Raw genomic sequence first — 72,089 nt, 5'->3', positions numbered from 1 at the left:
TCCCTTTCTTTGTTACTATCCCCAGCCAAGCGTGGACCTCAACATATAGTATCTAAGGTAAAGTCCACAGGCTCGGGTTGCAAGGGTGGAGATCTCTGCCGTTTAAACCCAGGATTGTTGCTGCCTCCTTCTCCTTGGGGTTTCTCTGCCCAGTACTTTTTCAACTTTCCCGACTGGAGAAGAAATTCTATCTCGTCCTTGACGTGATTGCATTCATTCATGCCGTGACCATAATCTCCATGGAAACGACAAAAAATATTCATGTCTCTCTTACTAATCTCTTTCCTAATGGGTGGAGGTTTATTGTAGGAAACCTCTTCATGACTAGTAAGATATATTTCTGCCCGGCTGGCCAAGAGAGTGGTGTAATTAGTGAACTGAGGCTCATACTTGGTTGGCTTTTCATTTGAACTTGACTTAGCCTTCTTTTCTTCATGGCGGTCAGACCCGTTATTCCCACGTTTCTTTCCACCATTTTGATCGTTTCCACCATTCCTAGGAGGGTCAGCTGATCCGCCTGGATTGTTTATGCCATTCTCCTCTTTCTCGATTTCATCATCCAATTTCATATAATTTTCCGCTCGATCAAGAAATTGTTGAAGTGTTAAAATTGGATTTCTATGTATACTATCCCACAAAGGGCTCCGATAAGTGATCCCAGAGGATATGGCAACCATCTTCCCATCGTCTCCTACTGCAGTTGCTCAACCAGCGAAACATGCTCAGTCAACCAGGGAAGTTGTATCTGCTCTCCCGACTAGGCAAACTTTGCCCCTGACCAGCAGAACTTTGTATCTGGCTAGTAGTTTACTCTTTTTTCTTATACTTTTGTGAAGACAACTGTTGCTTAGCAGCTTTGATATTTTTCTCGTAAGGCCGAGCTGTTGGCATTTATACTTTACTTTTCTTTGCTAACTTGAAACATTCTAAGTCTTTTTAGACTTAAAACATTATAAGTTTTTTGTGAATAGTAAAGTCACTCTGATGTATGTCTTATATTTTCGCATGAGTACTTAGTTTTCTAACTTAGAAATTCTAGACATTTCATAAGTCCTTACTAAGTATACTTTCTCACACTCTTATTGCTCTAACATTTTATGAGCATAATGTTTATTGTCACACGAATATCTGCTTCTAACTTGAAATTTTTTAAAAATTCCAAGTTACTTAAGCTTTGTCAAACAAGTTAGCTTAATGGCCTTTTTTGACTTCAAAAATTAACAAGTCAGCCTAAAAACAAATATCTTAACTCATGCTCTTATTGCCTGTGTTAATTTATATACCAGTATACCCCATGTGCCCCCCAAGTGATCGAGGGTTGAAAGATCCTTGGTCACTTGCTACTTGACCAAATCTGTTCGAGCAGTTAATTACTCGTGAAACACATAGAATATATGGAAAATATTCAAGCAATTGAATACTTCTTGAATGTACCGACGTGTTGAACACTGTCTGATTTTACCGACCAGTTGAACACCACTCGAAAAATTAACACACATGCATATTTGTAACATGAATCGACCACGCTGCGCATAGTCTCTTTTATTACTCGTAAATTAAAAAAAGGACAAAACATGTCTAATAACGAGTCTTAAACAAGAAAAATTGTTAAAAGAAAAGACTATTAGAAAATAACCAGCTCATAAACCAAACATAAATAACAAGTTAAACAACTTGAAATTAAGCTACCACTCTGAAAGCGGTATTTAGTGATAATATATCCATAGACGCTCGCCATTCCAGTGGTTCCTGATCAAGCATCGTTCACCCATTCTCATCCTAGTACTCCAGCTCATGTCGAAGTGTTCAAGCATACCTCTCCCTTTCTTTGTTACTATCCCCAGCCAAGCGTGGACCTCAACATATAGTGTGTAAGGTAAAGTCCACAGGCCCGGGTTGCAAGGGTGGAGATCTCTGCCGTTTGAACCCAGGATTGTTGCTGCCTCCTTCTCCTTGGGGTTTCTCTGCCCGGTACTTTTTCAACTTTCCCAACCGGAGAATAAATTCTATCTCGTCCTTGAGATGATTGCATTCATTTGTGTCGTGACCATAATCTCCATGGAAATGACAAAACTTATTCATGTCTCTCTTACTCATCTCTTTCCTGATGGGTGGAGGTTTATTGTAGGGAACCTCTTCATGACTAGCAAGATATATTTCTGCCCGGCTGGCCAAGAGAGTGGTGTAATTAGTGAACTGAGGCTCATACTTGGTTGGCTTTTCGTTTGAACTCGACTTAGCCTTCTTTTCTTCATGGCGGTCAGACCCATTATTCCCACGTTTCTTTCCACCATTCTGATCGTTTCCACCATTCCTAGGAGGGTCAGCTGACCCGCCTGGATTGTTTATGCCATTCTCCTCTTTCTCGATTGCATCATCCAATTTCATATACTTGTCCGCTTGGTCAAGAAATTGTTGAAGTGTTGAAATTGGATTTCTATGTATACTATCCCACAAAGGGCTCTGGTAAGTGACCCTAGAGGATATGGCAACCATCTTCTCCTCGTCTCCTACAACAGTTGCTCAATTGGTGTAGAGTCCTCGAATGCTTACTTAGTTAGCTAGATAGTTGATAGTAGTTGTAGTATTTTAGATTTCGTGGATTTTGGTTCAAACCGGGACTTAGTTGGAAACTCATAGCAACGGTTATGGATTTTATAAGTTTAACCTGTAGTTTAAGAATATTAATTATAACATAAGGTTTGGTTAATATTGCTGGTCCTAGGTATATTATTTATTATAACCTAAAGTTTAGATAGAGTCAATAAGAACATGACACTTGTCATAAGCATGATTATTAAGGAATTAAGTATTTTGATGATAAAATAAAGAAATAGAAGCTTTAGTACCTACCAGAAACTATTAGGGTCGTATTATGACTCAGTCAAAGCAGTTATCCCATTCAAATTATGCTGAAAAAGTGCAATTACGTGTTTAAAATATTCACGTATACCGATATATCACAGCATGGGAGCTGATATATCGCCTAACAGAAGATACGGAAAACACGTCAGCTTTGCACAAACGTACGAACGGAGGCTCAGAATTAAGGCATAACCGATATATCGCCCTTAGTATGATAAATTTTGAACTCTTTATTTTTTAATTTAAAAATAAGCCTTAACTACTTAGACCTGTCCCTGAACGTTTTTGACCGAGTCTTAAGCCTCTGATTGATGAATATTCAAATATTTTCAATTAATATTCATTATTTTTATTCAAATTAAAAAGGGGTTAGTTTCACTCCTTAAATCTATAAATAGGACCTAGTACCCAGCCATTCCTCTCATTCTTCAAGCTGTGATCAGAGCCTCCAAGGTGCTAGTGTTACCATAGAGTGATAAACACTTGGGTTGAGATAGAAGCTTCATCATTCTTAAGCTTTATAAAACACTTGGAAAGTGAGGTTTAGTGTAATTTCAGTATTGAAGTTAGACCAATCCATAAGGTCAACTAAGGTATTCATATTCTTTAAGTCCAATTCTTTTAAAATTCTTTAGTTTCTTTTATTCATATCTTAACTCTTATTATTGGTTCTTGATTAGGTCCTTGAAACTTAAGGTCTTTCTTGGTAAGTTTTTTCTTGAAGGTTTAGTTTCCACATTCATTCTTTACTCTTTAAAAAAACTCACCATTATTATTGTTGGTTTTAGGAGTGTTCCAAGTCTCGCATCTGTTCTCAAATATCCCAGTTTTGGTAAAGAAAATAGGATAGTTTTTATATGCTTATATGTTATTATATGATTATGATATAATATGTTATGATATATATATGAATATGTTTTTGGGGCTTATAGTTGCTTAAATAGCAAACCCCAATGTTTTTATGTTTCTTTGGGGCTCATAGTTGCTTAGCTTGCAAACCTCAATGTATTTTGAGGCTTATAGTTACTTAGCTAGTAAACCCCAATGTTTACCATGTACATGGGTTAGAGTTGTGATATATGTTTTATAGTATATGCTTTAATATAGTCTTATGTTTATGTTTATATTATATGTCTTAGTAGATTTTCCTTGTTGGACATTAGGCTCACTCCTTTTTCTTTTAGTGTGATATGGAGGCGGGAGGATTCTTGGTGGCTTGACTTGTGTATTGAGGATGATTGGAATGAATGGGCTGCGAGATGATCGAGGATGACATTATTTTTAGTTTTTTTAAAAAAAATTATGTTTCTATGTATTTTCCGCATTTAGATTTGTAAAAAATTTTCTTTAGTTTAAAATTATGTTTTATGCTTTAAACAATGGACACCCATACCAAAATTTTATGTTACTTTGTAATTTCCACAATATTATGTTGAAGTTTTAATAAAGTTATTATTATTTCTTATGTATATGTTCTTTAAAGTAATAGCTATGTCTAGTAATTCTAATGGTCCAAGGTTTTAGAATAGTTGGGTCATTACTATTGGTATCAGAGAAACGGTCCATTTACATGAAGTTCTCCTTGATACACATGCTCAAGCTCCGAATCTAACCGCCAATGTAAGTATTTATGTTATAGTTATTATGTTTCTCTATTTAGCTAACGTTTTAGCCTTATGTTTTCAGTTAAGAATGGATGGAGCTTTAACATATAACGATATCCAAGCCATTAAGGCCTTGAAAAGGATTAGAGAACCAAGAAATACAGTAGGAATATTGGAAAGAATCACTTGGAGATTACTTTTAATCCATAATCATATAGTTCATCTCCAAACAACTAAGCAAATAATGATGAGAGCTACGAAACAATATGTTTCAGTAATTAGGCTTTTTAAAGATTTTCCTTTTGTAATTGCTGCTTTAGAAGAAATATGGGAGACAATAGATGATGAAGATGAAATACTGGTGGCGATGAGATATTATTTTCTCATAATTAGGTTTACCTCTAAGATGGAATTCCAATTCACAAGAGAACAAAAGAATAGAATCTTTACGAATCTTCCCCAAGGAATTTTTGAAGCTCACGAAAATGATGATTATGAAGAGATAGATGATGACATGTTAGATGAAGGATCAGATGTAGAAGATCCTGATTTTTAGAATAGATTAGTTTCTTTATTTTATTTATTTATTATTTTGCCTTTATGATTGTACTTAGTGAAAACTGTTTTTCCAAATTAATATCATTGTTATTTTGGTGACATGTATGAGTTTGATTTTTCATTTGCAATCATAATAAATAATAAATTTATAAAATAATGACCAAGTTCGGTGAGGGTGAATACAAATCAATGAACCGGGTTCTATATTGAGAGATAGGGGGCCATAGTAGTGGGAACGATTTTACTGATCCCAGCCCTCCCTCAATATGGTTAACTTTGGAACAACGATGAGTTTCGAGCCTGAGAATTAAGTCATATAGGATAATTAGAAACACACTTAGAAAATAATAAAGATGGCTTATTTTTCTAAGTTTAGAAACACACCCTAATTACAAAGAAGTCTTATATAATTTTTCATAAGAAATCATAATTAATAGGCCCGAGTTATGTTTGCTTAGATTAAGTTTTTGCTTTAGAGCCTATTAAGGTAAGTTCTAACATGTTTTTCTCGACTGTTAGAACTCTTCTAAAGATGTCACTCAGAAGATCTGCTCACAACAATGTCAATGTCTCCAACGCCGCTCCTGAGAGCAATGAAGCCCATCTAGTTCGCAGAAGGGGAGTTCGTGCAAATGCCAACCAAAATGCACCGCCGCCGCCACCACCGGTTGACAACACTGCAGAAATTGCCAGGCTACGACAGCAAGTTGAGGAATTACTGCAACGACAGCGACAACAGGCTCAGGCTCAGACTCAGCCTCAGCTGCAACCATAGCCTCAGCTGCAACCATAGCCTCAGCAAGTGGCTCAAGCACCCCATCAAGTAGGTCCTTATGGGGGGATGGCCAATGGAGAATTATGCACCATACCCAGCTCAACACATGGAGCCAATCTACGAGCGATTTCGTAAGCAACACACTCCAAACTTGGAAGGGACAACAGACCCCTTCGAGGCGGAAGAATGGCTCAGGAATGTAGAGTCGATCCTATCACATATGAATCTCGGAAATGCGGACCGCATATCCTGTGTTTTGTCTCTGCTCAAGAAAGATGCTAGAATATGGTGGGACTTAGTTCAACAGACCCACAGTGTCGCCACCATGACTTGGACCAGATTTGTGGAGCTATTCCATAAAAAGTACTACAATTCGATAGTCATCACTTCAAGGGTCAAGGAGTTTTCTGGTCTGAAGAAAGGGAACTTATCAGTAGCAGAATATGCTCGACAATTTGACCGACTAGCCAAGTTTGCACCAGAGATGGTTCCAACTGATTTTCTGAGGGTGACCAAGTTCGTTAGAGGACTTAGACCAAAGATTGAGCTACGGGTTAAGCTAGCAAACCCGGGAAATACTACTTATGCCGATGTTATAGAAATGACAATAGAAGTGGAAAGGCTTCAGACGAATGTTAGTAAAGAGGAGGCCAGTAAGCTTGAGCCTAAACAGTAGAGTCAACCTCAGAATGGTCGGAACAACCACCACAACAACAACCAGCAGTCTAGCAATAGTAATGGTCAGAAAAGACGTCATTATGACAATAAGCTGTCTGACAACGATAATACGGCACAGACACACAATGGAGGTAATAGGACGGGTTATGTAGAATACCTGCAATGTGCTAAATGCCAAAAGAAACATCCTGGTGAGTGTCGCACAAACACCAAGGGATGCTACAACTGTGGTCAGGAAGGTCACCAAAAGAAAGAGTGTCCCCAGCTTAAGCCAGAGGGAAAAAAGGACGATAAGATGGTTCCTGCCAGGGTATTTGCCTTAACCCAAGGAAAAGCTGATGCTAGAAATGAAGTGGTTACAGGTTAGGTTTCTATTCTCAATAATGTATGTTCTATATTATTTGATTCAGGGGCCACTCATTCGTATATCTCATTAGGAATGATAGAAAAATTAGGCAAACCTTGTGAAAGGTTTAGAACTAGGTTTGAAATAAAATTACCTTCGGGGGAAATAGTCTTATCATCACGGGTAGTACGAGGCGTACCGATCAAAATTGAGGACGTAGAACTAGAGGGAGACTTGATAGAGCTGGAGGTCAAAGACTTTGATGTAATACTGGGAATGGACTGGCTAGCAAGGCATGGCGCAACCATCGACTGTAGACGTAAGCAAGTGATATTCGAGACTCCTAACTGTCAGAGACTATACTTTATAGGAAAGGTTTCAGGGCTACGCACACTGCTTATTTCATCACTCAAAGCTCAGAAGATAATAGAAAAAGGATGTCAATCATTCTTAGCCAGCGTTACGGATGTGGTAAAAGAAACACTGCTAAAAGTTGGAGATGTTCATATTGTAAAGGAATTTCCAGAAGTATTTCCTGACAACTTACCAGGATTGCCGCCAACTCGGGAAATTGACTTCACAATCGAACTAGTACCGAGCATTGAGCCTATCTCCAAGGCACCATACCGGATGGCACCTACCGAACTTAAGGAGTTAAAGACACAGCTATAAGAACTCTTAGACTTAGGATTCATTAGACCGAGCCATTCGCCATGGGGAGTACCGGTTCTATTTGTGAAGAAGAAGGACGAAAGTATGCTGTGCATAGATTATCACGAGCTGAATAAGGTGACAATTAAGAACAAGTACCCGCTACCCTGGATTGATGACTTGTTTGATCAATTCCGAGGAGCGACCATGTTTTCAAAGATTGATTTACGGTCCGGGTATCATCAGCTCAAGGTACAGGAAGAAGACATTCCTAAGACAGCTTTTAGAACTCGTTATGGGCATTACGAGTTTCTAGTCATGTCTTTCGGTCTTACCAATGCTCCAGCCGCATTTATAGATTTAATGAATAAGGTCCTTATGGACTACTTGGATAAATTCGTTGTAGTATTCATTGAAAATATCTTGGTGTACTCAAAGGATAAAGTCGAGCATGAGAACATTTAAGGTTAATCTTGTTGCGACTAAAGGAGCATCAACTATACGCCAAATTCAAGAAGTGCGAATTTTGGCTTTCACAGGTAGCATTTCTCGGCCACATAGTATCCAAGGACTGAATTGCTGTAGACCCATCTAAAGTAGAGGTTGTGAAGGATTGGCCAAGACCAAAGAATGCGTCAGAAGTAAGAAGTTTTCTGGGACTAGCAGGTTATTATCGGAGGTTTGTAGAGGGTTTTTCTAAGATAGCCACTCCACTTACCAACTTGACCTGGAAGCAGCAAAGGTTCAACTGGACGGATAAATGTGAAGAGAGCTTCCAGTTGCTTAAGGATAAGCTATGCTCAACACCAGTACTTTGTGTACCGACACCCAATGACAAGTTTGTAGTCTACTGCGATGCGTCGAAGCAAGGATTGGGTTGTGTGCTGATGCAAAATGACAAGGTGATAGCCTATCCCTCAAGGTAGTTGAAGGAGTACGAGCAACGCTATCCAACACACGATATGGAGTTGGCAGCGGTGGTTTTTGCGTTGAAAATCTGGCGCCATTATCTTTATGGAGAACGATGTGAGATTTATACGGACCATAAAAGCCTAAAGTATTTCTTCACGTAAAAGGAGCTCAACATGAGGTAGCGCATGTGGTTAGAACTAGTAAAGGATTATGACTGCAAAATTCTATACCACCCGGGAAAGAAAAATATAGTTGCGGATGCGCTAAGTAGGAAAAATTATGGAAGTTTAGCAGCGTTAGCTGGAATAGAAAAGCCGCTACAACAAGAGCTGACAATGCGGGGATATAAGTAGTCATTGGTAAACTGGCGAACTTGTCCATCCAGTTAAGTCTGTTAGAAGAAATACGGATTGGGCAAGGGGATGATGACACATTAGTAGCACATAAGAATGCAGTTAAAGAAGGCAAGGCAACATATTTTCCAATATCAGGACAGGGGTTATTGAGATATAATGATCGGGTATGCGTGCCAAATGATCAAGGGATTAAGGTGAAGATTTTAGAAGAAGCACACAATACCCCATACTCAGTTCACCCAGGGTCGACCAAGATGACTCACGATCTTAAGGAAATGTATTGGTGGCCAGGAATGAAGAAGGATATAGCAGAGTATGTGTCTAAATGTTTGGTATGTCAGCAAGTGAAAGCAGAACATCAGTGGCCTGCAGGCTTATTGCAACCACTAAGCATTCCAGAATGGAAATGGGACGACATAGCCATGGATTTCGTGACGGGTTTGCCTCGAACGAATAAACAACACGACTCGGCTTGGATAGTAATAGATAGATTAACCAAGTCAGCTCATTTCCTGCCTGTCAAGACTTCACATAAAACAGAACAATACGCAGACATTTATGTTCAAGAAATAGTAAGACTGCATGGAATCCCTAAGACAATAGTGTCCAATAGAGGGTCGGTGTTTACATCAAGATTTTGGGGAAGCTTGCAGCAAGCCATGGGTACCAAGTTAAGTCTTAGCACAACATTTCATCCACAGACCAATGGTCAGTCCGAGTGTACCATACAGATTTTAGAAAGATATGTTGCGCGCTTGTGTACTTTATTTTGGAGGATCATAGAGTAAGTATTTGCCGCTAATAAAATTCTCCTACAACAATAGCTACCAGTCAGCGATCGAGATGGCACCCTGTGAGTTGCTTTATGGGAGGAGATGTTGATCGCCATTACATTGGGACAAAGTAGGAGAAAGGAAACTACTTGGACCCGAAGCTGTTAGAGAAGCTCAGGATGTAGTAGCGCTGATTAGAAAATGTATGCTCACTGCTCAGGGCCGTCAGAAAAGTTATGCGGATGCCAAGCGGCGTGATGTGGAATTCAAAGTTGGAGATCAAGTCTTCTTAAGGATATCTCCTATGAAAGGTGTGAAGCGGTCCGGGAAGAAAGGCAAGCTTAGTCCCAGGTTTATAGGTCCTTTTGAGATATTGGACAAAGTTGGAGCAGTTGCATATAGATTAGCCCTACCGCCAGCTCTAGCAGATAGTCACAATGTGTTATACATTTCGATGATACGTAGATATGTGTCAGACCTATCTCACATCCTCAAGTTTGATACGATAGCACTCCAGAAAGACTTGAGTTATGAGGAACAGTCGATTACATCCTAGATAGAGGGATGAAGGAATTACGGTCTAAGAGTATTCCGATAGTCAAAGTCCTATGGAGAAATAGTTCTGAACGGGAGGCAACGTGGGAGTTGGAGGAGAACATGCAAGCTCGGTATCCGGAATTGTTGGGTAAGTAAATTTTGGGGACAAAATTCTTTGTAGTAGGGGAGAATTGTAGAGTCCTAGAATGTTTACTTAGTTAGCTAGATAGTTAGTAGTAGTTGTTTAGATTTCGTGGATTTTGGTTCAAACCGGGACTTAGTTGGAAACTCATAGCAACATTTATGGATTTTATAAGTTTAACCTATAGTTTAAGAATATTAATTATAACATAAGGTTTAATTAATATTGCTGGTCCTAGGTATATTATTTATTATAACCTAAAGTTTAGATAGAGCCAATAAGAATATGACACTTGTCATAAGCATGATTATTAAGGAATTAAGTATTTTGATGAAAAAAATACAGAAATTGAAGCTTTAGTACCTACCAAAAATTGTTAGGGTCGTATTATGAATCAGTCAAAGCAATTATCCCATTCAAATTATGCTGAAAAAGTGCAATTATGTGTTTAAAATATTCACGTATGCCGATATATCGCAGCATGGGAGCTAATATATCGCCTAACGGAAGATACAGAAAACACGTCGGCTTTGCACAAACGTACGAATAGAGGCTCGGGACTAAGGCAAAGTCGATATATCGCCATATAGGGGGCGATATATCGCCCTTGGTATGATAAATTTTAAACTCTTTATTTTTGAATTTAAAAATAAGCCTTAACTACTTAGACCTGCCCCTGAATGTTTTTGACTGAGTCTTAAGCCTCTGATTGATGAATATTCAAATATTTTCAATTGCTATTCATTATTTTTAGTCAAATTAAAAGGGGTTAGTTTCACTCCTTAACTCTATAAATAGGACCTAGTACCCATCTATTCCTCTCATTTTTTATGCTGTGAGCAGGGCCTCCAAGGTTCTAGTGTTACCATAGAGTGATAAACACTTGGGTTGAGATAGAAGCTTTATCATTCTTAAGCTTTAAAAAACACTTGGGAAGTGAGGTTTAGTGTGATTTCAGTATTGAAGTTAGACCAATCCATAAGGTCAGCTAAGGTATTCCTATTCTTTAAGTCCAGTTCTTTAAAATTCTTTAGTTTCTTTTATTCATATCCTAACTCTTGTTATTGGTTCTTGATTAGGTCCTTGAAACTTAAGGTCTTTCTTGGTAAGTTTCTTCTTGAAGGTTTAGTTTCCACATTCATTCTTTACTCTTTAGAAATACTCACCATTCTTATTGTTGGTTTTAGGAGTGTTCCAAGTCCCGCATTTGTTCTCAAATATCCCAGTTTTGGTAAGGAAAATAGGATAGTTTTTATATGCTTATATGTTATTATATGATTTAATGATTATGCTATAATATGTCATGATATATATGAATATGTTTTTGGGGTTTATAGTTGCTTAACTAGCAAAACCCAATGTTTTTATGTTTCTTGGGGCTCATAGTTGCTTAGCTAGCAAACCTCAATGTATTTTGAGGCATATAGTTGCTTAGCTAGTAAACCCCAATGTTTACCATGTACATGGGTTAGAGTTGTGATATATGTTTTATAGTATATGTTTTAATATAGTCTTATGTTTATGTTTATTATATGTGTTAGTAGATTTTCCTTGCTGGGCATTAGACTCACTCCTTTTTCTTTTAGTGTGATGCAGGAAACTAGATACGGAGACAGGAGGATTCTTGGTGGCTTGACTTGTGTATTGAGGATGATTGGAATGAATGGGATATGAGACGATCAAGGATGACGTTATTTTTAGTTTTTTTTTTCAAATTATGTTTATATGTATTTTCTGCATTTAGTTTTGTAAACAATTTTCTTTAGTTTAAAATTATGTTTTATGCTTTAAACAATGGAACCCATACCAAAATTTTATGTTACTTTGTAATTTCCACAATATTATGTTGAAGTTTTAATAAAGTTATTATTATTTCTTATGTATATGTTCTTCAAAGTAATAGCTATGTCTAGGAATTCTAATGGTCCAAGGTTTTAGAATAGTTGGGTCATTACAATTGGCCTCTCTCATGAATCTCTGTATATAATTCTTTAGAGATTCATCCTTTCCTTGTTTGATATCTGCCAAGTGGTTGGCATAAACTGGTGGAGTCCGAGCAACACTGAATTGTCTACAAAACTCCTTCCTGAATGCTTCCCAAGAGGTAATGGAATTTGGCTTAAACATCCAATACCACTCCTGGGCAGTATCTGACAGTGTAGTCAGGAAAACTCTACACCGATAATCGTCACTTACCCCAAGAAGTTCCATCTGGTCCTTGAATTTCCCAACATGTCTGATGGGATCTGCTTTTTCTGTATATACCGGCAGTACTGGTGCTTTATATTTTGCCGGCGACTGGGCTGCTCTAATCCGAGCACAAAATGGACTGCCACTCCTGTGGTCTACCGCATCCATTCTGGAAGGTCCTGCACTGTAGTTGTTTGCGTGTCAATATGGGCTTGGATGGCTAGTGCAACTGACGAGGCTCCAAGGTTTTGATCTCCTGGTTGGGCATTTCCATCTGGCGCACTGTCGTCAAGTATTTCTATTTGACTGGCAGGGTAGGTCAGATCTTGCCCTTCGACCGAGACGGTCTTCCTCTTGTTAGTGATAACGTCCCTTAGATCCTTCCTGGAAGCATGTTCTCCTACCCGGTCAAACACCGTGCTCTTAGATTTTTTAGAAGGCTTCCTGCGCGAGACCTGCTCATGGCGAGCATAGTGGGAGAGAGCAGGTCCCACACAGCAAGCCTTCTGAAAAATCTAAGAGCACGGTGTTTGACCGGGTAGGAGAACATGCTTCTAGGAAGAATCTAAGGGACGTTATCACTAAAAAGAGGAAGACTGTCCCGATCGAAGGGCAAGATCTGACCCGCCCTGCCAATCAAATACAAATACTTGACGACAGTGCTCCAGATGGAAATGCCCGACTAGGAGGTCAAAACCTTGGAGCCTCGTCAGTTGTACCAGCCATCCAAGCCAAGCTTGACGCGCTAACAGCTGCGGTGCAGGGTTTATCAAAATGAACTTCTGGAATGGATGCGGTGGACCACATGAGTGGCAGTCCATTTTATGCTTGGATTAGAGCAACCCAGCTGCCGAAAAAATATAAAGCACCAGTGTAGTCGATATATAGAGAAAAAGCAGATCCCATCAGACATGTTGGGAAATTCGAGGACCAAATGGAACTGCTCGGGGTAAGTGACGATTATCGGTGTAGAACTTTCCTGACTACAATGTCAGATACTACCCAGGAGTGGTATTGGATGTTTAAGCCAAATTCCATTACCTCTTGGGAAGCATTCAGGAAGGAGTTTTGTTGACAATTCAGTGCTGCTTGGACTCGACCAGTTTATGCCAACCATTTTGCAGATATCAAACAAGGAAAGGATGAATCTTTAAAGAATCATATATAGAGATTCAAGAGAGAGGCCAACAGAGCAACTGCAGTAGGAGACGATGGGAAGATGGTTGCCATATCCTCTGGAATCACTTACCGGAGCCCTTTGTGGGATAGTATACATAGAAATCCAATTTTAACACTTCAACAATTTCTTGATCGAGCGGAAAATTATATGAAATTGGATGATGAAATCGAGAAAGAGGAGAATGGCATAAACAATCCGGGCGGATTGGCTGACCCTCCTAGGAATGGTGGAAACGATCAAAATGGTGGAAAGAAACGTGGGAATAACGGGTCTGACCGCCATGAAGAAAAGAAGGCTAAGTCGAGTTCAAATGAAAAGCCAACCAAGTATGAGCCTCAGTTCACTAATTACACCACTCTCTCGGCCAGCTGGGCAGAAATATATCTTACTAGTCATGAAGAGGTTCCCTACAAGAAACCTCCACCCATCAGGAAAGAGATTAGTAAGAGAGACATGAATAATTTTTGTCGTTTCCATGGAGATTATGGTCATGACATGAATGAATGCAATCACGTCAAGGACGAGATAGAATTTCTTCTCCAGTCGGGAAAGTTGAAAAAGTACTGGGCAGAGAAATCCCAAGGAGAAGGAGGCAGCAACAATCCTGGGTTTAAACGGTAGAGATCTCCACCCTTGCAACCCGAGCCTGTGGACTTTACCTTAGATACTATATGTTGAGGTCCACGATTGGCTGGGGATAGTAACAAAGAAAGGGAGAGGTATGCCCGAACACTTCGACATGAGCTAGAGTGCTAGGATGAGAATGGGTGAACGGAGCTTGATCAGAAACCACTGGAATGGCGAGTGTCTATGAATATATTATCACTAAATACCGCTTTCAGAGTGGTAGCTTAATTTCAAGTTGTTTAACTTGTTATTTAAGGTTGGTTGAGCTGGTTATTTGCTAACCAGTCATTTTTTTGAACAATTTTTGTTGTTTAAGACTTGTTATTAGACACGTTTTGTCCTTCTTTTAATTTACGAGTAATAAAAGAGACTATGCGCAGCATGGTCGATTCATGCTACAAATATGCATGTGTGTTAATTTTTCAAATAATGTTCAACTGGTTGGTAAAATCAGACAGTGTTCAACTGGTCGGTACGTTCAAGCAGTGTTCAACTACTCGAATATTTTCCATATATTCTATGTGTTTCACGAGAAATTAACTGCTCGAACATATTCGGTCAAGTAGCAAGTGACCAAGGATCTTTCAACCCTCGATCACTTGGGGGGCACATGGGGTATACTGGTATATAATTTAACACAGGCAATAAGAGCATGAGTTAAGATATTTGTTTTTAGGCTGACTTGTTAATTTTTGAAGTAAAAAAAGGCCATTAAGCTAACTTGTTTGACAAAGCTTAAGTAACTTGGAATTTTAAAAAAAATTCAAGTTAGAAGCAGATATTTTTGTGACAATAAACATTATGCTCATAAAATGTTAGAGAAATAAGCATGTGAGAAAGTATACTTAGTAGGGACTTATGAAATGTCTAGAATTTCTAAGTTAGAAAACTAAGTACTCATGCAAAAATATGAGACATACATTAGAGTGACTTTACTATTCACAAAAATACTTATAATGTTTAAGTCTAAAAAGAATTAGAATGTTTCAAGTTAGCAAAGAAAAGTAAAGTATAAATGCCAACAGCTCGGCCTTACGAGAAAAATATCAAAGCTGCTAAGCAGCAGTTGTCTTCACAAAAGTATAAGAAAAAAGAGTAAACTACTAGCCAGATACAAAGTTCAGCTAGTCAGGTGCAAAGTTTGCCTAGTCGGGAGAGCAGATACAACTTCCCTGGTTGACTAAGCATGTTTCGCTGGTTGAGTAGGAAACTCTGTTGATGCATAGGAAGCTCTCAGGTCGGCTAAGAGTGACAACTGGTTGGGTAAACTAGTCCCTCACTGGTTAACACCATCATCAACATCCAAGACCTCCTCTGGTCGGAATGATAGAGCAGGAGAGGCAGGCACAGTGTCTGCTGGATTAGCTACCTCCTCAGCAGCCTTTGCCTCGCATTTGGCAAGCTCTTCTGCCCTTGCCTCTTCTGAGAGAAAATCGAGGTTGAGGGGCTTGTTCAACTTCCATATCTGGTAGAAGCAATTGAAACAGATCTCCTCATAACGAGCAAGATCAATTTCTTTGTCTTGTTTCAGCTCATCATTCTCACGAGTCATTTTTTCTAGCTGGTCAGTCAACATCTTGTTGGTTTGGATTTGTTTCTTATTCTCATCAGCCAACTCCCTTAGAGATCCATCCTGCTCGGCAATGGTCTTCTTCGGTTGCTCGTCCTTGGATTGAGGATCTTCTTCAGATTTGGTCAGACTTTTAATCTTTGCCTGGGCTTCCACCAATTAATCATTCAAGACCTTGACCAGCTCCTTATAGTCTACTGCTCGGCGTTGAGCATGACTAACATTGATGAGTCCCTGGAGTAAACCAAACAAAAAATGAATGAAAAACAAAAAATATGTACACTACTCTGTGAAAAATAATTTCTTTGAGAAGAGAAATCAATTTTTCCCCAAAAAAGGCATTTAGGGAAGTAATAATATGTAATGCCCCGGATTCCCTAATGTGGTTTAACGGCTGGATTTGTAGGCCGGGAGGGCCATAATTGTTTAATTGTGCCATTAAACGTGTTTATGTATGATTATGAGAATTATATTATAATATAATGTTAATTGTATGCATGTCGATGATATATGTTGAGACCACATTATGATGTGGGCTTGTTCGAGCTGTTCGACATGAGACGATCGTAGATTATTGATTAGCGGTTTAGTCACAACAGGTTTAAGTGTCGGGACTTGGGTTGAGTCTCGGGGTGATTTTGATTATTAGAGCATTACCGGGAGATAAAGGGTAACGGGATGTGAATTATTGGTGTTTATGATTATTGAGAATAGCGGGAATTAGAGAGTGTTAATTATGACTAACGAGTTAGGAGGAAAGTACCAAAAATGCCCTTGGGAGTCTTTAGAAACCATTAATTGACCTAGGGGTAAAATGGACATTTCACCCCTAGGATAGGTATAACACTCTTGGCTGAAGGAAATAGTGAAGGAAAACAGAGTATATGTTAGAGTTCTCCCGTACCTTCTTCTCCTCACTGTTCTTTGTGGTTTCTGAACTAATTTTGAGGATTCTATCTTGGGAAGCAAGCCTTGGAAGTTTGGGAGTGTGTTCCACCATTGAAGAGCTTCATAAGCCAAGCTTTGGGTAAGTTTCTAACCATAGTTTCTCTGGTTTGCTCTGTTTTGGTTTTGTTTTGCAGCTGAAATGTGTAGGGTGAATTCATGGGTTTTGTTGGGAGTTTTGGCTAGGGTTCCCATGCTTGTGATGTTTGGGGTATGTTGGGATGGTTTTTGGGTCCATTTGGCATCAAGAATAGGCTTTGGAAGCTTGGGAATCAAGTTAGAAACGAAGGAGATGAAGAAGGTCGGTTCAGGGATGTTTTGGGCTGGAGGTAGCGCTACAGCGCCCACCCTAGGGTGCTATAGCGCTCCTCAGGAGGCTTTTTGGCTTTTGGGAGGCTCTGAGTAGAGCGCTGTGGCGCTAGGGGTTGAGCGCTGTAGCGCTACCCTGTTCCTTCCAAACCCCGTTTTGAGTGTTTTTAAGGGTTTTTGACTTGGGGTTTCAATCCTTAAGGCCCGGGATCGATTCTACTCACCGTGTGGGCATGTTTCGGGGTCCCGAGGGTGGTGCCTAGGTTAAGACCCTATTATTGTGGATTCTCATTAATGGAGGTTATAATTGGTTGTGATTAGGTAACCGCTAAGGAACTAAAAGATCGATCGTTCTCAGGGGTCCTCTTTATCATACTTCTCACTCGTACTTGAGGTAAGAAAACAGTGTATGGACACAGTTGCACCCTGTACAGGTATATGACATGCATGGTTTGATATTGAGGCATGTTGGTTGTTATATGTGAACGTGGGTTGCATATTAAATGCTAATGAATGCTGATCACCTGTTTAAGACACTGACTAGTCAGGGACCGACTCTAAAGTCGATGATCACGCATTGAGTGGCTCTATGGCATTAATGCGGGATCGACCTTAAGGTCGAAGAACTTATAAGCGCTTGCCTGGTCTACGACCAGATGACTATAGCCAAGGTATATGACCCCGGTGACCGGTTGTCACGTGGCTAAGGGACGTTGTCCATAGTTTCGACTCTAGAGTCGTGAGGAAGGTTATGTTGGTGACTAATCACCATGCACCTGTCCTGATCAAACATATGAGAGAATCACTTATCAGTTAAGCCCTGGTGACCCTATCGTCACATGGCTAGAGGGAGTGTTGCTCATTATCATGGCTTTTGGTTATTGTCACCTATTTGTTTGGAATGATAGTCTTGGATGGTTATTATGATCGCTGTTGATATTATATCATGTTCTATTGTGTTTTCTTGCTGGGCCTTGGCTCATGGGTGCTATGTGGTGCAGGTAAAGGAAAGGAAAAGCTTGGCCAGCCTTGAGTGGAGAGCTTGGGCGTTGTGATGTACATACAGGGCTGCTTGACCGCCACGGTCAAGGAGTTCTCAGAGGGACTAGGGGTTTACCCTATTTTTGCCGCTTAGGCCGGCGGAGTTTGTAAATTTGGAACTGTAGCGACTCTTTTGTATTACGAAATACTTGTAAATATTTTGAAAGGCTCATGAGCAGTTTATTTACTTAATGAAAAGTACCCTTTCCTTTTTACTGGTTTTCTACCTTAACCTGATAATAACACTTAGATCACGTTTTTAACCAAAGGACTCGGGTAGCGAGTCAAATTTTCAGTTCACCGTAACTGTTCTGGGGTAACCAGGGCGTTACATAATACTTTTGAGAGTTTCAAGCAAGTTTTTTTAAGTGCCGAATGGTGTTCGGAGGGATAAGGCTTAGGCGTGTGTCTAAGGGGTTGTGCAATGCCCCCGAGTGGCTATGCTGCGTGCCCGAGGGGCTAGACGAGCCGCGTGTCCGAGCGGCTCGGGGGGTGCGCATCCGAGGGGGTGCATGTCCGAGGAACTGGCGCATCCGAAGAGCTGCATGCCTGCAAGGCTGGGTGTCCGAATAGCTGGCCATCCGAGGAGCCTGTGTCCGAGCGGCTGGAGGAGGATATCGCGAGGCTACTGTCTATGGAGCCGCGTGTTGTGGAGCCGAGCATGCCGAGGGGCTACTGTCCGAAGAGTTTGCATGCCCCGAGCAGATGGGAGCATTCCCGAGGAGTTGGGCACATCCAAGGTTGCGCGTCTGAGAGGCTGGGCATATTTGAGGAGTAGTGTCCGAGGAGTAAGGCATGCGTCCGAGCAGTAGAAAACAAATCACCCAAGGGCTAGCAGTTAAGAAATTATTTGGGTTCTGAGGACCAAATAGGCATTTCCAATCGGCTAAGCAAGCACAAGTTTACTCAAAAACGTGGAGCACAAACACATTTTCCTATTCATGGAGTACAACAAAAAGATCAAAGAGGGAACTTCAAGGATTTCTAAAACTTTGAAGAAAACTTCAAAGTTCATATAAACCCATGAACCAGAAAGTGCGATGGAAGATGAGAAATTGATAACTACTATTTTCATGAACTGAAAGGTTCAATCGTGGGTTTACTTGAAAAGTCGGGAGAATATAGAAGGTCATTTTTGGAATTTTAAGACACAATAATTATTAAATTTACTGCGGATCCTTGCAAGGAGTTAGAAGAAAAGTTTATCATATGAGAAAATCATATAATAAACTTGGGGGCAAATGTTATCCCCAAAATTTTGTTCAATGACGTGGCAATCTGATGGACAAGTGGCAAGGCATGGTCAATAAATGACAAATTAATAATCATTATTTAAAGAGGTGAAAATGTTGAGAATTGACCTAAGGAGTTGTGATATTACTGGTCAGGAATAAGTTTAGCCGACCGGTGGTGTGCCATGCCTGACCAGTGGTGTGATTTGCCATGCCCGACTAGTGGTGTTCCCTGCCCGACCAGTGGTGTGCTTTGCCGACCAGAGGTGTGCTTTGCCGACCAGAGGTGTGCTTTGCCTATGCCGACCAATGTGCTTGCCTATGCCGACCGGTGGTGTGTTTGGCGTTGTCTTGGCCGACCAGTATCTTCGGGGATGGATTTGGTTGGTCAACCGATCAGAATCTCAGAAGTTACCATCTAAGTGACTCTTCGGTAAAGCCTCAGTAACAGCTTCAAACTGAATCATTCGCAACTGTCGCAGGAATATCTCAAACATCTTGGAATAATAGCTATATTGTTGTAATTTGAATTTGTTTATTATTCATTAATTAAAGTTGTTGAAACAACCAAGGACCCTGTCAAAGCGGGATATTTCTCATATACGATCCATGAGCCTATAAATAAATGGCTCATGGAATTATTTAGGGGGAGGGAATTTTGGGAGATTAAAAAATACTCTCTATTTTGGAGACTTTGGGACCATTACTTGGGGCATTTTGGGAGCATTTTCTGAGAGTTTAGAGAAAGAAACTCTGTACTTTTCAACTTATACTTGAGAAACTCAGTTGACTAAGGTTCATCTGATCTTAAGTATATGCTACATATATCACAACTCTAAGTGGATTAGGCTATTACCAACAAATTAGGGCTGAACCACTATAAAAATTACTTGTGTTATTTATTTTTAATTCAAGGTTTATTGTCGTTTTTGCGTCTACTCGCAGTTGGCCAAAATCATGGTCAACAAGTTATGAAGATAGCTTCAGAACATAATCTTGCAGATGCTTTTACTAAGACTTTGTCTACCAAGTCTTTTAAAGATCATGTTAGCAATAAGGGTTTGAGTGAGATGGCTCATTTGCTTTAGGGCAAGTGGGAGATTGTTGGAATTGGTTCCCTTTAAAGCATATGTGTTAAACAATGTTTTATGAAATAAATAATTGAAATGATTTTTTTTTTTTGTTGCATATATTGATTGTTTATTATTATTATTATTAGAATAATATTATATGAATATCAGAAAATTCTCAAGTTCGTCATTGTGACTACAATCTTGTATTGGTACAAGATGATTAAGATTGTAGGGAACGAATTTAAATAGTTCGCAGTAAAACATAGTTATATGGAATCTTTGGATTAAATACTATACGTACGGTTCACTAGTATTATGAATACATGTAATCTAGATTTGGATTACTGATGTAGTAGGACATCTTATTGGAGGTACTTTGTATAATGTGGTTATACAAGAACTGGACCCGATATGTTATTAATACTTAACTGAATACCATTTTTTTTATAAGTATTAATTAAACATATCAATAAGATGATCATATACAAATTGATCTTAATCCTAAAGTTATTATGAACTCCTGTTTATGTGATACGGGTTCTTTGATTCACTCATTATGGTTTATCAAAATGATTAGGCTGAAAACTTTTGTTTTGGGAACTCATTGATGTAAATTCCTGGGGACATAATATACAGATATGGAATCTATACCTTTTGGATAGGAATTGAATAATGATTCTCTTAAGGGTTAGCTTTTGGAACTGAAAGGTTATTGAACTCAAATTTCATAAATCAGTTTATGAATTAACCTTCACTAGTAAAGTTAATGATCATTATTTGTTCTAGTGAGAAGGGTGAGGGTCTCCGCCAAGGGGATCCGATTTCACCTTTGTTATTTGTTCTAGTGATGGAGTATGATATCCAAAGCCTCCATTTAGCAGCTCAGAATTCAGCCTTCAGATATCATCCTATGTGTAAGAATCTCAAGCTCATTAGCTTATGTTTTGCAGATGACTTACTGATATTCTGTAAGGGGTCTCTGTCATCAGTTAAGGTCATTAAGAATGTGCTTGGGGAGTTTAGCTCTGTACCAGGTCTGCACATAAATGAGAACAAATCTCAGATTTTCTTTGGAGGAATTTCAGATGTTGAAAAATTGCATCTGTCTGCTGAATTGAAGCTGACAGAGGGATTGTTTCCTCTAAAATACCTTGGTGTCCCTATGAGACCTACCAAATGGAAGCATGAGGATTGTGATATCATTATTAAGAAAATCAAAATGAGATTACACACTTGGGTTAGTAGGCACCTGTCATTTGCTGGCAGAATGCAATTGATTCATTCGGTTTTGTTTGGGTTGAGGAACTATTGGATGAGCATTTTTGTTCTCCCTCAAAGCATAATAAAAGAAATTGAGAGACTCTGTCGTGGTTGTCTTTGGGGAGTTAATGGGAATAGATGCAAGATTCATATGGCTTCATGGGAAAAAGTTTGTCTACCTAAGGTGTTTGGGGGGCTCGGCTTAAGAAATGGACAGAGGTGGAATCATGCTATTTTGGAAAAGTATATCTGGGCGATCTCAGAGAAGATGGACTTGCTGTGGGTGAAATGGATAAATTCCATTTATTTGAAAGGCTCTGATTTCTGGACCTATAAACTTCCTCCGGATACCAGTTGGTACTGGAGAAAATTATCCAATCTGAGAGACAAATTCAGTAGGGAAGATGTTAAGGCTGCTGGTTTAACTGGGAAGTTTTACTCTTCCATTATATATAACAACTCGCTGTGCCATCAGCAGGTTGGATACTACAAAGTAGTTTGGTGTAGATTATCTCTGCCTAAGCATAGATTTCTGTTATGGCAGGTAGTCAATGCTCAGCTACTTACATTTGATAACTTGCTTCGTTTAAGAGTGCCTATAGACTCCTTATTGTGCCCAGTTTGTGGTGATTTTGAAGAGAGTCATTCCCACTTGTTCTTTGAATGTTCACTGTCTAAACAGGTGTTGGATCAAGTTTTTGGTTGGATGGATTGCAATACTTGGCCTTATGAATTTGACAGATGGAGGACATGGATTTCAAACAGAAACAATGGCTTCATTTTTCATTTGGCTATCATGATATTAGCGGCTACTGTATATAGTATCTGGAGGAATCGTAACAGTTGTATTTTTGATCATTTCTCTAAGTCTGCTTCGAGTATAGCTTCGGAAGTTAAGTCTTTAACTCATCATAGGCTGATCAGTATTAGTAAGCAGAAGCTTTCTGCTCAAGATCAAAGGATATTATCTCGTTTTGTAATGATTCCCTGAGCTGAGTTTTGGTGTTCAGAGGAGTTTATTTTTAGTTTGTTATGTTATTTTGGTGAGGCTATTTGTACTTAGCCTCTGTTAGCTGTTAATCTGGTTTGGTGTATGTACTGTTCTTGTAATGCCCCAAATTTCCTAATAAGGTTTAGGACCTTGATTAGGAGGCCGGGAGGGCCATAATTGATTTATTATAGTATTTAATGATTATATGCATATTTACGTGAATTATATTATTATATGATGGTAAATGCATGCATATGGGCTCATATGTTAACTGTGAGGGTATTTTGGTAATTTGGCCACTGTGGGCGTAATTGTATATTTTGGGTGCATGACTGTGATTAATTAATATAGCCACATTATAAGGTGGATTGGTTCGAGTTAATCGATATGAGACGATCATGAGATGTAAGTGTTCGGTCTAGTCATAACGGGTTTAAGTTCGGGGCTCGGGGTGAGTCTCGGGGTGAATTTAATGATTATAGCGTTATCGGGGATTTTAGGGTAACATGATATGAATTATTGGTGTTTGAGGATATTGAGATTAGCGGGAATTGGGAAGCGTTAATTATGATTAACGGGTTAAGCAAAAAGTACCAATTTTACCCCTAGAATGGTTTTAGAGGCTTAAGATGACACAAGGGTAATTTGGTCATTTTAGGGGTGGATATACATGATTTAAAAGGCTGCTGGCTGTAGAAGGTGGTGGATTAAAACAGAACAAAATAGAGTTCTATTCTCCCTTCCCGTACACCATCCCTCACCATCTCTTCTTTGGTGTTTATGAGGCCATCTTGGGGTTTTGAGCTAGGAAATCAAAGGTGGCAGCTAGGGGACTTGTTTCAACCATTAAAGGGGTTTCAAAGCTGTGTTAGAGGTGAGTTTTAGTCATTGAATTCAGGTGGTACTCTGTTTTCTTTCTTGGTTTTTCAGCTTTTGATTCTTGTTAGAAGTTTGGATTCAAAGGGGTTTTGATGGATTATAAGATTGGGTTTTGATGAGGGGAGGTTATGGGTGTTGTCTAGGGGTTTAATTGTATGTTAGGAAGAGGTTTTATGATGGTTTGAAGGACTGGTTTGAGAGGAAATAGCACAGGGGAAATTCTGGTGCGTGTGGCCGACTTAGCTGGTTTGGGCTGGGCGCCGCGGCGCAGCAGGGGAGCGCAGCGGCCCTTGGCGTCTGGCAGAGGGAGAGCCCTCTCTGTTTGAGGGCGCGCCGCGGCGCAGCAGGGGAGGGCCGCGGCCCTTAAGGCCATTTCGACCAAAAACATGTTTTTAAGCTTGGGGATTCAAGCCATAGGCCTCGGGGTTGTACCTAGTACCCGGTTAAGTGGGGATTGATGTCCCAGAGGCTAGGTATTGATTTGGGAACTTATGTTGATCATTTTTATTGATGATACCTTATATTTGGTTATGACTAGGTGACCGCTAAAGGACTAAAAGTTGATCGTTCTCAAGGGTCGTTCTAGCTCGACTTTGAGGTAAGAAAACTGCACCCTGTGTATATGCTACATGCATGGATATTATGATGCATGTTGGTTGATTATTATGTATGACATGCATGACTATTCTAGATGCGTGTTGGTTGACTATTAAACGTGACATGCATGGCTGTTATTGGTGCATGTTGGATTGTTGAATATATTGCATATGATGCATAAGAAACATGTGATTAGGACATGCTTTGTATACTGGGTATGATATTGTTCAGAGCTTGAGCCTCTGTGGTTGTGCATGGTCCTAATTGTACTGGTATCTGTTAGTAAGCATGCTAAATACCTTGTTTATGGACATTGGACATGTGATATATGTTTGGTGGCATGGCTTACCTGTGTATGGCGCTGACTTATTAGTCAGAATCGACAATGGTGTCAGATCCGTCTGTGAAGCTGCGACTTATTAGTTGAGTTCACCACGGGCTGAGCATTGGTCGTATTTTACCGACCCAAGGGTCAGAAATGGCAGCGCGTTGTGAGCACCGGGCCGATTAAAGATTGGATCTAATCGAGGTCGGCATTGAATGACTCAGATGGGGTATTAATGCTAGACCGACCGGAAGGTCAATGAGAACTATAAGCGCTTGCCTGGTCTACGACCAGATGACTATAGCCAAGGTATATGACCCCAGTGACCGTTTGTCACATGGCTAAGGGACGTTGTCCATAGTTTCGACTCTAGAGTCGTGAGGAAGGTTATGTTGGTGACTAATCACCATGCACCTATCCTAACCAAGCTTATGAAAGAAACACTTATCAGTTGAGCCATGGTGACCCTATCGTCACGTGGCTAGAGGGAGCGATGCTCATTATTGTGACTTTTGGCTATTGTCACCTATCTGGATGGACCATTGGTTCCAAATGGTTACTATGGTTATAGTTGATATTATATCATGTTATATTGTGTTTTCTTGCTGGGCTTCGGCTCACGGGTGCTACGTGGTGCAGGTAAAGGCAAGAGGAAGCTGGACCATCCTTGAGTTGGAGAGCTTAGGTGATGACGTGTACATATGCAGCTGCTCGTCCGCCACGGCCAAGGTTTAAAGTGGAACTAGGGTTGAACCCTGTTTTGGCGCTTAGAACGGCCTGTTGTAAATATTTTCTGTAATAAACTCTAAAATTATATTTTCGGGATCCCAATGTATATATTAAACGTTCTAGTGAAACGTTACATCTTAACCAAGGTTTTAATCCCTAAACCGCTAATCATACTTAGTTCACGATTTTGGCCAAATGACTCGATTAGCGAGTTTAGCACTGTTTACAAGGCACACCGTAACGATCCCTGGAGTTTGGGGCGTTACAGTTCTTGTTTGATTAATGAAGTAAATCCATTCTTCTTGATCAAAAAAAAAAAAAGTTAATGATACTTAAGGAAACAATATATAATTAAATAGGTTAAATGGTAATTAATTCCTACTTTAATTATGAACCATTAATAGAGGATTGAATTGTATATAATGATTAAATCAATGAATGCTTTTTATACTTAAAAATACTCAATAAATAAATGTCTATAATTACAAGAATGCAGTATCATATTTTTAGTGGAATAATATTGAAATTAATAAATTAAGGTTATTATATTGAAGATTTTTAATTAATAATATAAATTTATTGGAGCTTGAAATTATAGGTCCATAGGATCCTGAAATGGCTCTATCAGCACTATTCAATGTAAGAGTTGAAATTGAGAAAAATCAGGGAAATGACATATTTGGAAGAAATTTGTTATTCATGGTCAAATATGTAATTGAGATATATTAATTTTTGAAATTAATATAATTTTTTTAAATATTTTTTTGAATAAAAGGGGCATTTTCGAAAATAGCATTTAAATAATTAAGATAATTAATTTTATTTATTTAAATAATGTGAAAAAATATTTCTAATAATTCAAATTAGATTTGAATTTGAAATGATATTTATTCTTTAATTAATCTAATAAAATAAGTTCTCAGGTTTATATATTTTTTAATAAATAATCATTATATAATAATTAAAATAAGTTGGCATGTAACAAGGTCTAAGATTGGATCTTGGATATTTATTTTATTTATTTGATTATTCATTTAATAATTGGTTTGTAATTTGATTTTTGAATTTAATTAATTCTTTTATAAATTTACCAGATATAAATTGTTTCAAGATATACTTAAGTGAGAGAATATTCTAGACAAAAAATTCAAAGTTTTTCACAGAGAGAAAAAAATATCGTAATATTTTCCTATACCTGAAAATTGTCTCAGACATAATATTCCAAGATCTCATGAGTTGAGTACATCTTGTGAATCAGAAAATTTCCCACCATTACTCTACGTGCCCACACACGTCTTAAGGTGTAGAGATACATCTTGAAAGATCTTGGTCTGAGTATTCATAAGGATGCTTTGGATTGGATGTTCGTTGGAGTTACTAAAAGATAGCAATGATTCTTGATTGTTCCACAACTGGTAGATCCTCATCTTTTTCTTTCTCTTTGATTAATGTTTTGCATACTAATGGATCTGGTTATTTAAAGATTGTTTAAATATTTTTTTTGAAATCTCTGGGCCCACCTGTTGTGATAAGAATTTGATAAATCAAGATACGTAGCGGAATGGATCTTTTAAAATTTTTATTAATACCAGCCATGATCATACATATATAGATTTATTAAATCAAACACAAATAGATTATATTAGCTCTTGTAGCTTATCAAGAGTCCACAAATCTTTTGTATAAATCAACGATATTCCTATCCTTACTCTGAAAGCTCACACCATGATCTTCCAAACTAGTCCTCAAACATACAAGGACTTGTGTGACATGTAGGATTCTAAAGGTTGGTTTAGAACTCTCTAGATGTACTCAATACATGAGTTCTAGAGAGATTTGAGAAGAGAGAGACTATATAAATTTCCAGAATTTCAGGTTTAGGAAATTCTATCGATTCTTTTCTTGAGAGAGTCTAATAGTAAAAAACAACTTAAACTTCTTCTTTTGAAAGTATTGCTTCTTTTAGGTTTATAAAGATAATGAACTAATTTAATTAATCTTTATTTTATTTAAAATAAAACTGATCAATTATAACCTATTTAATTATTTAATTAAATCATATTTAAAAAAGAATAATTAAATAAACTTATAAGTTTGAATTTCAAAATTCAAATCCCAGGGATATTTCTATCCCTGAGTGGCACCACACACACTCACTGTACAATGAGTGTGTCTTGAGCCACATTAGAGTTTTCTTTAATTTTCTCATTTGTTTATTTAATTAATATTTAAGATAGTATATTTATCCCAAAATAAATATCAATAAATTCAAAATTAACTTTATCTTAACATATCAATTTTAAATAAATAAATATCTTATTATAAATAAGATAATTATTAATCTATCTCTATATTAATCCAAACATGATTAATATTTATTTTAACATACAATTTTTCAAAATAAAAACTATATAGTTAAATAATTAATTAATTGCCCATAACTATCACATAATTATTCCCTTTCCCTAGAAAATTAATTCTATTGCAATTTAGTCATTCTCTCTACAAATATTTCTTTTGACATTCTTACCTTTGACAGTGTAGGACATAGGTGATTTGGGAACCATGGACCTATAATACGAAGCTCCAATAATCCAAATTATTAATTAAACTCTTTAATCTAATAATCTTATTTATTAATTCCATGATTATTCCACTATGAATATGGAATTGCACTCTAAGTATTTATAGAATTATGTTTACAGAGTTTTCTCTTGTAGTCCATTGATATAATCAATAAATGTAGTTTTGTCCTCCATTTATTGGTTCATTAATTAGGCTGGTCAAAATTACTGTTTACCCTTCTAGTTACCTTTTGATCCTTAAGTACCAATAATTCACTAGCGAATAATTAATCTATAATCAAATTATAGATTTGAGCTCAATAACTATTCACTTACAGAATTAACCTTTAAGGGAACCAATATTCGATCCGTTAGGAAAGTATGTATTCCATTATTGTAAATCATGTTCCCAACCATTCATGATATTGAATCTCCAAAACAAAAGTCATTAGCCTCATTATACTAAGAAACCTTAACTAGTGAATCAAAAGATCCAATAAACACAGACAAGAGTTCATGAATACTTAGGATTTAGACGGATCTACAAATGATCATCTATTACGATAAGAATTAAATCTTTATGGCAAACGACAAGTTTATAAAGATAATTAATTCTCACCGCTCCTGTCATATATAATCTCTATTATATACAACACATTTACTAAGATGTCTATCCACATCAGTAATCTGAATCTAGATCACTTGCATCCCGTATACTTAGTAAACTGTATTAGTAACCATTCATTAAAGATTCTTTACTTTAATACGTTACTAACTATTTTATTCATTATATATGATCTAAATTCTCTCATACTAATACAAGATCATATTATCATGAATGAATATAGAATTTTCTTGATATTATCATATGATTAATTCAAACAATAATTATAATATTAAAAAATAATAAAATTATATTTTAATTTAAATCAATAAAATGTCTTTACATGCTTTTAGGGCATTAATCCTAACACCACCACACCGTGCTTTCCACTGCGCATATGGTAAACCAGTAACCAACAATTGGTACCAGAGCGGTCATTAATCTCTACATACATTAATTGTTATGTGGGTATAATATGCATTCTTATATTAATGTAATATGTGATGAATGGATGGCTGTTTGTTTTGATGAATGTGTGTTTTTAAGAGCCGTTAATTATACGGTGTTTTGAGTTTAGGAATTGTTCTTAATTTTTCTAGATCTACAAAATTTTAAGCCATATGGGGCATAGGATTTTTGTAATTACATTTTTTGTATTTAAAGTTATTTGCAATAATGTAATCCCAAGCTCCTAAGCCCCAAGGGTGCCGAGGATACATGCTCATCATCAAATCAGTTACTAATAAGCACAACAAACAAAGTATGCAATAAGGACACACAATTCTAGCTCATTTCAATGTTATACGGTTATGACTCTTTCTCGATAGAATAGGGCCAATGCCCGCTCTACGTGCAATGCCAACTTTTCTTACCTCGAGTCCTCTGCTGAAGACGGAGCGACCTTGAGTGCGATCTTCTCCCGAGCCTCTCGGAAACCCTATTGAATTCAAAATTTCTAGGGAATTATAGTTGTTTGGAAGCTGCTAGTACTTCTCTTGATGCTCAAATTCCTCAAAGATCCTCAAGATCCCAAGACTTGGCCTCCGATTTTACTAATTGAGTGTGTGCCTTAGGTGAGTTAACGAAGAAGAAGAGAATGAGAGAGGGAAACAAACGTGAGTGATAGAGTGGCTTCAGAACTTAGCCATTTAGTCTAAATTAAGGTCAAAAGACTATTTTTCCCTTCCCACTCAATTGCCCTTTTAATTAAACTCAAGGGTAGTTTAGTCATTTCACTTAAAACTCTAACTAACTATTTTCCAATTTTTCAACTAAACCCTTCAAGAACAATTATTCCACAAACTAATTTCATTATACTAATAATCCCAAAATATTGAGATTCCCAAAACACCCCTAGGCTCGACCCAAGCCGGGCATTTTCCCCGTTGTGACTTATTCCACTAAAACCGCTTGAAAGGATCAACTCTTGCCGAATATCACACACACACACACACATATATATATATCCACTTAATAATGTGGTACCAATGCACATACACACAATAATTACAAATATACCCTCAACGGGTCAAATTACGAAAATACCTTTTTTTTTTAACAAAAGTGGGTCTTTACACACATTCAATACACATAATCATGCATACTCAATTATATAATAATAATATAATTCACATAATTATCCCCACGTGCCTTCCCGCCACGCCAATCAAGGTTGTTTACAAAAAAATGAACTACCTGATGACGTGGCAGGACTGGTCTACATGTGGGATGCACGTGGCAGTTTAAGTAAGTATAATCTGTTCGACCATCGACCAGAAGAGAATTGGCTCATCAGACATCATAATTATGGGCGACCAGCCTGGTTGCGTATATTCATTTATTTCCTCCAGATATGTAATCTTACAATTACACATTAGTTGTAATTGCCATTATTATTTAGATATGCCTGTATTAAATATAATTAAGGCCCATTGGCCCATGTAGAACTCCTTGAGCCTATAAATAAGAATCAAAGGGCTCAAGATAAGGGACTTTTGGATTTTTACTTTTTGGAAGTTCAGAATTCTCAGAGAGAAATAGAGTGTTTTTATCCACCATAATTGTATTCATCTAAAAGCTTGTGAAACTCGTGAACCCTAGTTCACTGATCACAGTTCTTGGAATTCTACATCAATAAGAACACTAAGTGGACGTAGGTCATTACCATATTATTGGGGCCAAACCACTATAAATATTTTGTGTCGTTTATCTTGTTGTCTTGATTTCATCTCATTTTCTATCGTTTTACTTGACTCCGTGTCATTGACCAATTTGAGGGTCAACATTTTGGTGCTTTCATTGAGAGTTGAACTCAAGACTTTCAAAAAGATCAAATGGTGAAAACGGCTAGAAAGATTGGACAAACCTCTGGTGCTACACCATCTCAGCCTCCTCCACAAAATGTGGCTGAGGATGAGCCACAAGTGGAGTTCGAAGAGGAGGAAATGAATTCTGAGACCTTAAGGACGACACTGATTATGTTGCAGGAAGAGTTAGCCAATCTGAGGGCTAATCAGGAAAATGTTAGGAGTATGTCCTAAAAGCATGTAAAAGACATTTATTATTTCAATGAATAAATAAATACAATGGTCTATTATTGTTATATTTAGATTATTAAATTATTGTTTGAATAATTTTTGTAAATATCAGAAAAATTCCATATTCATTATTGAGGATGTGATCTTGTATTAGTACGAGAGAATTAAGATCACATGAATGAATAAAAATAGTCAACAACAAATTGAAGTTATGGAATTCTTTAATTGGGGTTGTAAGTACAGTTTACTGAGTATCATGTTGATACAAATAATCTTGATTCAGATTATTGATGTGGTAAGACATCTGAGTAAATGTGCTTTATATAATATGATTATATATGAAAGGGACCGATATGAATAAAAGTCTTTATCCAAAAACCATTTAATAATAAAGCTTTGTAATTCATATCATAAATGATGATCTTTTCTAGATCAACCTAAATCCTGAGTGTTCATGAACTCCTGTTTATGTTTATTGATTCTTTTGATTCATTCGTTAAGGTCTCTTCATAGAATGAGACTAATGACTTTTGTTTTGGAGATTTAATATCATGGATGGCTGGGAACATGTATCAACAATATGGAATCTAATCTTTCCTAACAGATCGTATATTGGTTCCCTTAAGGGTTAATTCTGGAACTGAATGATTTTGAGCTCAAATCTATAATTAGATTATAGATTAATTGTTCACTAGTGAATTAATGATACTTAAGGAATAAGAAGGAAATTAGAAAGGTAAAATGGTAATTCTTCAATTCTAATTTATGAACTAATTAATTAGAGGATTGAACTATTGTAAGATGGTTATATCAATGGACAACTTAAAATAAGATTTCTGTAAAAGTATATCTATAACATAAAGAGTTCAATTCTGAATTTATAGTGGAGAAATATCATAATTAATAAATTAACTATAATGATTAAAGAGTTTAATTATTTAGTTTCAATTTATTGGAGTGTAGAGTCCAAGAACTTTACTTAGCTAGTTAGATAGTAGTATTATAGTATTTATAGTATTATCTTTTTAACTGTGGATTTTTGGTTCAGACCGGGAATTATTTGGACACTCATAGTAGTACTTGTAGATTTTCTAAGTTTAACCTATAGTTTAAGAATACAAATGTTAACCTAAGGTTTGATTAATATGACTGATATTAAGGATAATATTTATTATACTATAATGTTTAGATAACAACCAATAGGATTTTAAGCACATGTTATGTATGGATGATTAAGGATTAAGTATTTTGGAGGATTTAATTTAATAAGGGTAAAGTTTGAATGCTTTAAGGTCAGTCAGCAGCTTTGAATATGTTGATGGCTTAGTCAAGGCTATTTACTCCATTCAAACTTAGCTAAAAATGTGTAATTTCGTGTTTAAATAATCAGTGTGTGCCGATATATCGCAGCTATAGGGGACGATATATCGCAGCACGTAGATACGGAAAACACGAGACGATGCACGACTGCCTCGAGCATACTGGCCCAGGCGATATATCGCCTACAGGGGGTGATATATCGCCTCCTTCAGCTTATTTTGAACCATTTTGAAATCGTTTTCCATTAAGCCATTCAACCTCTTGATAAGTCCAGCACCTTTTTGAACGAGTCTTCAGCCTCTGCTGAACGATTATTCAAATTATTTTCACCTAAAAAGCCATTATTTTTATTCAAGTGAAATTAAGATCCTTTCATTCCTAAACTCTATAAATAGGACCTAGTACCCAGCCATTATTCATCTTTTGCTCTAAGTTCAGAGGCTGCAAGTGCTAGGTGAGTGTGAGAGTGTAAACACCTGGGTTGGGGAATCATAAGCTTATCAAACACTTTGGGAAGTAAGGTTTTATAGTATTTCGGTTTGAGGTGTAGATTGGTCTTACAAGTCTTCAAGGTAACCCAAAACTCTAGTTCAATTCTGTACTTTTCTTTCAAGTTCTCATAGTCTTCTACTCAGCCTCTAACCTTAATTTTTATTTTGGTTAGGAAATCTAAGCTCTTAAGCAAAAAGGTTTTGGTAAGTATGTTTCTCAAAGGTTTAGTCCTTCCATTCCTTTCATTTCTTTTTCTTCAAATCTACTCACCCTATTATATATGGTTTTAGGAGTGTTCCAAAAGTCCCAACTCTGTCCTCACATCCCGGTAACTTTGGTAAGGAAAATAGGATACAATCTATATGTTATATGCTTATGTTATCTTATGTTTTTATGTTATGAAATATGTTATGATATGTATGTTTGTAGGCTTGGGCATATGACCCATTTGACTAACAAGCCCCAAATAGATTATGGGCATATGACCTACTTAGCTAGTAGGACCCCACTAATCTAATGGGCATATGACTTGATTAGTCTATGGGACCCCAAGTAATAATGGCCATTATAGTATGTGCATGATATAAGTGTTATGTTAAGTTTTTATGTTTCTTATGAAATTTATGTATATGAACTATGTGTTGATTTTTTCCTTGCTGGGCATTAGGCTCAATCCTTTTTGTTTATATGTGCAGGAAAATAGCTATAGTGGCGGTAAGATTCGTGGATGCTTGGGGAATGTGTATCGGTGGTGAATGGAGTCAATGAGTCGAGAGTTCGATTTTCGAGGATGTAGTCTTGTTTTATGGTTTTATATGTATTTTTCCGCACTTTCTATGTAATTCCTTTTATTTTAAATTATGTTTTGTTTTTAAGACAATGGGATCCCATATCCTACTTGATATTTTATGAAAGTAACTCTTATTTCTACAAGTTTCTAATAAAGTTATGGTATTTTCGCAAAATGTAAGTTTTATTAAGGATTTGTATGTATAGTTTCGTTAATGGTCCAAAAGTCTAGAGTAGTGGGTCATTACATGGAGCTTAATGTTATAGGTCCATGGTCCCCGAAATGGCTCAAACAAACACTGACAAAAATAAATACAAAAATGGGAAAAATGACTTATTTGATAAGTAAAATATTTTTCTATGCACTAAACATAATTATTGTATAATTATGTGTAATTAATTAATTATTTGATTTAACAAAAATATAAGTAATTTTGAATTAATTTATTTTTGGGATTTTTTGGTATTTAAATAATGATGAAAATTGGGAAAAATCACATGCCCTCCCTGGCGTGAGGTGGGCGTGTAACACAGTGCATAGTCAATGTGCTACACAGACAAGAAGGTTCTAGAAGGATCTTGGTTCAACAATTTTAGTTATTTAAATATTAAATAAATAATGAGATATTTTAATATGATTAAAATATTATTATTTAAACAAAAATCTGATAACTGATTAGTTATTTTTAAATTGTTTAAAATAACTAATATTAATTATTTTTAATATATTGGATATATTAAATATAGGAGATCCGTTTTTCAAAGCGATATTTTTTAGTGATAGAAAACAGATCGTGATATCTCCCTGAGAGAAAGAGAACAATGCTACAAGCATAGGTCATTGTTCTTCACAAATTTAGGTCCAAACTTTATCAGATCTCATGTGTGTAGATCATCTGATAAACAGATTTTGCCTATTGTTTTGTATAACTAGCCCACACTCGTTCTTTGTGTGTTGAGAACATTTTGGAAGATCCTGGTGTGAGATCTCAAGGATTTTTGCCGTAAAAAGATAGCAACAAGGAAGGACTTGAGGTAATTTTCTATTCATCTCTTTGATTCAATATATATATATGTATGTGAAGAAGTAGATCTAGAAATCTTGTGGGGTTAAATTAACAATTTTGATTGTTGTTTTGTTGCGTATAATCTCTGATTTGATCTATAAAAACAAACAGAAAATGTGGATGAAACGATGGCGTTGCAACAGAGAGAAATTGATAGGCAACACCAAGAACTGAATGAGAGGCAGGCCGACATGGATCGCCGACAGAGGGATGCCACTGCCGCCCTGGAGGTAGCCATTCAGTTGGCTCGAGGATAGCCAGCGCCAGCTTCTCAGCCGGATCAACCACCCAATGTACTACCACAACAAGATCCACATTCAAATTGTCCACAACATCACCACACTCCGCCTCCACCAGTAAGCCCTCAGCGGCTAGAGCAGCCTCTTGCTGCTCAACAGGATATTCCATTTCAACATCCTGAGCAGCAACCTCCCTCTCGCGCTGGTCGAGATAATCCCCAGCAGCAAAGGCATAATAGGACCAGGCAGCCAGCCCGAAGCCCTAGACACCAAACTGTTGAGGAGCCAAATCCACCGAGCAGGGGACAATTTCCTTCTGCTAGTTGGAGATAGGTCGAGTCAGGCTCTGCGGTCAGGGGCCCCCCACGACATAATAATGCCCGGAGACCCGCCGACCAACGCAGGCCTCCACCTGATGGACGAGACGTGCCAATGAGGGGAGGGGGAAATAGCACGATCAGCAGGTCGCACCATAGTCGGTCACATTTTAAGGATGGCCATGACTATAATGAAGCTGATTCTGGTAGAGGAAATGCTGGTCAAAGGCATGGAGAGAGGGGTGGAGAACAGAATCCCCCACCAAGAGAAAATCGGTCGACGAGCCAAAATGCTGGGGGGCAGCCTAACATCTTTGATCGACTGAGCACTAGCGAGCAAAGGTGTAGGGATGATGATTTGAGAGACGCACTCAATGGCAGGAGGGAAAGGCATGACGAGTATGCCCCTCTAGCACCATTCACCCCAATAATACCAGACGCTGTACAGGCCCAGCTTGGTGCACTGAATCAGGCCGTCCAACAGTTAGTGGGGAGCCGAACATCCCACATTGAATATGATTGGAGAAGAGGCACTCCTTTCATACAAAGAATAACAATGGCCAAAACCCTAAACAAATTTAAGATGTCGTTCTTACCCAACTTCAATGGATTTGGAGACCCAGTATCACATGTGAATAAATTCGAGATACAAATGGACATCCAGAATGTGTCAGATGACACTCGATGCAGAATCTTTTCGGCCACCTTATCCGACACTACTCAGGAGTGGTTTTTCAAATTCCCTCCTGCTACCATAGTGTCATGGGAAATGTTCGTGAAAGAGTTTTACGGGCAGTTTTATGCTGGTCGAGTACATCCGACCGAAGCCAACCAACTGGTCGAGATACGCCAGAAGGAGGGCGAATCCTTGAAGGAGTATGTCCAGCATTTTATGCGAGCCGCTACTGGGGCTAAGACAGTTGGTGATGAGGGGAAAATGATGGAACTTACTGCTGGAGTACGATGCCATTCGTCCCTCTGGAACAGTCTGAGGAAGAACGGGGTGAAGAGCACCCAAGAAGTCTTAGACCGAGCAGACTGGTACATCAAGCTCAAAGAGGAAATTTCTAACGAAGGTAAGGCACTCGCAGATGACCAGGGTCCAAAGGAAGATCCCACCAAAGCCGCCAATGGGTCTGGGAAACCCAATGGCAATGACAAAAATAACGCGAAAAACGGAGGGAAAAGGGCGAACCACGAGCCGTCAACATCTGAGAATAAGCGCCCTAAAAGTAATAGATACGAGTTGAGGTTTACTAATTACACGACCCTAGTCGAAAGCAGAGCATAAGTGTACCAGGCTACCAACACCACTGTCCCTTACAAGCGACCAGCGCTGATCAGGAAAGATATATCCAAAAGAGATACAACCAAGTTTTGTCTTTTTCACAACGACTATGGTCATGACACCAACGAGTGCAACCAGCTTAAAGATGAGATTGAGTTCCTTATCAGACAAGGACACTTGAGAAGATATGTATGAACCACTGGATGTTCTTAGCGAGAGGCTCAAGGAGGCAACAAGCAGGTACCTGTACGCCAAAGCTCGCCCCTTTTACAGCCAGTTCCAGTTGTGGGTACATTGCTGACCATCTGTGGCGGCCCACTCCTGGCTGGGGATAGTGGGAAGGCAAGGGTGCAATACGCCCGAACCTTACGTCACGACCAGGACATTGAAATGCTGAACGTAGATGAGAGAACTCCCAAAAAAGCTCAAACAGAGGAAGAACTGATAACTTTCTCTGAGCTTGACGCCCATCATGTCCGGTTTCCCCATTCGGATCCTCTGGTCATGGACGTCCAGATCGTCAATATGATGGTTAAGCGAGTGTTAGTGGATACAGGAAGCTCAGTAAACATTATGTAGAAGTCTTCGCTGGAGAGGACGAACTTGTTAATGAAGGATTTGGAGCCATGCAACCAAACCATTTATGGTTTTTCTGGCGAGGGGCTTGCGCCAACGGGGTCGATCAGGCTTCCAGTCACAGCAGGAATTACACCTACGAACAGGACATTACTCACTACTTTTATAGTAGTTGATTGTCCTTCGGCATATAATGTTGTGATTGGAAGGCCTATTCTAGTTGACCTACGAGCTGTGACCTCGGTCTGGCACCTGACCATGAAGTTTGCAACCGACGCAGGGGTAGGATGCGTGTTACCAACGAGAAGCACAGGAATGCTATAATTCCTCAATTACCAAGGCGAAAAGGGGTGAATCGAGAGAAAGAGCCGAGATAGGGTTGTTATTGGCCAATGAAGTACAAGCCAAATCAGGTGAGCATGTCACCAAATAGGGTGTTGCCCAAAGTGAGGATAGGGATTTAGATCCTCGCTTTGGGGATTTTGAAGAAGACGTAGGACCAGTTGAGGACCTCGAGGAGGTCCAACTTGATGAGGCAGATCCGATCAGGGTTGTGAAAGTCGGTAAAAACTTAGAGACAACAACAAAGCAAAAACTGGTGGAATTTTTAAAGGAGAACCAGGAGGTTTTTGCTTGGTCGCATAAGGATATGGTTGGGATTGACCCAACAGTTATCAGCCATGTCTTGAACATAGATAAAAGTTTTCCACCAGTATAACAAAAAAGGAGGCTGCTCAACAAGAGATAGATCAAAAGCGTTAAAAGAAGAGGTCGAGAAGCTATAGGAGAACAGATTCATCAAAGTAGTGTTTTATCCATCTTGGGTCTCTAATCCCGTGCTGGTTCCCAAGTCGAATGGAAAGTAATGGATGTGCGTGGATTTCACAGACCTCAATAAAGCCTGCCCAAAAGATTGTTTCCCACTCCCAAGGATCGACCAGCTGGTCGATGCCACCTCAGGGCATGATATCTTGTCATTCATGGATGCATACTCTGGGTATAATTAGATCAGTATGCACCCACCTGATGAAGATCACACTAGCTTTCGAAATGATACAGGGCTTTATTGTTACAAAGTAATGTCCTTCAGTTGGAAAAATGCTGGTGCGACTTACCAGCGACTAGTCAATCACATGTTCAAAGAGCTGATCAGTGTTAATATGGAGGTATATGTTGATGGCATGCTGGTTAAGTCAAAGAAGGAAGAAGAACACATTGGGGACCTGCAAGAGTGCTTCAATGTCTTGTACAAATATCAGATGAAGCTGAATCCCCTTAAGAGTTCCTTCAGAGTTGGATCAAAATTTTTTTTGGGGTTTATTGTGAACTACCGAGGTATCAAAGCTAATCCCGAAAAGATCAAGGCCCTGGTCGAGATGAAGTCGTCAGCTAAAATTAAAGATGTTCAAAGTCTAACCGAGAGGATTGATGCTTTGAGTAGATTCATTTCCAAATCAACAGAAAAATGCGTTCCATTTTTTAATTTGCTTAGGGGCAATAAGAAATTCGAGTGGACGGAAGAATGCGAGTAGGATTTCCAGGCTCTAAAGTCTCATATGTCGCAACCACTGATTTTGTTCAAACTGGTCGAGAAAGAAACTTTGTTCATCTATTTGGCGGGCACCGAGTATGCTGCTAGCGCTGTCCTGATCAGAGAGGAGGAACATGTTCAAAAAGTTGTGTATTATATAAGCAAGAGGCTAATAGGAGCAGAACTGCGATATCCACCCATTGAAAAATTAGCCTATTGCTTGATTTTAGCCTCCAGAAAGCTGCGACCATACTTCGAAGCTCACCCCATCATAGTACTCACCGACCAGCCACTATGGCAAGTCCTGCAGAAACCAAAAGTCGCCGATCGATTGTTGAAATGGGCAGTTGAACTTGGACAGTTTAATATTTCTTACTTGCCACGAGCAGCTGTGAAGGGACAAGCTCTAGTAGACTTTGTCACAGAACTTACTGGGCTCCAGGATACCGAGCCGATAGAAGAGCCTGAACTCCAAAGCCAAACTCCTTCCTGGAATTTGTTCGTAGATGGATCTTCCAATGAGCACAATGCTGGAGCAGGTAAAATCTTAGTCACGCTCGAAGGACATCGATTCCACTGTGCAATTATATTCGACTTCACAGCGTCCAATAACGAAGCCGAATACGAAGCTCTACTCGCAGGATTAAGATTAGCCAAGGACATGGATATAAAGTCACTCGAAATATACAGTGACTCCCAGTTAGTGGTTAATCAAATTATGGGAGAATATCAAGCCCGGTCTCTGAAGATGGTTGCTTATTTGAATAAGGCAAAGGACTTATTGGCACAGTTCGAAAAATATACTCTCCAGCAAGTACCTCGCGACCAGAACTCAAATGCAGATGCTTTGGCCAAGTTAGCAAGCACGAAGGATGCTGACACCTTGAATATTTTACTTGTTGAACATTTGTTCGCATCGGGCATTCAAGCAGAATAGTCTTCCCTGGTAATCCAAGCAACAGACACATGGATGACGCCCTTCATTGAACACTTAGAGCATGGAGTGCTGCTGGCGGACAGAAACAAAGCAAGAATCCTCCAAAGACAGTCAGCTTGATTCATTCTGGTCAATGGAGTTTTGTACAGGAGAAGATACTCAATGCCACTTCTAAGGTGTGTTTCAAAGGAAAAGGACAAAGAGTTAATGCGAGAATTCCATGAAGGTTTTTGCGGAGATCATGCTAGGGGCATAGTTTATCAAAAAGATCCCAAGGCAAGGATACTTCTGGCCAACGATGAATGAGGACTCTGGGGATTTTGTTTGGAAGTGTGACAAGTGCCAAAGGTTCTCCAAGATACCACGACCAGCCCCTAATGAGCTAAAATAGATACAAAGTCCGTGGCCATTCGCAGTGTGGGGAATAGATCCGATCGGGTCTTTGCCCACGAGAAAGGGCAAACATCAAGTATGCTATAGTTGTTGTTGATTACTTCACAAAGTGGGCCGAATTTGAGCCACTTGCAACAATAACGACCAAAAAGGTGCTGGATTTTGTGGTCAAGAACATTGTGTGTCGCCATAGGTTACTAAGAAAAAATGTCTCAGATAATGGAATGCAATTTGACAGTGATCTGTTCACATATTTTTGCGAAAGGCACGGGATTATCAAGAGTTTTTATTCAGTAGCTCATCCGCAAGAAAACAGACAGGTTGAAGCTGTAAAAAAAAACACTAAAGGATACCCTGAAGAAAAGGCTTGAAGAAGTGAAGAGGGCATGGCCAGAACAGTTACTTGAAGTCCTTTGGTCGTATAGAACTTCTCATCAAACAACAACAGGCCATACTCCATTTTCCTTGGCCTATGGATATGAATCCATGTTTCCTGTTGAATTAGATCCACAATCATATAGAAGGTTGGCATACGATCAGAGTGTGAATAGTCAGTTATTAATGGAATCTTTGGATTTGGTCGATGAAAGGCGCGAGCAAGCTCAACTCTGAGTAGCAGCTTACCAGTAAAAGGTCGCTCGGTATTTCAACTCTAAAGTACGCAAAAGAAAATTTAACGTGGGAGATTTGGTACTTAGAAGAGTTTTTCTAAACACCTGCGATCAAGCTGCTGGAGTGCTTGGAAGTAACTAGGAAGGTCTGTATCAAATTGAAGACGTCCTCCAACCAAGCACCTATAAGCTTGCTCGCTTAAATGGATATCTCATTCCTTGCCATTGGAATGGAGAACACATGTGCAAGTATTATCAATAAAACAGTTATTTTTAAAGAATTGGCTTGTATTAATTTCACTTTTTACACGTTTATGAACAAGGGTTAGTCAATCATATGACTAGTTGCTTATAAGTGTAAGATCAATTTTTTGATCAATTGTACATAAACGATTGTCCATTTACTACGAGAAATAAAAGGAACTATGTGCATCCAATTATTCTTGCAAATTATTGTATTTATTACAAGTATTTGCTCATTACGTGTGTTGTTTTGCTATATAATCACTTTTTATAAGTATTTCTACGAGCAGTAATGTTCGAATAGGTCTCGGTCTTGGCAAGTGACCAAGGACCTTAAGCTCCTCAATCACTTGGGGGGTATATAAGGTACTAAGCAAGCAAAGCATATCAATAGGCATATGTAAACACACGAGCAAAATAAGGGAAAGCATACTACAGTACTTAGAGTATTTTTCAAAATTTTGTTGAAATTTTGTTAAATCAAAACAAAGTACTATGCTATGTTTGGTCATGCTAACATATGTTATAATAAAGTGCAAATATTATAATATCAAAAGTAAAATATTTTACACTGCGAGCAGTTTCTGTTCGAATGTAATTGTTAATTAAAAGAAAAGCTGCCTACACAGCAAAAAATTGTCTTGACATCACGAATCGTGGTTCTTGTGTCCTAGTTACAAATTAAATAAATAAAATTATGAAGCAGCAGGAGCAGCTGGAGGATCTGGCTGAGGTTACTGGTCGACTGTGGTATCATCACCCTCGTCAATGCCTTTAATACCCATGGCCAAAGAAATCTCAGGGGATCCCCGAGCTGTCTCCTCTTTAAGGCGAGCAACACATTTTTCCAGCTCAGCCTGCTTCATAAGCTCTGGTAAATAATCAAAGTTTTCCTCGTGGTTGTTTTTCTAGAACATATAAAAGAAGTTAAATGTTGCTCCTGAACCTCTCCAAGTCACTGGCGTTGGTTTCTTCGAGCAATTTAACTCACTCCTCCAACTCAGCAGTTTCTTTCCTACTGATAGCCAGTTCGCCTTGGAGTTTGGAGGCCTCTTTATAGTTCAACACCGAAGACTCCTTGTACCACTCTTTAGACTCCATGACTTTGACCAGGGTCTCTATAGTGTTCAAGAATATTTACTTAGATAGCTAGATAAGTATTAGTAGTTAGTATTAGTATGTAGTATGTTAGATTCCGTGGATTTTGGTTCAAGCCGGGACTTAGTTAGACACTCATAGCAACAGCTAGGGATTTTATAAGTTTAACCTATAGTTTAAGAATATTAATTATAACAAAAGGTTTGATTAATATAGCTGATTATAGAGGCGTCATTTATTATAACCGAAAGTTTAGATAGAACTAATAAGATGGTGACACTTGTCATATGCATGTTTATCTAGAAGCTCTAGAACCTTCCAGCAGCTGTTAGGATCGTATTATGACTTAGTCAAAGTTGTTTACTCAATTCAAAATATGCTGAAAAAGTGCAAAATAGGTGTTTGATATATCAACATATGCCGATATATCGCAGCTATAAGGGCCGATATATCGCCTATGAGAGATACGGAAAACACGTCGACTTCGCACGAACGTTCGAACGGGGCTCGGGAAAATGGTCCAGCCGATATATCGCCCATGATAGGTGATATATCGCCCCTCGTGCTTTATTTTTGAATCTTGAGGATTTTTAAATTTAAAAACAACCATAACCACTTTGACCTGCCTTTGAACGATTTTGACTGAGTTCTGGGCGTCTGTTGAACGAAAATTCAAATCTTTTTCATTTTAAATTCATTTATTTATTCAAATTAAAAGGGGTTAGTTTCACTCCTTGAACTCTATAAATAAGACTTAGTACTCAACCATTTTCTTCATTCTTCAAGTATTTGTTCAAGTGTTACTATTGAGAGGAACACTTGGGTTTTTGGGTTAAAAGTTTATTCATTCTAAGCTTTTCCAAACACTTGGGAAGTGAGATATAGTGAAATTTTGATATCGAGGTTTAGATCAATTCATAAGATCATTCAAGGTATTCTTATCCTTAAGTTCAGTTTTTTATGGTTCTTTAGTTTTCTTTCTTTTCAGATCCTAACTCTTGTTTATGATTCTTGGTTAGGTATTTAAGTTTCTTGAAACTTAAGGTTCTTTTCAGTAAGTTTCTACTTTGATGGTTTAGTTCCCTTTTCATATTCATTCTTTAGAAACTCACCATTCTTGCTGTTGGTTTTTAGGAGTGTTCTAATCCTGTTCTTGTCCTCAAATATCCCAGTTTTTGGTAAGGAATATAGGATAGATTTTATGTGTTTATATGCTTATGTTATGATATGTTTTATGCTATGATATGTATATATATATATAAATATGTCTTGTAGTCATTTGGGGCTTATAGTTGCTTAGATAGCAAACCCCAAGATTTTTTTATCATTTTCATGGTTTAGAGTTATGATTTACCCTACCTCGATTAGTAGACAGAGGACCTAGATGGGATATCATATACTACCATGTGATCTAACCTACCTCGATTAGTAGACAGATGACCTATATGGTTTATCACATGCCATGTTAATGAGTTAATGGCCATTAATATTGTAGTCCTATATGTTATATGTTTTTATAGTCATATGTTTATGTTATAGTCTTATGTGCATGATGTATGTGGTTAGTAGATTTTCCTTGTTGGGCATTAGGCTCATTCCTTTATTTTTTCGCTTGATGCAGAGAAATGATTTATGGAAGGTGGAAAGATTCATGACAGCTTGGTTTGTGTGTTAAGGATGAATGGACTACGTGAACGATCGAGGATGACGTTATTTTTTTTAGTCTTTTGAATTATGTTTCTTTTGTAATTCCGCACTTAGTTTTTTTAAACAATTAAAGTTTATGGTTTATGTTTTCATTTATTAAACAATGGGTACCAATACCGTATTTATATTTCATATGTTACTTTGTATTTTGGATAATATTTATTTTGGGGTTTTAAATAAAGTTATGTTATTTCTTATGTATGTTTCCCAAAATAGTAGTTGTGTCTAGTAGTTCTAATGATCTAAGGTCTTAGAAATAGTTGGGTCATTACAGTCTCCTTATGTTGCTTCAGCTCCTTGCTCAGCTTGGCAATCTTCTCCTCAGCAACTCTAAGTTGTTCGACATTTTTCTCCTTAGCCGCCTTGAGCTACTTGGCGTGTTTGGCCTCGACCATTTTGAGTTGTTCGCCAAGCCTCTCCTCAATAACTTTAGTCTCTTTAGCACATTCGGCAGCCATCGTCTCCGATCGACGCTAGCCAGTACTCAAGGTTAGAACTCCCTACGATCAGAGAAAAGATAAAGCTGCTAGTAAAAATAAAAGGACAAAGTAAACAATTAAAGCACAACAAAAAATGGTAACTTACACTGAGTACTTCATTCAGCCCGCAGCTAAAAATATGGTTGACCTTCATGGAGCTAGTGTTGCTGATGGCCTCTCGGCTGCGCCGATGCCTTGATAGCTTCTTCAGCTTGTCGTTGGCTGAATTGAAGGCTATGTTCATGATAGCCTCTCCTTGAGTATTTCCTGAGTGATCATGAGGATTCTGGTCGACGGGAGCTGGTGGAGGAGTTTGATCGATGGGAGCTGGAGGAGGAGTAGTTTCCTTGGAAGGTCTAGGTGCACGAGGGTCCTCAGTCCTCGCCCTTTTCTTGGAAGGGTTGCTGCTACCTTCCCCAGGGTGTCGTCTGCTTTCCTTCTTCTTACTCGCAGGAGAAGTGGTTTGGGGTTGGCTGTACAGATCAAATGCATCATCGGAAGGCATGACTGCATGATATAAACAAATGGTCAGGCAATATAAATTGAGATATTTACTAAAGCAAGGAAATAAGAGTAAGAAAAATTCTAAGTAGTATACCCGAGCTACTATTACTAGTCGATACATTATTTATGGTACTATTGCTACACTCACTCTCTGCTTTGAAGAAGTCTGAATTTAAACTAGTCGCATATTTAAAGTTGTCCTCCTCGTCAAATAAATGACAAGGAATGGGCAAACTGTCTAAGAGTGAGAAGTCAGTACCGTTCTCATCAGACAACTCGAGTATGGGCTCGGGGTGTTCTGGAAGTTTCTGCTTGCCCTTCCCTTGTTGGGTCAGAACAGCAGCAACTCGTGGAATATTGGAGGGTTCCCTGATGGTCACTCCTGTAGCCCGCCTTCTCGGGGGCTGTGACACATCCTGATGCTGCTCGGGGAGGTCTCCTCCAGTTGCACTCCTTGCTATGGACTCCCTCACATCCTGGTGAGGCGCCAGAAGGCCGACCAGCCTGGTGAGGCGCCAAGGCAGCTACCCTTATCTCCATCTCTGGAGTATGGACTGGTCAATACCATGGACCTAAACAACACCAAAGTTCTAAAGATGGTATAGAAAAGCTAGAAGAAATTAAACGACCAGTGAGTAAAAGATTTACCTCCTAGGGTGAAGGCCGGGTTATCAGCAACCATGTCTGTTGTAAGAAAGTACTCCTGGAAGTACTTCCTTACATTGGACTTGTGGGTAATGTCGCTCAGGAAGGTGCGAGCAGACTCGTGGTGGAAAAAAATGGAAGAACCTCGTGTTGTTGTGGTTGGGGTTGGATTTGAGATCAAACAAGTAGTTGATCTCATGAGGTGTTGGTATTGACCACTTCTTATGGTTATAAAGGATATAGAGCGTAGATAATACTCTATATCCGTTGGGGGTGATTTGGAAGGGGGCAACCTCAAAATAATTGGCCACCCCTTGAAAGAATTCGTGCAGAGGCAAGATTGCCCCTGCCTTGATATGCTACCTCGACCAGGTGCTGAAGGCGCCCCCAGGCACGTTTGCCTGCTGGTCGGGTGAAGGTTTGATGAGGGTTATCCCAGGAAGACCATACTTCTTGAGATAATTGATTACCATCCTAGCTGAAATAATTCTAGGGGGAGCTACATACCATTCGACCTCTGGCCTAAGGCCGTCGCGAGGTCGAGCTTTAGTTTGGATTTCGGGTGGTATAGTATTTACAGGCTGTGGATTTGTAGAAGGCTCCTCGGTGCAAGGGACAGGTTGATTAGAAGAAGGGTTGGCTGTCTTTTTCTTTCTTTGAGCAATAGATTTTACGCGACCCATATTCATTGAATTGATCGGAGGTCTGTATGTTGAGTTGTGTTAAGAAAAAGGAATTTCTAAAAATGGCAGTGACAACTGTTCTTGATCCTCGAATAGTAGCGCGAGCAAGTCATCATCAATCGGCCTCTCGCCTCCCCAAGGATCATGCATTAAAACCTGGGAACAGAAAATGGGAGATGAGAATCTACGGCCAACAGACAAAAGAAGTGGAAACATTGGGATAACGTTGCTCGTGTATAAAAGATAATATTTTATACGACCAGTAACATTCTAACGTAAACACTAAAAACATGCGAACAGCTTGAAAAAATGGATTAAAAAGCAGAAGTAAATTTTTTTTTTCAAGGAAACTTTTCGACTCCGAAAATAGGCGGGAAAAACCCAAATTTTTCCGAATGCATAAAAATCGAATTTTACTTCGATTTTGCGCCCTAAATCAGTATTCCTACTTCCCAAGCCAATTCCTAAGCCTCATTTAGTGTTTTTTTTTTCGAATTTAAACTCCTATCCTATAATGCCACTTCCTACGAGCCCGATTACCCCAAAATAATTTTTTCTCAAGAACATTAAAAAACTCAAAGCCCGAATATCAGAAAACTAGAGAAATGAAAGTTGCATGGCATATAAAAAACAAAGAAGATCAAGAAAATTACTTGAATGAAAGATTGAAGTGGGTTCACGAGTGTTGATACAAGCGGCTGGGCAGACACACCTCAGATCACCAAGTTTTTTCTAAGTTGTTCTTGATTTGTTCTTCGGAGTCTTGAGGAAAAGAAGAATGGTCAAAAGTGAAAAGGGAAAAGAATGGGTTATTTATATTGATCGAGGCACAAATAAAAAGGTGATGATGGGGGGTGAGTTTTTGAAACATGGGGAAACGTGTTAGCCGTAAAAACATTTTTTGGAAACTGCAACGACATGATTAGTTACTTTTTCGAAAAGGTGCTGAAAGATGTGATAGGCTAGACGAAAGGTCGGTTGGTTAAGTTTACTTTATGCTGGTCGCAGTAAAATAAACTCGGGGGGCAAATGTTTACCCAAAAATGGACTACCTAATGACGTGGCAGGACTGGCCTACACGTGGGATGCACGTGGCAGTTTAAGTAAGTATAATCTGTTCAACCATCGACCAGAAGAGAATTGGCTCATCAGACATCATAATTATGGGCGACCAGCCTGGTCACGTATATTCATTTATTTCCTTCAGATATGTAATCTCACAATTACGCATTAGTTGTAATTGCCATTATTATTTAGATACGCCTGTATTAAATATAATTAAGGCCCATTGGCCCATGTAGAACTCCTTGAGCCTATAAATAAGAATCAAAGGGCTCAAGAAAAGGGACTTTTGGATTTTTACTTTTTGGAAGTTCAGAATTCTCAGAGAGAAATAGAGTGTTTGTATTCATCTAAAAGCTTGTGAAACTCGTGAACCCTAGTTCACTGATCACAGTTCTTGGAATTCTACATCAATAAGAACACTAAGTGGACGTAGGTCATTACCATCTTATTGGGGCTGAACCACTATAAATCTTTTGTGTCATTTATCTTGTTGTCTTGATTTCATCTCATTTTCTATCGTTTTAATTGACTCCGTGTCGTTGACCAATTTGAGGGTCAACAAAGGTATTAAAACTTATTAGGAGTTTTGGGACGCTACATTGCTATTGGGGCAATTTAGCATTGGTCCCATATATTTTTATTTTTATTTAATTGAAATATGTGGGATACAATATTCACGTACACCAATACCAGTATAAGGTGTTGGGTGTGGCTTGTTGCGCCTTTTGCTTACCGACATGGGCCATTTTTCATATGAGCATGCCTTGGTGCTTGATAATTAGTCAAGTATTGCACCAAAAAACCTCATGGAGTAGTGTAGCGTCCATAATTTTACTTAGCTAGATAGTATTAGTATTAGTATTAGTAGTAGTAGTAGTAATAGTAGCTGTACAATTTTAGTTTTAGTGGATATTGGTACAAGCTGGGATTTAGTTAAAAACTCATAGAAATAGTTATGGATTTTATAAGTTTAGCCTATAGTTTAGAAATATTAATTTTAACATAAGGTTTGATTAATATAGTTGGTCCTAGAAATATTATTTATTATAACCTAAGGTTTAGATAGAATAATTAAGAACGTGACACTTGTCATATGTATGTTTATTAAGGAATCAAGGATTTTAGATGAATAAATTTATTAAAAGATAGATCTAGAAGGTCTAGAACCTTCCCTCATCTGTTAGGATCACGTTTTACTCAGTCAAAGTGGTTTAAACAAACTTCAAGTGTGCTGAAAGTGTGCAAAAACGTGTTTAAAATATCAGCGTATGACGATATATCGCAGCTATGGGGGTCGATATGTCGCCTATGATTGATACGGAAAATATGTCGACTTTGCACGAACAAAACCCTGGACCCTCGGGAAATAGGTAGGGGAAATATATCGCCTACCCTAGGCGATATATCGGCTCTAGTAAGCCATTTTTGAATTTTCGTAGAATTCTGAACTAGAAACAACCCTCAACAACTTTGACTCGTTCTTGAATGTCTTTGACCGATTTTTGGGCATCTGTTGAACAGATAATTCAAATTTATTCAAATTTTAATCATTTATTTATTCATTTTAAAAGGAGTTAGTTTCACTCCTTGAACTCTATAAATAGGACCTTTCTCTCAGCCATTTTATTCATCATTCAAGCACAGATAAGAGCCTCCAAGCTGCTAAGTTTGTTCTAGAGAGAAACACTAGGGTTTTGGGTTTAAATTTTTTTCAATCTAAGCTTTTCTAAACACTTGGGAAGTGGGTTTTTGTGTGATTTCAGTGTTTGAGGTATAGATCGAGGTTCTAAGCTATCCATGGTATTCATTATCTTCAGGTTTAGTTCACTATAGTTTCTATTATTCTTTCATTTTATTCAAATCCTAACTTGTGATAGTGACTTTTGGTTAGGTGTTCAATTTCTTTGAGACATAAGGTTTTCGGTAAGTTCTTATATCGATGGTTTAGATCTTCTCTTCAACCTCATTTCTTTAGAAACTTATGGTTTCTTTATGTTTGGTTTTAGGAGTTTCAATACCGCTCTTGTCTCCAATATTATGGTTTTTGGTAAGGAAAATTAGGTAGTTTAGTTTATGATATAGTTTATGTTTGTATGACCTAACATTTCAAGTACAATAAAGGGGTAAGTCTGTCTGGACCTAAGGTGTCCAATGATGTATGACGGACTTATGTCCGGTAGGCCCAGTTGCCAAAACTTTATGACTGACCTAAGTGATGTCCGATGTATGACGGACTATTGTCCGGGGCTTAATTGCCACCCCCTTGTATAAACACTTATCTTTTTATTATATCTGACTTGTTATTATGACCTATGACCTATAGTTATGATTATGACTTATGACCTATGATTTACAATCTATGACTTATGATTTATGGCTATGGCTTAGATTATGATTTATGATATGATTTAGGTTATGATATGACCTAGGGTTTATTGTTGTATAATTAGTATAAATAAGTTTTAGTATGACTTTGGTGAAATTTATGATATGTTTGATTATATGATTATATGACTAACTCTTGTTTGTATTTTCCTTACTGGGCTTAAAAGCTCACCCCTTATGATGTTGTTGTGCAGAAAATTGATGATAGAAAGGTCGGTGGCAAGTGAGACCTAAGAGCTTCGTGATGTACTCGTTGGGATCATATAGTCGAGGAAGATCAAGTGGGCCTATTTGTTTTTATTAAAGCTTGTTTATTTTAAATTTTTATTTAAATGTTGCTCATTTTTATGTTAAAGACAATTATTTTATTTTTGTAAAACCATGGATCCATGTATTTATCTTCAAGTTTTATTCAATAAAAGAGCAATATTTACAATTATGACCCAACACTGTGTTCTCGATAATCTATGAGAAATTAGGGCGTTACAAGTAGGGTAGTGACAATATTGTAATTATGTATATGTCTCCCAGAAAAAAATCATATATGTTCCTGGGGAGAACTTTATATCTAGGAATGCTCCTTAGGGGGAGGTAACCTAGTGACTTAGTGAAACACCATGACCACCATCAGATAGAAGCTGAAGTTGTGTACTCCCTTACCCTATCAATGTCTTCTGTTAATAAAATGATGTTTATCCATACTTGACCGTGTATGCTTCCTTACTGTTTATGTGTTGCTTGTTTTTTTAATCTTCGTTGGCCCATCACGTGCCACTTGCCTTTGATGTAATGTTATGTGTTGCGTGGACGTATCTATATGATGACTTGTTTTATGCTTGCTCGTTGCATGCATGAGACATGTTTATTGTTAACCAATGAGTTTGTTTAATCACATGCGTGAGTTTTAGGCTGACTTGTTAGCTTGGGGTGCCAGCAAGTGCCGCACATTCCGTCTACTTGGAGAGTCAATTAGTTGACCTGTGATAATTGGTATCGGAGCCAAGTTAGAGAAACCCTAGTGATACTCATAAGATGGTGAAGAATACTCAGAGGATCGAAGCACTTGAGAAGCGCATGGGGGAACTAGATGGCCTAGAAGAAAGGGTTAGGGATCTATCCTTTTCTAGTCATGTATCTGGATCGTCTAACACAAGCAACCACATAGTTGCATTAGAGAGGGAGAATGCCATCCTCCGATCCATCTAGTTGCATTAGAGTACACTACAACAATTTTGACTATATATTACGGTAAAAAATGACATATATTAAAAAGCGTTATTAATGGGCAAATTAAGAAAAACACACACTTTTTTTTTTCAGAGACAATTTAGGCGCCAACTATTTCATTTGCCGCCTAATGAAAATTCTATCTATCCCATTTGCCTCCTCTGCCTTCTCTTTCACACTCACTCCATAGATTCTCTTCTCCCTCACGCGATTCTCCCTCACGGCATCTCTCTTGCTGGAAGTAAGAACCCAAGAGTCTCCTGCCTATGGAAAGAATCCCTTCATTCCATCTGAACCTCTTTCCCCTTTCCCTCTTTCTCTCTTCAATTCCGAATGTGTGCTCCTCTCAGAAATTAGGGTTTTTTCTTTCCCTTTTTCCTCTTCAAAACCTCACAACCAAAACTAAGGATGTTATATTCCCTAAAATTTTCCCACCTGCTGCTGCTCCGTAAACCCCCATGCACTAGCACCAACTTTCGACATCTTCTTTGGATGGGTAAGTTTCTACACTTTTAGTTTCAGATTTTTGGCGATTTCTCCCTTACGTTGCTATGTATCTATATCATATATTTATATATATATATATACTGACTCCGTAGCCTCCACCACTTCGACAACAGCGACAACGGAGCCCCCGGAAGAGGCCAAAGAGACACCACAGACAAAGCTTGAGTCCGAGAAACCTGCTTCGATTTCTTCCAGGGTATCTTTTTTCTTCGTTATCTGTTATTTATTCAGCAGTATTTTTGTAAGTATCAATTTCAAGAATTTTTTTTTTTGTTGCTTGAATGGAATTATGGACTTAGCAAAACCAATTTCTACTTTTGTTATTCCTTATGGTCTGTTCGAAACGTGATTTTAAGGACGAAAGGGAAAAGCAAGATTTATGGGATTTTCATTATAAAGAGGGTTGAAGGAAGAAATTTAGGGATGTAAATTCAGTGAAATTTTGGATTTTTCATTTTTGTTCACTGTTAGATTGACAAAGATGTAAGTGATGTAAGTTGCGAAAGAAACTATTTAGCAAAATATTTTCCTCGGTCATTTCCCTATCAATTTTTTTCCTAGAAAATAGTGCTTTAGTAATTTAGTTTGCTATAGTGAAAGTGAGGTGTGATTTGAAACATAAGGTTATGAAGTTTCACTTTTAACTTACTTAGGAAAATTACTTTATAGCAGTCTAAAGAAAAACTATCTTATTTGGGAGATTGTTTGCTTTTTTTTAGTTTTTCTTATTCCCGAGAGAAGCATATTGTTGTAACTAATCTACCATATACTGCCCATGATTATTTCTTGCAAGGTAACTGATTAGCACTGAGCATCCTGAGATGCCATGTTACTCTATGATATAATGATATCAATAATGAGAAATAGGACATTGGGAGAAAGAGGATAGCTGAATTTGTTTGCATACATCAACAAATTTAAATGATGGAAAAGCTGACCTTAATCTAGCAAAATATTGCTTCTTCAGCCACCAACACCACCATCATTTGGACCGGCTTACAACAATTTCCAAGTTGACTCTTTTAAATTGATGGAGCTTCTTGGACCAGAGAAGGTTGATCCTGCAGATGTAAAGCTCATTAAGGACAAGCTCTTCGAGTATTCTACATCCTTGGTGACCAAAGAAGAGCCTTTTGGAGACCTTGGTGAGGGTGTTGTTTTTGTTGGGAATTTAAGGGGGAACAGAGAAGAAGTGTTTGCCAAACTCCAAAGTCAGCTGGTTGAGGTCATTGGGGACAAGTACAACCTTTTTATGGTGGACGAACCTAACTCAGAAGGTCCAGACCCACATGGAGGGCCACGTGTTAGCTTTGGCCTGCTGCAGAAAGAAGTCTCAGAACCAGGGCCAACAACACTTTGGCAATATGTAATAGCTCTCTTGTTATTCCTTATTACAATTGGCTCTTCTGTGGAATTAGGAATTGCATCTCAGGTATAACGACTGATATTTTATAGACTTTATGATATTTCTACATTTTATCATTGGTATCTTTCCTTATCACATAAATGGTTCATTGAAATGGATATCATTTTACTAATTATTCTCAATAACATACCTTTTTGTTAAACAGATCAATAGTCTTCCACCAGAGGTGGTGAAATATTTCACAGATCCAAATGCAGTTGAGGCACCAGATATGGAGCTGTTATTCCCATTTGTTGATTCTGCTTTGCCCTTAGCATATGGTGTGTTGGGGGTTCTGCTATTCCATGTGAGTAGGATTTCATTTTCTTAAAAATAACTATAGAAAGGAAAAACACAAGTCTCATTCAATCTGGTTGACCATGGGCATAATAATATGTAAATTATTTTCATCTCTTTGATTCTGTTCTACATGCTATTCTAAAAAAAATGTGTTTAGTTGTGTATGAGTAAGGGGTATAGGGTTCGAACCCAAGATGAAACTATGGATAATTACTTCTTATTTAGAAAATTAATCAGCCCACGAACCCTACATTGATAACAACTGAGGTGATGAAACTAAATAAACTGACTGCTATTTTAGTAAAATTTGACTTTATTTATTTAAAGTTTAATACCTTATAATTAATAATTTGTTTAATTATTAATTCTTTTGTACTAATTAAAGTCATACAAGTCATCTAAAAGAGTCACATAGTCGACATTGGTATTCCCTAAATGCACCATTTTGATATAATACCAACATTATTTGTAAACTTGAGATAACAAACAAGATTTGTATCTCTACAACACAGAAATAAGACAAAAACACTGCTGGAATTGTGATACATTAACTTTACAAGTTTAGAAAATAATGCATATCAGTTTATGCTCCACCTGTCTAATATTTCAATAAACTATCTTATATTTTCAAGTAATAGAGAATATCATAGAAAGGTTACTCTAGAAAAATCATGAGTAACTTGGTGACTAACCTTTTGTTTAATATTGTTCTTGTGCGAACCTTTTTGGGTTATGACTTAGTCCTATATTTCAATTGTTTGACATATTATCAATTGAGTGCAGGAAGTTGGGCAATTTCTGGCTGCATTTCCCAAAAAAGTAAAACTTAGCATTCCTTACTTCATTCCTAATATCACCCTCGGAAGTTTTGGTGCTATCACTCAGATGCGTACATGATGTAATTGTTTCTTCATTTCCTATGTGCCTTGTTCTTCAGATAGTTTTAAATATATGTGTTTACTTTCTTTACTTCAGTAGGTAGGATCATTTATAATTTTTTTTAATGTTCTTTTTGTTCCTTTTTTTAGGAAATGTTGTTGCTGCTCTTCTCTTGTTACTTTGTGTGTGTGTTTCAATCATAAAAATATTGTTTTGTCTTTGAAAAAACTAGTATAAATGAAAGAAGACAAAAAAGAAGTTGTTTGAAATTTCTTTTTGTTTGAGAATTTTTTTATCAACTATAAGAGTTTTCTAATTTGAATCATGTCTCATTGAAATTTTCAGTATGTATCCTTATTATTTAGTTTAAGGTTTTTACTTAATCGGAAGCCTATTCATTTAGGTTCAATTGCATTCAAACTACTAGCTTAGTCATATCAAAGCAAAGATCTAAATTAATTAGGATAATAATATTATAAGAAAGATATATGATTAAGAATCATGTCTTTACTACATTGGCACATGAGAGGCATGCAATAACATCTTCACTCATGTTATACCTTCTGATTTTTGACATTGTCCCTGTTGTAAGTATAACTTTACTTCTTTGGTACATATTGACATTGTAAAGGGACTTGACCTCCAATGCTTTATATTGTTGAGCTGCCGTATTATTTTTTAAAGTTCAAACGACTACCTCCATGAGCAAATTGGACTATTAATTTGTTATTTATCTTTGTCACATACTTGCATTTTCTGCTGTTCAATCCTACCTAATTAATAGTCCAGTTTCTTGCTTTCTAAGATTGTAGGGTTTTGGTGGGGGTTCTAGTTTCGTACTTGGTCTACTAAGTGGATTTGTGAAGGGGTTTTTTAGAATATATATTTATTGTTCATAAGAAAATTAATCATTTCCATAGATCATCAGAATGGAGATTAACTACTATCAATGTAAATCTTCTATAGAAATTATAGATTCTGAGTCCTAAATTTTTTGAATTCGTCTACTTCCTTGTGCATATTTAAATCCAAAAATTGTACTCTAATTGTAACTATAGCTATTTTTCATGTCCTATGTGATGCAATAACTTGATCAAATACAATATCAATGGCTACATTTAACCCTCTGATGATGTATTTAATTTGACATGGTTATTTATATGTGCAGTTTAAATCCATTCTTCCAGATCAGAGTGCACAAGTTGACATATCACTTGCGGGGCCATTTGCTGGTGCTGCATTGTCCTTTTCAATGTTTGTTGTTGGTCTGCTGCTTTCATCTAATCCTGATGCCACGGGAGACCTGGTGCAGGTTCCAAGCATGATGTTTCAAGGCTCTTTGCTTCTTGGGCTCATCAGTAGAGCCACTCTTGGTTATGCGTATGTCCCTGTTTTCTTTTTCAATCTTCATTATCAAAACTAAAGTAACCCTTGCCTGAATGTTTTCTAGCAGAGTTCACATTTAAATCAAAGTTCAAGAAGCTTAATAATCTCAACTCAAGTAATTAGGTCATTATTCATTAAAAGGAAATTATTTCATCAAAATATACCACAAGTGAATGAAACAGTACTAGAATTTTTTGGAATATATAACTTTAAGTAAAGTGTAGTAAACTTCAGAAAGTAATGGAAGAGAACGCAGCTCCCAAAATTAGTGGCTAGATCATTTTCTAAACCATTTTCTTTCAGGGTCATCTAAAGTGAATTTGATGTCTTTGAAACAAGATTACTTGGAATGGAGAATGTTACAACGTACCTACATTTGGACTACGTTAATAAGTATCTTGTTCATTAGGAAACATGGTTGAGACTTTGAAATCTAACCCTACTTTATTTACCCCTTGTGATAAGAAGTGGTTTCACTTATGCATATTTCTTATTTCCCCTTTGAAAAATAACGAAAATTCTCTTCTTCTGTTTTGAAATAATTTATGTTGTACCATTTTTTTGGATGCTCTATATAAAGTTGTAATGAGGTTATTAACTTTTTTTTTTGTACTCTTTTAGTTTACTATTAACTCCAAGTTTAAGCATTAATTATTTAAACTCTTGTGTAGCTAAGCATATCAACCTCACAACGAAGAAGACAAGTGCACAATGGAATGGATGATGAATTGGAGGGTGAAGCAAGCTTCATGGTTTACTTTTTGTGTATCTTGTTGTGTTTATGTTTTTTACTTTTGAAGCAAAAGACGTGCAAGACTAGAATTTTATTATGTATGCTTTCAAACTCAAGTTAGAACTAAGAACTTTTGAAGTGGACAGTGTCATGGTTTGAAGTAGTTTGTCTTCAAATGTAAAAATACTCATGGTTTATCATATATATTGAATATTTTAGATTTTTGGATCTATTTAATATTACACTTGTGATCAATTGTAATTTTTTTTAATCAAAATACAATAATAAAAACTTTTTACAACAATTAAAAATGCATACTACAAAATAACAAAATGTTATTGCTGGGAGAATTTACAATAATTTTGGTTCTTTTGTATAATATAATATAATTGGGACAAAAAGTTATGATTTATATAATAGAATGAACTAAAAATGTTATAAAATGATCAAATATAACAATTTTCATAACAATTGGAAAGTGTTATGCATAAAGTATAAGATTAAACTTCAAATTTATAACCAAATAATCTAACTAAATGTTATTATTTGAATATTATAGCAACTAAAAATGTGTTATTGAATAGTTTAAGATAACATCGAACATAACATTTGAATTCTGTTATAGAAAAGACAGAACTTTTAATAACAGGGGCTGTGTTAGCGTTTTCAGAAGTGTTATCAATACTCCTGGTTAGCAGTTTTTAAGTGTTATGAATACTGTTTTTTCTTGTAGTGGTAGAGGGACACCCCTCAAAGTGCATCCAATACCCTTCAATGGGAGGAGCATATTGTGGCAGTGGAGCGTTTGTTGAAGGACCAACAAGAGGCCAAGAATGACATTATGGAGGACTTTTGGGAGTCAGTTTGCGCGCTCAAAACTGAGATGAAATAGCTACTTGTGAAGGGGAACCTAACCATGCGAGTGGTTTAGAACGTGTTGGTAGTTGGTCCCATTAGTATAGAATATGGCTGAGTTAAAGTGTTTGAGTCGAGGCCCTACAATAAAGCTAGGGACGCAAAAGACTTGGAAAATTTCCACTTTGACATGGAGCACAACTTCAGAGTTGTGAAGGCCGAATCCAAAGAAGGGAAGGTCGCAATGGCTACCATGTGTTGGGAGAAAGTAAGATTACACCACCATAATAATAAGAATATACACACAATTATCCTTGATAGAGTCTAATAAAAGATTAAGATAGAGAATGCAAACCCTAGTTTTAGACAAAAACTCTTGGATCTTCTTGAAAACTACTAACCTTTGTTAGAACACCACTCGAAACTTCTTCTTCTTTGACGAGAAAAAAAACAAAGACTTATACATGAGGAGTATTTGTTGGAAAAATAATCAGAGTACGCATGGGAATAGGCGTGGTGGGCCCAGTGTATACAACAACAAAAAATTTCCATTTCTTATATAAACAATTTATATGATCAAGAAAACACCCAAACAGAAACATTAACATACAATATTGTTAATCATGCAACATATATATAAATATACAATATATTTATATATGTCATATAAACACACACACACACACACACACACACATATATATATATATATAAATATTCAAGAACATGAGTATTTACCTCTTGAAGCCTATCAAGTTTCCTTGAGTCTTTTCGTATATATATCAATCTTCCTTCCAACGCTTTGAGTACTTAAACCACGTTCTTACGGAGTGTTCTCTATACCTCAAGATGTGTGTGGGCACATAGAGAATATGGGTTTGTAATTTAGAAATCAAAAGTATTTCTCAACACATGAGAACTTGGATTATGGTCTGAGAAAATGTTAGAATAAAGATGAAGAAGATAATCGTTTGTCTGACAAAAATTCTGAAACTTTTCTAAATTCTTACTGACTTGTGAATGACTTCTTGTATATATTTTCTTCTTATTATTCTATATCATATGTACAGAGATATTATATTACCTTATTATTCCTAATAATAATAGTAATATAATAATATCATAATGATGATAGAAATTGATTTAGGTAAATATCTAACTTACTAAGTTTGAAAAATTCTATTTTCAAATTATTAATTAATTAAATAAATAAAATAAAAACAACACTGATACAATATCAGTGTAGTGCTACATGCATGGCACAGTCACTGGAGTGTGTCATGCGTCAACTGCTACATTCCCTTTTAAAAAATATTGCATTTTTCTTTTATTTATTTATTTAAGTAAAATCGATCATTCAACAAAATAAAGTATTTATCTTTTTTAGGAAAAGATGACAACCATATTTCAAAATTTAAATTTTAAATTAAAAATTAAAAATTCCAATTGATGATTATCATTATCATCATCTTTTACAAATTCAATAAATCAAAAACTATTTTTTGACTTACCAATTTAATTTTCTCTCACTCAAATAAAATAATTAATTTAAAATTTTGTTTATTTATTTATATATATGAATTTCGAAATCATATATTTAAATTACTAAACATATTTTTGAAAATTTAATAATTAATTCCAAATTAATTATTTAACCTCAATTATATACTTGACCCGAAGAATAAAATTCTTTTCAAATTTCCAAATTACAATTTTACCCTTGTATCAACTCTTACCTTGATATGGTGTTGATAGAGCTACCCTGGGGACCTACGAATCTATATTATCAAGCTCCAATAAATATTAGATTATTAATTAAAGCTCTTTGATTAAATAATCATATTCATTAATCTCATGATTACTCCACTATAAATATGAGATTGAACTCTTGATAATTATAGACATATATTTATAGAGTACTTTATTAAAGAATAAACCGTCCATTGATATAATCATTACATACAACATTAATCATCTATTAATGATTCATAATTAAAAGGGAATAAAATTACCGTTTTACCCTTTTAGTTATATCTTGTTCCTAGAGTACCATTGACTTTACTAGTGAAGGTTGTGCCACAACAAGTTTGCAACATGAGCGTTCATAACCTTTTCAATTCCAAAAGTCAACCCAATAGGGAACCATTATTCAATATATAAGAAGGTATAAATTCTATATCTCTTAAACTATGTCCCCAGCCATATATATCATTGAGTCCCCAAAATAATTGTTCTTAGTCTGATCATTCTGATAAACCTTAATGCATGAATCAAAGGATCAGATGACATATATAAGAGTTCATAGCAACCTTAGGATTAAGATCATCGTGTATATGATCATCGTTTCATGTGTTTGATTAATACTATGAAACTGTGTTCAAACAAGTATTAACAAATCACATCTGGTCCAGTTCTATATATCATTATATATAAAGTACATTCACTAAAGTGTCCTACTACACTAGTGACTTGGATCTAGGTCACTTGTATTCATAATACTAGCGAACCGTACTAGTAGTAATTAATCTAAAGATTCCATAACTTTATTTTACTGCGAACTGTTTTAAGTTTATCATTTTATTCTCGATCCTCTCATACCAATATGAGATTAAGACTACATAGATAAACTTTTGGAATTTTCTGATATTTACTTAATATTATTAACATAATATCAGACATAGTCTATATATATAATAATTCAATTCAATTATTTATTTCATTTAAAACATTTTTCAACTACAATTGCTTTAAGGGCACTATTCCTAACAATCTCCCACTTTCCCTAAAGCAAATTGAGACATCTCTTTTAATATGTCAATCACATTCTCCTGACCAAATTTGTCTAACAAAGTCTTTGTTAACAATTTTGTAAGAAACTGTTTTGAAGTTATCTTCAAGATCATTACATCAATTATGTAAAATTGTCTTGAATTAAATGATACTTCATTTAATGTGCTTTACCCTTTTGTAATTTCTAGTTCTTCTAGAATAGTTGTATCTTCATTGCTTTCACAATGAGATACTAGTTGTTTATTGTAGTCTGAAAACCTTTCCAAAATGACAAATAACTCAAATAAATCAAATAGCCTATTTTAGTGCTCGTAGTTGTTATATTTCAGCTTTTGTGGTGAAACATACAAATCTGAAATGTTTAATACATTTCCAGATTAATGTGTCTCCTCCACATTTATGGAAGCTAATTTTGATGTCAGTCTTTGAAGATTTAAAATCAGTTTATCCTTTGGGATTTTAGGTCACTGCCTAAATGCACATGCATATAATCTCTATCATATTCAAGATACTCAAAATTAAGTTCTTATAATTATTCAATGACTCAATCCATCATTAGATTGACAACTGCTGACTATTCCCACCGTTTAACAAATGTCAATTCGAAAACATAACATTTGATACATTAAACAGTCTATCACTGAGTTGTAGGAATATTGTCTCATGTCCTCCTTTTCTAGTAAAATAATAAATGGACATTATTATTTAGATAATACATCCTCCTGATTGGGAAGGCAAAAAGCCTTTCTTGGATTTTTGTAAGCTAAAGCATTTAAGCTTCTTATCTATATAAATTGCTTGAGACAATGTCTAAGGATTGTTCTTTCAATCTCTATAGAATTGTATGTATAGAACATTCTTGGCTTTTTATAAATCTAATATTTAGAAATGTTCAACTAACTATTTTGTTTTCTATTGACGATTTCTCTACATCATTCCCAATGATTAGAACGTTGTCAATATTAAGAATAAGAATCACAACAGAATCTTTCTGGTCGAGTTCTTCAAATGATTTTGTCATGTCAATCATTCAGTAAAGACTACTTAGACATTCATTTAAATTAATCTCACAATCCATGCATAAGGCAGTGGATAAAAGTATGTAAACAGAATTAAGTTTGGTTACAGTAGAAGATAGTTATTCGAGTAATAAATTCTTCTTTGTTCATAGCCTTAGGCTATTAACCTAACTTTGAAAAGTATGTACTTTCCTCTCTTCTTCTCTTCATCTTGAATATCCTATTTCAAACTGAAGTTCAATGAACTTTAGTTGGATGTTCAAGAATCCAGATGTCATAGAATTCCAAATTCCATTTCTAGATTAATGGTGTTTCAACCATTGTTTTTCGTAAAAACTTTTTCATTTCATACTAGTATGTGAATGAAGTATAGTTAGCTTGTGTTACACACAATTTAACTATTTTTAATGGAGTAGTTACTAACTAACGCTCCCACTACACCAATGTTTTACACAATTTGTGATATTATTTGGTTTTATCATTGTTAATTATCAGTAACTTGCTTACTTGACTTGCAGTTATATTTCTAGTACAACTTAACTAGAAAATATAGTGATTATAATAATCGTGCTTCATTAAAGTAGTATTGAAGAGATACAAACTCTTTTGTAATCTTTTATGATTATCAAACTGCTTCACTAAATGACTCCATGAATTTTTTTCAATTTATTCACATAACCACTTGTGAATCCCAACTTCTAAGTCTTTGATGTTGTACAATCAAACATGTACAACGTATAACAAGTGTTAAAATTATAGAAATAATAAAGACGATAATGATCACTCATTATCTATTTAATCTTATCTAATATGATTATATTCCATTTCCAAAATACTAATTTTGCTTAGCATTCTAGTTGTATCTGAGTTGGGTTTGAATTCCAAGTTCACATACAAATTACTTGAATTCCAAATTCGAGTTTTATACTTCCTTTTGATCAAATCAAACAAGTCTTTAAGTGACTTTACTTTGAATGTTGCTGTTGAGTCTAGTTTTTGTTATGTTTTTAGTAGTCTTTTATTTCGTTTTTCTTTCATTTAGTGCGGGTTTATGCTTTGTTTGTTTGTCTTTGTGAATATCAGGAAGAATTGAGCATGTGGAAGAAAATGCCAAAGAAAGGGAAGAAATAACCAAGTTTTTCATCATATTTTGATAAAGAATGGTTCTCAACACAATTTGGAAGTGTTGGTGAAATTTTGGGATGAAAACTTGAAGAATTGAGAAATCCCTTAAGAGCCACGGCATGAGCTAAGTGGAGCCGCGGCATAGCTGGACATTTTGCCCAGAATTCGTCGTTGTGGGCCGCGGCATGGCTTCAGAGGGCCGCGGCATGGGAAGGGCTTTTTCCCCAGGAATTTGAACACGGGCCGCGGCATAGTGTATGTAGAGCCGCAGCCCGCCTCTTTAAAATTTTGAAATCCTAGGTTTTAATATGGCGAAGAGGAGAAGAAAAGGACGTACGGATTGTGGATGAATGCTGGTTTTGAAGGCTGAAGACCTAGAGTATTTTTACATGTTTTTCTTCTTCTTCCTGATGTTATCTTTAATTTCTGTTGTGATTAGCATTATGATTATGAACTAATTTTCTGTTTAGGATGTTTAATTGAATCACTTGAATCCCTGTTATGAACTAATGCAATTTTTATATTATTCTTCTTCAATCTTCTTCAATTCCATATAACCTGTTCTTATAGATTGATTATTGATTGGCCATCTTTAGTCATTTACATATGTTTTTAAGTCAAAATCTGAGAAGTGAGATTTAATTCTGCTGTGGTTATATTGGCCATAATTCTAATTTAGAACGAAAGTATCTGAATTAATTGTGTAACTGTTATTAAGTTGTGAGATTAATGCTATCTGTGTGGTTCAATTTACCATAGAAATATAGGAAATTGTCACCTAGGTTGAGTTTATAATTCATAATATGATTATAGGCTGCTTTATCAACTTGTTAATTGAATTAGGTCAAAAGAAGAAGAATTCACACTTTGCATTGGAGAATAATAGGGAGGATAGTTGATGAGATTAAATATCCTAATTGTTTCTCAGTGATTAAATTAAAAGTTTTTCTATTAGTTGTTATTCAATTCAATTTTTAATTATTGTTTCTGCAATTTATAGTTTCTTTTGGTGTATTTACAAAAATCAAGAATTTCTATTCATCAAATAGAACAAGAAATTAATTGACTGGTAATTGATAAATCAGTCCTTGAGGACGATACTTGGTTTTACCATTTTATTACGAGTTTGCGACTGTGTGCACTTGCATAGCTATAAATTTCGCAACAAGTTTTTGGCGCCGTTGCCGGGGACTGAAAATAATTATCAATATCAGTCTAATTAATTTTTATTCTAATTTGATTTTAATTTCTCTTGTTTCTAATCTGTTTAGTTGCTTAATTTGTCTATCTCAGGTGAATTTTGGTATATGCGTGGCAGAAAAGGAAAAGACACACTTGTTCCTCTGAATCCCGAGATTGAAAAGTCTTGCAATCAAATCAGAAAGAACAAGAGAGAGGCCCAGAATTCTGTGAAGATGGCACAGAATGACAGGGATGGCAGGAATGTTCTAAATCCAGGAGTTGTACAAGGGGTTCAGGCTCAGACCAATGCTGAGAGTTGCCTGAGAGATTATGTGCTACCCACTCTGACGGGAGTACAAAATAGTATACGCCCACCAGCTGTAGAGGCCAACAACTTCGAAATCAAGCCTGCTATTTTACAAATGGTGCAGTCCTCTGTGCAATTCAATGGGTTGCCCTCTGAAGATCCTCACACCCATTTGTCCAACTTTCTGGAGTTGTGTGGAACCTTCAAATATAATGGGGTGAGTGATGACGCAATCAAGCTTAGGCTCTTCCCATTTTCTCTAAGGGACAGAGCTAAAAGTTGGCTGAACTCTCTGCAGCCAAACTCTATTGTCACCTGACAAGATCTAGCTCAGAAATTTTTGTCTAAATTCTTCCCTCCGTCCAAGGCTGCTAAATTGAGGGGAGAGATAAATAACTTTTGCCAGAATGACGGAGAGTCACTGTATGAAGCTTGGGAACGGTTTAAGGAACTCCTGAGAAGATGTCCTCATCATGGCATTGAACAGTGGATGCTAGTACAGAATTTCTACAATGGTTTATGTCCGACAACCAGAACTATTATTGATGTTGCAGCGGGTGGAACTTTTATGAGCAAGAGTGCAACTGGAACTTATGAGCTGCTGGAGGACATGGCTACAAACAACCATCAATGGTCTGAGGAAAGATCATCTGGAGTCAGAAAGGTAGCTGGGGTGCATGAGCTGGATTCAATCACTGCTCTAACAGCGCAAGTAGCCTCTCTGACAAAGCAGTTACAACAGAGCAGTGTATCTGCTAATGCGGTTCAGATGGCAGTGAGGTGTGAAATGTGTGGTGGTGCTCATTCTGTCGATCAGTGCCCTATCTGTATAAATAATAACACCTCAATGGATCATGCCCAAGTTCAAGCGGTGGGAAACTTTCAAAGGCCACTCAATAATCCATTCTCCAACAACTACACTCCTGGGTGGCGAAATCATCCCAATTTTTCGTGGAAGAATAATCAAGGCCAACAACCTCAGTTTCAGGGCCAATTTTCAGAATAACATGCCTCAGCCACCTATGAATCAAGCTTCATCATCACAACAGCTTAGGCCTCAACAATCAATGCCTCAACCTGAGAGGCCTAATGAACTACAAGCTGCCTTGTTGACTCTTACTAATACTCAGACTCAATTTATGACTGAGACCAGATCCTCTATTCGATAACTTGAGACACAGGTTAAGCAGTTGGCCAATATGCTCAATAACAGACCCCAGGGAAATTTGCCCAGTAACACTGAAGTCAACCCCAAGGAGCAAGTTCAGGCAATTACTCTGAGGAGTGGGAAGCAAACTGAACAGCCTAGATCTCCACAGGCAGTGGTTCAGAATAAAGAGATGGGTGAACAGTCTGGTTCAGAAAAGGTTACTGAAGACCATCAACAGTCAGAACAGAGTCCGCCAGTTGTTATTGAGCAGCCAGTTAGAGTTCCATACCCTCAGAGGCTTAGAAAGACTACACTTGATAAACAGTTTTCTAAGTTTCTTGAGGTGTTTAAAAAGCTGCACATAAACATTCCTTTTGCTGAGGCCTTGGAGCAGATGCCTAGTTATGTTAAGTTCATGAAGGAGATTCTGTCAAAGAAAAGGAGAATGGAGGACTATGAGACTGTAGCACTCACTGAAGAGTGCAGCGCGATTTTACAAAGGAAATTACCCCAAAAGCTGAGAGATCCGGGGAGTTTCACCATACCTTGCACCATTGGCAAGTTTGAATGTAAGCACGCCTTATGTGATCTGGGGGCAAGTATCAATCTGATGCCCTTATCTGTGTTTAAAAGACTTGGTTTGGGGGAGGCAAAACCAACAACTGTCACTTTACAGCTCGCAGACCAATCGTTAACACATCCACGAGGTATTATTGAGGATGTTCTTGTGAAGGTGGATAAGTTCATATTTCCAGCGGACTTTATTGTTCTGGACATGGAGGAGGACACTGATGTCCCAATTATTCTCGGTAGGCCATTTCTAGCCACAGGCCAAGCTCTTATTGATGTTCACAAAGGAGAGCTTAAGCTTAGAGTTCAAGGAGATGAGGTGGTATTTAATGTCTTCAAGTCTATGAAGTATCCGGTGGTGAGTGACAGTTGCTTTAGTGTGGATGTGATAGAAAAGGAAGTCTCCAAGAGAAGGAAGAGCAGTGATGCCTTAGAGGCAGTATTATTGGGTGATGAGGGCGATGATGGTGATGATGCTGAGATCAGAGAATGTGTAAACTGGATAAACTCCTTCTTACCATATTGGAAGAAGTTTCAAGAATTAGCAGATGCGACTGATAAACTGCTAACCTCCATTCAGCAGCCACCGCAGTTGGAATTAAAGGTCCTCCCAGATCACTTGCGCTATGCTTATCTGGGAGAGAATAAAACTTTACCTGTCATTGTGTCAGCTGACCTGTCAAAGGTAGAATTGGAGAAACTGTTGAGGGTTCTAAGGGAGCATAAATTGGCCATTGGGTGGACCTTGGCAGATATTAGAGGAATCAGCCCATCGACAGTGATGCATAAAATTTTGTTGGAGGAGAATAGCAAGCCATCCATAGAGGCCCAGAGAAGACTCAATCCAGCTATGAAGGAAGTAGTGTTGGAGCAAATTCTTAAATGGTTGGATGTTGGGGTAATCTACCCAATTTCAGATAGCGCATGGGTGAGCCCTGTGCAAGTAGTACCTAAGAAGGGTGGAATGACTGTGGTGAAGAATGAGAACAATGAACTCATTCCAACAAGGACTGTAACGGGGTGGCAGATTTGTATAGACTACCGCAAGCTCAATAAGGCCACAAGAAAGGATCATTTTCCTTTGCCTTTCCTTGATCAGATGCTTGACAGATTGGCAGGCCATAGCTACTACTGTTTTTTGGATGGGTATTCTGGGTATCATCAGATCGCTATTGCACCAGAGGATCAAGAGAAAACAACCTTCACTTGTCCTTATGGCACATTTGCTTTCAGGAGAATGCCATTTGGACTATGCAATGCCCCTGCAACATTTCAACGGTGCATGATGGCCATATTTTCAGACATGGTAGACCGATGTATTGAGATTTTCATGGATGATTTCTCTGTTTTTGGTTCATCATTCGACCTCTGTTTGGGTAACTTGGAGAACGTGCTGCGTCGTTGTGAGAAGGCAAATCTGGTGCTGAATTGGGAGAAATGCCATTTTATGGTGAAAGAAGGGATTGTTCTTGGCCATAAAATTTCAAGTGAGGGAATTGAGGTAGATAGAGCAAAAATTTCTACCATTGAAAAGCTGCCTCCACCAGTTTCAGTCAAAGGAGTTAGAAGTTTTCTTGGTCACGCAGGGTTCTATCGGAGATTCATAAAAGATTTCTCTAAAGTGTCCAAGCCCCTCTCAAATCTGCTTATGAACGGAGTTGTCTTTGATTTTAATGATGAATGTTTGAGGGCGTTCAATTTCTTGAAAGAAAGCTTATTTCTGCTCCAATTGTGATAGCTCCGAATTGGGAATTGCCTTTTGAGTTGATGTGTGATGCTAGTGATTACGCAGTGGGGGCAGTCTGGGACAGCGGATTGACAAGGTATTCAGGTCTATTTACTATGCTAGTCGGACTCTAAATGATGCTCAGCTGAATTATGCCACTACAGAAAAAGAGTTGCTAGCTATCGTGTTTGCTTGTGATAAATTCAGACCATATCTGATTGGTAACAAAGTAATTGTCTACACTGATCACTCTGCCATTAAATACTTGATGTCAAAGAAAGATGCCAAGCCTCGCCTGATTAGATGGATTCTCTTGCTTCAAGAATTTGACTTGGAGATTCGTGACAAGAAGGGCAGCGAGAATGTGGTGGCTGATCATCTCTCTAGACTTGAGGTGGGGGAGACTGAAAATAAGAAAGCAGTGCAAATCAATGATCACTTTCCTAATGAGCAGTTGTTTGGGGTAAGTGAGACTTTAGTTGTCCCTTGGTTTGCTGACATAGTGAATTTCTTGGTCGCCAAGATTGTGCCGCCTGAGATGTCAAAGCAGCAATTAAAGAAATTCTTTTCTGAGGTGAAACACTACTATTGGGAGGAACCTATTCTCTATAGGCACTGTGTTGACCAGATTATCAGAAGGTGTGTTCCTGAAGAAGAGATGCAGTCCATTCTTAATCACTGTCATACTCAACAATGTGGAGGGCACTTTGGAGCATCAAGAACGGCGACTAAGGTATTACAAAGTGGTTTTTATTGGCCTTCATTATTTAAGGATGCCAATGTTTTTGTCAAGGCTTGTGATAGGTGTCAGCGAAATGGTAACATCTCAAGGAGAAATGAAATGCCTCTACAGGGGATTCTTGAAGTGGAACTGTTTGATGTATGGGGCATCGATTTCATGGGGCCTTTTCCACCATCTTACAACAATGAATATATTCTATTGGCAGTGGATTATGTATCCAAATGGGTGGAGGCTGCAGCAACTAGAGGCAATGACGGTAAAACTGTGCTTAATTTTCTGCATAAACATATTTTTACTAGATTTGGCACTCCCCGAGCTCTGATTAGCGATGAAGGGAAACACTTTGTGAATAAGCAACTGGATGCATTGCTGGCTCATTATGGAGTTTATCACCGAAAAGCTTTGCCTTACCATCCTCAATCAAATGGGCAAGCTGAAGTTTCAAACAGAGAAATAAAAAGCATCCTTGAGAAGACCGTTGACAGTTCAAGGAAAAATTGGTCGAAAAAGTTAGATGATGCGATTTGGGCTTACAGAACTGCATTCAAAACACCAATAGGCATGTCTCCTTACAGGTTGGTGTTTGGTAAAGCATGTCATCTACCAGTTGAATTGGAACATAGGGCATTCTGGGCTATGAAAAAGTTGAATTTTGATTGGAGTGCCGCTAGTGAACGAAGGCTGTTGCAACTGAATGAACTTGACGAGTTCAGAAATGAGGCTTATGAGAATGCCAAGATTTATAAAGAAAGAACAAAGGCTTGGCATGACAAGAACTTAATCAGAAAAGAGTTCCAACCAGGGCAGCAGGTACTTCTTTTCAATTCAAGACTGCGACTGTTTCCTGGCAAATTGAAATCAAGATGGTCAGGGCCATTCACTGTTGTTCAAGTTTTTCCATATGGTTCTGTAGAAGTTCGGGGCAACTCAGGTGATTCCTTTAAAGTCAATGGTCAGAGATTGAAGCCATACTTGGGTGGTAGTTTTGATCAAGCGAAGTCTATCCTCCTTCTGAAGCCTCTCTGAAGAGGGGTTTAGCGTCCGGCTAAATGACGTTAACGACAGCGCTTGTAGGAGGCACCCTATGTTTTACTTGTTATTTATTTTACTTTTGTATTTGTAAACAATGGATATTTGGTTTATTTTTGGACTTTTAGAATCGTGAAAAACGTGAAAAATAAAAAAAAAAATTAAAAAAAATCAAAAAAATAGAAAATCCTTAAGGGTCGCGGCATAGCCATATGATGCTGCGGCATTGGGGGTTCCAGAGGCCCACGGATTTTTGAAGTATAGGGGCGGGCCGCGGCATTGAACCCCAGTTTTTCCCAGAATATCGAGGCGAGCCACGGCATAGGTATCAGAGGGCCGCGGCATTACACCTGGAGATTTTATGCGGGCCGCGTCATGGTCAAAGTAATGCCGCGGCCCGAGTCCGAAATTTGGGATAAAAAGCCCTAAATTGGCCACATTCTCAGTCCTCACTTTCAGAATTTGTTCTCTTACTCAAAACCTCCTTTTCTCTCTAATTCTTGAGACTTCCATCAGCCAAGGAGACAAAAAGAAGAACTTTTGTGCCATTCAAGTAAGTGTCTCCTATCTATTATAGTGCTTTGATTGGAGAATAGTTTGTATTGTGGATTGCTCTATGCTTTTCTTGTGAGACTTTTAAGGGGTTTGTCGATTGTTTATCTGGGAATTAGTGTTTGGGCTGTTGATTGTGTTAATCAGTAAGTTTTGGGGGAGTGACACCAAAGAAAAATTGTACTCAAGTCTTGAAAACCTATTTGAGGGTTAGTTTGTTCTTGTTTTGAAAGACACTATGGGTCCTAAGAGAAATCCCCCTAGAGGTACCTCCTCAAAGAAAGCCTCCTCCTCCCGCACTCAACCACCGCCAACACCACCTGCCCCAGCTGATTATGACACGAATTTATTTGTCAATAAGGACGCAGCTGATTTATTTAAAAAGATTCATAAGAGATCGGTGGTAAGGGAAAGGGGGTTTGAGCTTAATGAGGCCACTGTTGTACAAAACCCTGCTTATGACATTATCAAAGCTGAAATAGTGCGCCGTAATTGGGGTTTCCTATGTGACTCTACTTATGTGGGCTCAGCCAACTGCTCTCAGATATATGAATTTTTTGCCAACTTCTCATATCAAGATGCAGATCAGAACAATTTTATCAGGGGTAAATTGGTGCCTACAACATCTTATGCATTTAACCAATTGCTGGGCCTCCCCTCATTGTCGGCACAAGAGGATGAACATTGGCAGTTGGCCCACTTTGAGGAGCCAGACTATGACGCTGTGGCTGCAGTTTTGAGTATGGAAGGGGCACGTTTCAATTATCATAATGGAAAGCCCAAAGAGTTGTACATGTGGCAGCTAAATCCAATTGCGAAGGCGTGGGTTTATTTTGTGAGTTCACGTTTACTGCCGACATCTCATCTGTCTTCTATTGATAGAGAGCGCTGCTTGTTGGTGTATGCTATCATGACCCAAATGAAAGTTAATGTGGGCCGCATTATTCGCTATAGCATTCGCAACATTAGCAGATTCAATACTACAGCTGGTGTCGCCCATGGTACCTTCCTCTCGACCTTATGCAACACTTATGAGGTACCAGTCTACCCCAGTGATCTAGTCCGGAGGCCAATGGGGGCAATCAATCAGACTATGTTTACAGCATTCCCTTCAGCCTCTCTTACGCCGCCTGCCTCTAGCCAGCAAAATAAGCATAGCCGGGCTAATGAACCAATGGACATCGATCATGCTGAGGAGGAGGACGCAGATGAAGCAGGTCCCAGTAACCCACCTTCGCGTTTGGCAATTGGTGGACCGATTGATGAGCATACGCAGCGCACGCATGATCGATTGGATTACCTTATTCAGCAAAATCAATACTTAATCCAATCGCATCATGCGCAGAATGAGCACTATAATGACTTCATGGTCCAACAAAATGAGTATGGGCGGGTTCACATTGAGGAGTTGAATGCTTTAGTGACGAGGTGGACTATGAGCTCCGCTGATGAGAATTACTTCACTCCTCCGCCCCAGTACACTCCATACCAGTGGCCACCTCCATGACCTCCTCCGCCATACTGATGTGGCGTTAGGTAAGTTCTCTTCCCTTGTTCTTTTCTTTATCACATTGGGGACAATGTGCATTTTAAGTTTGGGGGGGAGCTTATTTTGTTTTGTGCGTTGTTTAGTTTAGTTTTTAGTCTGTTGTGTTATTTTCTGTGTTGTTTAGTGTAACTGTTAAGCCATCATTCTTGTCTGTTGTTGCTTTGTCTTTGCTCGTGAAAAGGAAATTGAATTCAACTGTGTGCTTGGTTCAATTGTTTTAGAGTTTAATCTAAAAGTTTTGTGGGAAATTTGTAATATGTTTTGAAAATGCAACATTTTGGATTTTATTATATGAGTTTGACTAGGGTTGGTGGAATGACAATTTGACTTTGATAGAACTTGCTTTATTTGGCCTTTGAGGCGAAATCCTTGATGACATGTGTTTAGAAAAGTGATTTAGGCAATTTTATTGGATCGATTGTGCCTTTCAAGCCAACCTTGATTTAATTATCCTTTGTTACCCTTTTTGAGCCTTAAACTTGGTTTTTGTTCTTGATTATACTATTTGAGCCTAAATTTCCTAACTTCATTATTTTTGTTTTCCTTTTCCTTTGTTATCATAAGCATATAAATTGTGGGAAAGAAGAATGAAAAATAGTAAGGAATTGGTATGATTGGAATGTAGTATGATTGTACAAAAAGAAGAGAGAGAGAAGTCTTTGAAAATATATATATAAAAAAAAAAAAGAATCACTTTGTCACACTCCTCGATTATATAGATATAGCAAATCTTAAGTTTGGGGGAGTGTGATTCAAAAAAATAAATAAATAAAATAAAAAAATAATAAAAAAAAAAAAAAAGAAAAAAAAAAGAAGAAAATGATGAAAAGTGTTGTACTCTCTCTCTCTAATTGTATAAAAGGGTGATTTTTGGTGTGGTGAAGAGAAATTTGGTTGGTTTCAAGGTTTTTATGCTTATGGTAATGATTGAGCCTAAATGAAAATTTCATCTACCCTTGCCTAAGCCGAACTCTATAACCTGTGAAAGTCCTTTTGATTTCAAAACACGTGTTGTTGACATTAGTGGCGAAGGTCAAGTAATGCAAGCATATTGTAGAGTTGGTTTGTGGAATTTTCTGGAATGAGTTGAGCATATATGATAGAATCCAAGTGTTTTAGTCATTTTCATGATGTATTATTGATTTCCCTAATTGAGCTTTACAAATTGGACTTTAAGGCAATTGAGCTGAAATTCTGGTTATAAATATTGCAATTGAGATTTCATGAGTTTTGGCAAAGCATTGTAGATGGTAATGATGGTTTAACTTGTTCGTTTTATGTTTGTTTCTTTTTTTTGTTAGTTTAACTTGGTCTTTACTCGAGGGCAAGTAAAGGTTAAGTTTGGGGGAGTTTGTTGAGTCTAGTTTTTGTTATGTTTTGGTGATGTTTTTAGTAGTCTTTTATTTCGTTTTTCTTTCATTTAGTGCGGGTTTATGCTTTGTTTGTTTGTCTTTGTGAATATCAGGAAGAATTGAGCATGTGGAAGAAAATGCCAAAGAAAGGGAAGAAATAACCAAGTTTTTCATCATATTTTGATAAAGAATGGTTCTCAACACAATTTGGAAGTGTCGGTGAAATTTTGGGATGAAAACTTGAAGAATTGAGAAATCCCTTAAGAGCCACGGCATGAGCTAAGTGGAGCCGCGGCTAGGGGGAAACAGAAGCAATGTTTTTGAGGAAATCCTTGGGCCGCGGCATGGCTATAGAGAGCCGCGGCATAGCTGGACATTTTGCCCAGAATTCGTCGCTGCGGGCCGCGGCATGGCTTCAGAGGGCCGCGGCATGGGAAGGGCTTTTTGCCCAGGAATTTGGACACGGGCCGCGGCATAGTGTATGT

At 37.5% G+C, this 72,089-nt stretch overlaps 2 protein-coding genes and 1 non-coding gene across 3 annotated transcripts; 2 read left to right on the top strand and 1 right to left on the bottom strand.

Annotated features, from left to right (window-relative positions):
• The first annotated feature begins 21,130 nt into the window (after window positions 1-21,130).
• Window positions 21,131-22,615, top strand: LOC133791681 (uncharacterized). Its single transcript, XM_062229599.1, has one exon. The coding sequence runs from the start codon at window positions 21,131-21,133 to the stop codon at window positions 22,613-22,615; it is 1,485 nt and encodes a 494-aa protein (XP_062085583.1).
• A 27,636-nt stretch (window positions 22,616-50,251) lies between these two features.
• On the top strand, window positions 50,252-56,548 carry LOC133791680 (probable zinc metalloprotease EGY1, chloroplastic). Its single transcript, XM_062229598.1, has 8 exons — window positions 50,252-50,350; window positions 51,425-51,445; window positions 51,921-52,385; window positions 52,525-52,665; window positions 53,442-53,547; window positions 53,687-53,721; window positions 54,706-54,849; window positions 56,396-56,548. Exons 1-8 carry the CDS (start codon window positions 50,252-50,254, stop codon window positions 56,546-56,548), a joined length of 1,164 nt encoding a protein of 387 aa, XP_062085582.1.
• Window positions 56,549-63,307: 6,759 nt separating this feature from the next.
• On the bottom strand, window positions 63,308-63,414 carry LOC133793142 (small nucleolar RNA R71). The gene has a single exon (XR_009874602.1). It is a non-coding gene; the product is annotated as a small nucleolar RNA R71 (small nucleolar RNA).
• Window positions 63,415-72,089: the final 8,675 nt, after the last annotated feature.

This window comes from Humulus lupulus, chromosome 7 (assembly GCF_963169125.1).
Source record: "Humulus lupulus chromosome 7, drHumLupu1.1, whole genome shotgun sequence".
Lineage (NCBI taxonomy): Eukaryota > Viridiplantae > Streptophyta > Magnoliopsida > Rosales > Cannabaceae > Humulus > Humulus lupulus.
The sequence above is the reverse complement of the archived record's forward strand: the minus strand, read 5'-3'. Positions and strand labels throughout refer to the sequence as shown.

Bases quoted from the DNA above. Each gene is read 5' to 3' on its own strand.
- LOC133791680 (XM_062229598.1), top strand. From the start codon at position 50,252: ATGGTGAAGAATACTCAGAGGATCGAAGCACTTGAGAAGCGCATGGGG. The intron at 52,386-52,524 runs GTATAACGACTG...TTTGTTAAACAG, and splicing joins AATTAGGAATTGCATCTCAG to ATCAATAGTCTTCCACCAGA. The intron at 53,722-54,705 runs GTGTGTGTTTCA...TTATATGTGCAG, and splicing joins CTCTTCTCTTGTTACTTTGT to TTTAAATCCATTCTTCCAGA.
- LOC133791681 (XM_062229599.1), top strand. From the start codon at position 21,131: ATGATCATTATTTGTTCTAGTGAGAAGGGTGAGGGTCTCCGCCAAGGG.